The 63521-nt window shown below is 39.6% G+C and overlaps 3 protein-coding genes across 5 annotated transcripts in view; 2 read left to right on the forward strand and 1 right to left on the reverse strand.

Moving 5' to 3' along the window:
* Window positions 1–7263, reverse strand: part of calcoco1b (calcium binding and coiled-coil domain 1b) — an 8731-nt gene extending 1468 nt beyond the window's left edge. The window contains exons 1-12 of one of the 3 annotated variants that reach the window (XM_013138168.3): window positions 7127–7263; window positions 5238–5400; window positions 4855–4957; window positions 4359–4576; window positions 3969–4181; window positions 3034–3170; window positions 2876–2945; window positions 1682–1936; window positions 1048–1173; window positions 544–639; window positions 319–409; window positions 3–172 (exon numbers count right to left, since the gene is read on the reverse strand). In XM_013138168.3, coding sequence (XP_012993622.2) covers window positions 3–172; window positions 319–409; window positions 544–639; window positions 1048–1173; window positions 1682–1936; window positions 2876–2945; window positions 3034–3170; window positions 3969–4181; window positions 4359–4576; window positions 4855–4957; window positions 5238–5369 — 1611 coding nt within the window. In that variant the 5' untranslated portion in view covers window positions 5370–5400; window positions 7127–7263. The remainder of the gene's footprint in view (window positions 1–2; window positions 173–318; window positions 410–543; window positions 640–1047; window positions 1174–1681; window positions 1937–2875; window positions 2946–3033; window positions 3171–3968; window positions 4182–4358; window positions 4577–4854; window positions 4958–5237; window positions 5401–7126) is intronic. The other 2 variants (XM_013138167.3, XM_010881257.4) reach the window with 2 other exon arrangements.
* Window positions 7264–37115: 29852 nt separating this feature from the next.
* LOC105016993 (homeobox protein Hox-C13a) lies at window positions 37116–39932 on the forward strand. Its single transcript, XM_010881256.3, has 2 exons — window positions 37116–37776; window positions 39247–39932. Exons 1-2 carry the CDS (start codon window positions 37116–37118, stop codon window positions 39504–39506), a joined length of 921 nt encoding a protein of 306 aa, XP_010879558.1. The 3' UTR covers window positions 39507–39932.
* A 14992-nt stretch (window positions 39933–54924) lies between these two features.
* Window positions 54925–58648, forward strand: LOC105016992 (homeobox protein Hox-C12a). Its single transcript, XM_010881252.3, has 2 exons — window positions 54925–55519; window positions 56415–58648. The coding sequence occupies exons 1-2, from the start codon at window positions 54925–54927 to the stop codon at window positions 56651–56653; spliced, it is 834 nt and encodes a 277-aa protein (XP_010879554.2). The 3' UTR covers window positions 56654–58648.
* The last annotated feature ends 4873 nt before the right edge of the window (window positions 58649–63521 follow it).

The raw sequence follows: 63521 nt of genomic DNA on the forward strand, positions 1-63521 counted from the left end.
ACCGTCTCAGTGTGGGGACAGCTCACACTCCGGTGGGAGGAGCTGTTCTGGGTGTCACACCAGGGAGGTGGTCCTGAGGTCTGGTGGGGCACTGGAGATGCAAGTCTCTCGTCTTCGGAGGAGGGTTTCTCATCTCCCGAGGAGCTGTCAGGATGACTGGTGTCGCCACCACCTGTTAGAGAAAGGTGTCTCTAAAATATCGTCTTGGGTGTCCATAAATTGGACATGTGTCCTGTAATGTTTTAAAATATTTGTGAGAATGTCCGTTGTGAGGGTCTGGCTGTACATAGAACTGGCCTTGGTGTGGGTTTCACTCACTGGTTGAGTAGTACAGGGCCACTTCTTTCCACTTGTTGTCTGCAGCCACCTCCAGTCTCTGCTCCAGCAGATGCGAGTAGTCCAGCAGATCCTGTACGTGTGTGGAGTGACAGAGTTGAGGTCCAAACATACACACTCAAACCAAATCCTTAGTTCAGGTCAGTGATGCTGGACATCACAACAGTTAAACAAGCCGACATAAAACACACGTGGCCTGATCCTTGCCTGTCTCTCCAGCTTCAGCTGCTCTCGCTCCTTCTCGTTCTTTCGCAGGATGGCCATCGCCTCCTGCAGCTCCCTGCGGGCATCGCTCAGCTGCACCTGCAGGGGGCGCCGGTGTGTTAAGAGGTGGTCGGTGGGCTGCCTGCAGCCTGGTGTGACTCACTGCGACAAGCAGTGCGTGATGGACGGGTGTTGATGCAAGACGACCTCTGTATCTATTTGTGTCTGTTTGTTTGTGTGTGTGCTGTGGATGTAGCAAGAGATGTGTTGTTGTTGTTTTTTTTTATTGAGGTTCAGCGCAGTTTCTTTCCTGGAAACAGTTTTGGAAATCTGATCTGAATGTCCTATGGGGACACAGATAAGTGGGTGGGGGCCAGTTATATTTAGTGTATGTTTTGCTGTACCCATAGTGGTGTATAGACTGTCGTGTGTGTGTGTTGATTTGTTTATGTATGTTGTTTATTGAAATATACCCTGCAAATATCTCCTGCAATACCCTATATTTACCCTGCTGCAATCCTTCTCTTTTCCAAGCTCCACTTCTAGTTTCTCCCTCTCCATCCTCTCCTCTTGGAGCCACTCCTCCTTCCGCTGCAACTCACGGCTCAACTTCTGCACCTTCTCTTTATCAAGCTATACCAAAAACAATTGGATAGGTAGTAAAACAAGAAGGACACATAACATGGGGCTGAACAGTACAGAAATGACTGGCTGTATGCTGACTAAAACAGATGGTCCACATACAGGACACTAAGTACTATTGCTTCATATTTGTGCTGCGTGATTCGAGATTGTCCCATAACTCAAGACCTGTGATACAGAGATGAGTTAAAGCCTTATTACGCCATCATCGTCAATGGAGTAGGAAACCTCAGAAGTAGGATGGACCAAGGGCGCCGGGCTCGGATAGGGAACAAGGTTTATGTTTTAGATTGATCTAAATGACCTCGCCTTGAGTCAAAAAACAGATGCCTGGGACGGCAGAACTCAGCAAACCACTCAACTCCTGCCCATATATTATCTCTGTGCTCTGCTGCACTCATTCTGTGGTACCCGAGGACACCACCAGCTCTGCCTTGGGCTCTGCATGTTTCTGTCAGAGGTAATGTTGTGTGCTGTAGCATTGCGTCACTGCATTAACCTCTGCAGCCTGTTTAAAGGCTTCCCTTTCCTGGGCCCAGCGAGCCCGTCCCTCCCTCAAGGCCAGGTCGGCATCGGACTGCTGCAGTGTGAGCTGGGCCGCCTGGAGCCGGGCCTGGTGCAGTTCAGCATGGCTGTGGCCCTGCTGGGCGACCATCTCACTCAGCTCCTGTCTCAGACCCTCGGCCTTGCGCTCGCTGGCCTCCAGGCGCTTCTGCGTCACCCTCAGTTCGGCTAGCACGGCCCCGTTCTCCATCTGTGGGGTTGAGGGGTAAAAGGACGTTTTTCAGGCTGTGCGCCATGCTACATAGACCCTATTCTGTCCAGATAGAACAGAGTTCCTCTGTCAGAGAACTCTATAGGAGAATGTCTGTCGAGCTGAAGAACAGAGTTCCTCTGTCAGGGAACTCTATAGGAGAATGTCTGTCGAGCTGAAGAACAGAGTTCCTCTGTCAGAGAACTCCATAGGAGAATGACTGTCGAGCTGGAGAACAGAGTTCCTCTGTCAGAGAACTATATAGGAGAATGACTGTCGAGCTGAAGAACAGAGTTCCTCTGTCAGGGAACTCTATAGGAGAATGTCTGTCGAGCTGAAGAACAGAGTTCCTCTGTCAGAGAACTCCATAGGAGAATGACTGTCGAGCTGGAGAACAGAGTTCCTCTGTCAGAGAACTATATAGGAGAATGACTGTCGAGCTGAAGAACAGAGTTCCTCTGTCAGAGAACTATATAGGAGAATGACTGTCAAGCTGGAGAACAGAGTTCCTCTGTCAGAGAACTATATAGGAGAATGACTGTCGAGCTGAAGAACAGAGTTCCTCTGTCAGAGAACTCCATAGGAGAATTTATGTTGAGCTGAAGTGCATCTTGGTCATACAGCATAATATTGATCCAAACCACATAAGTCGTTCCACATCAGAATGGCTGAAAATTGGTGCAGTGATTCTATTGTAAATCACGTGGTCAAAGGCAATTTAGTTTTTGTACAACATTGGATGTTGCATACATTTCTTCATTCGATAAATGAAATTATTATAATAATGATGCCTTATTTATTTACATAGGTTCCCTTTAACTAAGATTAGTCTTCTGCTGAAGTTCTGATTATATTCAATAACATTTTGCAAAAATTTTTTAAATCATATTTTTCATAGAACTTTAATCCTGCATGGAAGGGACACAAACTATTGTTTACCTGCAGATTATTTCTTTCATTTTCTTCATCCCTCAGTTGAGTGGACATCTTTTTCACTCTCTCCTTCATCCTGTTGGTCAAACAGAATGAGTTGGATTACCCCAAAGGTAAAAAATTGTTACAGTTATAGGCATTTACAATTACAAACGCGTATCTACCTTTCAAGTTCAGCTTCTGTCTCCTTCCATCTGTTAGTTAGAGCTATGATGTCATCTTCAAGCTCTCTGATTCGCTGTTGGCTCTCAGCCTTCTCATCCAATAGATTGGACACGGTTTCTTGAGAGAACTGCATATCCTTCCAGTGTTGGGGGAGAGAGGGAGAACCATGAGAGTGTTTATGACTGTATAAGCAAGCTACATATAGGTTTTAAAGTAGGGGTGGACAATCTAGGTCCATTCATTTGCATCATGTACAACCTGGTTTTCTCAAAAATTGGGATGCTGAGAATTTATTTATTTTTAAGTAAATGCCCATTTTGAATTTAATGCCAGCAACACATTTCAAAAAAAGTTGGGACAGGGGCATGTTTACCATGTTTGCATCACTTCTTTTAACAATACTCTGTAAGCGTTTGGGAACTGAGGAGACCAATTGCTGTAATTTTGAAAGTGAAATGTTTTCCCATTCTTGTTTGATATAGGATTTCAGCTGGTCAACAGTTCAGGGTCTCCTTTGTTGTATTTTCGTTTTATAATGCAGCAAATGTTTTCAATGGGTGACAGCTCTGGACTGCAGGCAGGCCAGTTTAGCACCTTAACTCTTTTACTACAGAGCCATGCTGTTGTAATACATACAGAATATGGTTTGGCATTGTCCTGCTGAAATAAGCACGGCCTTCCCTGAAGAAAACGCTTTCTGGATGGCAACATGTTGCCATTTTTCTCCCAAACCTGTATATATTGTTCAGCATTAATGGTGCCTTTACAGATGTGCAAGTCACCCATGCCATGTGCACTAATGCACCCCAATACCATCACAGATACTGATCTTTGAACTGTGCGGTGACCAGAAGCTGGATGGTCCATCTCATTTTTTAGTCTGCTATACCTTATTTACCAGTAGACCACCTGCTATACTTCATATTGTATGTACCTTTTGTTTCCCATCCATATCCTCCATCCGCTCGCTGCATCGTCTCAGATGGTCCCTCAACTCAGTGATCTCCTCCTTCATCTCTTCTCTCTCTCGCTCCCACTCTTCTTTTGCCCTCTTGCTCTTTTCTTCCTCTCTCTCCTTCTCCCTCTCTGCCTCCTCCCGGGCCTTTTTTAACACCGCCTGGTCCCTCAGGCATTCCTCCAGCCGGGTCTGCTCACAGCGGAGGAGAAAACAGTGACGTTAGTGGATGATCAAAGCAGGGAACGTTAATCCGCTTAACTTCTTTGGAGGAACCTCAAGCAGCAGGAGTGGATTGCCATCACTTGTGCATTTATTTTACCCACTAACTGAATTAGTGAAACTGGGTGCTTGTCCCTCCGTCCCCACCTGCAGGAGCTGAGCTCTCGGCACCACCAGCATCAGATCGTCCCCGTCCCCCTCCTCGTCCCCCTCCTCCTGCTCCTTCTCTTCGGTCAGCGTCTCCAGCTCGTCCAGAGGTTTGGAAATGCAGAAGGTAAAATTACGACTGCGGGCGCACACCTGGCCTTGATGGTCCACATATACAAACTGGTACTCCACATCGCTGGGTCGGGGCAGGTAGGAGGCTGTGGAGAGAGAGGACACATGGAGTTGTGGAAATTCCATACAGTATCCAGTTCATTCATATACAGTTGGGTTTACATAGGGAGTGCCAAGGCAGGCCAATACATTTTGCTCTTTTGACGAATAACATCAGTTCTTTTCACCAATTAACCAATTAAGTGTTTCAAACTGGGGGTCTGAGGATAGAAAAAAGCATCAGAAGACTCTGATTCCCTTCATTTCCTGCTCTGACAAACCCTGCTTTAAAATATGCTTCTCAACATGATAGATACATTCTCACCTTGGAAATGTACACAGCAGTTAGCATTAGTTCCTCCACTGAACCCCTCAGGAGTGACTGCCCAGGCAAAGGTTGAGTACTCTTTCACTGATGACCAGTCAGCCTGAATGAATGAGACATAAGCACTTCAAATCTTTATATTGTTCACATCAACTGTAGGAAATAGTTGTTTTTCTGGAAGTTTTCTATTGTTTTCTATTGTTGTTTCTATTGTTTTACATCAAAACCAGTACAAAACGCTTAATAATAAAATTAGGTGTAGAAGGGAGTAATTCCATTAGGTTAATAATGCTGTTTACGTTGCTTAGACATTTTAAACTGGAGATGTGTGTGATAACTGTATGTGGAGTGTACTGTAGAACAGTAGGTTATGAATGATACACCTTGAATAGGCCTATCCAGTCCTTGTTGGTCCAGTGATGATCAGCTCTAAGGCTGAAGTGGCAGTCCACTCTACTTTGCGGGAAATACATCTGTCCAACATTCCGAAATTCCACCTTGGATTGCGATTCCATGGCAAAAAAAAAATCCCCTGTAGGCAGGCTACTAAACATGAAGTGGAAATGTCAAATGTGTTTCAGTTCAGTGAAAACAGATGATGAAAAACAACAGCAGGGCAAGTTTAGGTAGGTAAAAGGTTAACTGTAATGGACAGGCATTTGGTTTATAGTGTTCCATAGCATGCTTGTGTCAAACCTACATAACAATATCACTCACCGTCTGTAAGAATGATACATTATTGTGAACTAAAAAAAACGAATGAACTAGTTCACAAGTATACAGTTGGAGTAATACATTGCAATTATTGTTGTTGTTGTTGTTATTATTAGCTAACTCACTAGGAGTCCCTAAGAGGCTGGCAACAGTGTGTGCTGGTGTGTTTTGTCTCCAACTGAAACCCAACAGGCCTTATATTCTGCGGTGTCATGGATTGATATCCAGGGTCCAAGGCTATTTTAGGTTACATTCGGCTGAACGGGAAAACGTCACCAAGTGTAGTAGGGTCGAGGGAAACAATATTAGATTTCCAAGTGTTGTGAAAGTGTTCACTATCCATGCCAGAATCCTTTCTGAGAAGGTTTAAACAGGCAGTACTGTGTTCACCATCCATGCCAGAATCCTTTCTGAGAAGGTTTAAACAGGCAGTACTGTGTTCACTATCCATGCCAGAATCCTTTCTGAGAAGGTTTAAACAGGCAGTACTGTGTTCACCATCCATGCCAGAATCCTTTCTGAGAAGGTTTAAACAGGCAGTACTGTGTTCACCATCCATGCCAGAATCCTTTCTGAAAAGGTTTAAACAGGTAGTACTGTGTTCACTATCCATGCCAAAATCCTTTCTGAGAAGGTTTAAACAGGCAGTACTGTGTTCACCATCCATGCCAGAATCCTTTCTGAGAAGGTTTAAACAGGCAGTACTGTGTTCACCATCCATGCCAGAATCCTTTCTGAAAAGGTTTAAACAGGTAGTACTGTGTTCACTATCCATGCCAAAATCCTTTCTGAGAAGGTTTAAACAGGCAGTACTGTGTTCACCATCCATGCCAGAATCCTTTCTGAGAAGGTTTAAACAGGCAGTACTGTGTTCACTATCCATGCCAGAATCCTTTCTGAGAAGGTTTAAACAGGCAGTACTGCATGCGCAGAAAGTGTGAGGAACAAACATATAGACACAACATAATGTTAGTCCTGTGTTTCATGGTCTGAAATGACATTTTCCTGATGTTTCCCATGCACTCAAAATGCTTATTGATCTCAGATTGTGCGCACATTAGTTGCTGCATTTTTTTTCAGAGTATAAATATAAATATCTTTTTGACTTTTTTTTTTTGTCTGATCACTGAAAGTAAACACTAAAAGTATGTTTGTTTGCATTTTTACCCTAGCTTATTGTTTTATATATTGTATTATGTAAGTAATTCACATGCTTGTTTAAGTAAAATGCCAATTAAACCAAGGGATCAAAAACACATTTTCTAAGATAAGGTATATGACATGCAGTAATATTCTATAATAATTTACATTCATTATATGCTCCAACTTGAGCTGAACTGTTCAAAGTCACAAGATTATCCACTAGACTGGAGCAATGTTGCAAAGCAGTAGTATCTATAAATTTAAGAGTATGAGTTGGTAAGCACATTTTACTTGGAGCCTAGTTGATTTTAAAATGTGTGTAAGTCATTCGACATTTTCTTCATTTTGGAATAAATAAAAACAATGCATATTTAATCCATATACAGTTTTTATGTAATTGTTTTGAAATGCTTACCCAAAGTTAGTGTGCAAATTCCTTCCAACGTCTTCAATGCGGCTTACTTATCAGAGCTAGGTTACTATCAGGTGGGTGATATTGAAATGAAGGGAAGGGTGCTCTGTTGTCAGCTAGTCATTTGCTACTACCACAAACAACCTGGGTGGACAATATGTAAACAGTTGTCTCTCATATGGTAAATGCAGTTCTTGAGGGAACAGCACACCCAGAAATAAATCAATAACTGTTGCTCTTGAACTACAATTCCCATGTTTGAAACCGTGTAGTAGAGAAGTACAGCCCTCTTGCTTGATGCAGCTGTTGCATAAAGAAGGTTTGAGGGCCCACATTAACCATGGGCAGTTTTAGCATGGACATTGCTATTTAAATATATTCAAGCAGCTTTTTCCTCACCAAAAAGGCATTTAGAGTCATGTTAAATTAAGTTATCAGGAAGAAACTTGATTGGCATACCAATTGACTACATTGATTCCTCCAGTAGTCATAGTCTTGCCCTCTCAGATTCCATAATAAAAGAATGCATTTTCGAACCATCTCTATGGACTGTTGAGAGGAGTTGCTGAATCACATCACAATTTGAGGTTGGGACATTTGTTTTCTAAGCCTACATGTTTGGAGGGGTCAACTAGCAAATGCTATTCCCTAAGATATGTGTATTTCATTGAGTGTGATTTTCTATGGTAAGAGATTTGTATGAGTTTGGCTTGAACAATGTGAGGTTATTGAAGTTTTAAATGTATGAATGTCACTGCTGAGTCCTCTGAAAGTCCAGCTCAAAACACTAGATGGCAGTGTATCTCAATCCAATCTATTATTAAAGGGGAATAACCACAAATATGTTAGATTTGGACAAGTTCATAAATCACTAGTAGTAACTGTTGGACTGTCTCTCTATGCACTCACCTCTCTCTCTCAGGGAGACATTCAACAATTACTTCACAAAGTTAGACAAAACTTTAGGTATTCATCCTTATTCTCTTTTTAATCAATATAGAACTATCTTTGTGGGAGCAGTGAGTCAACCTGCAGAACATTCTTCTTGTCATAGCACAGTTTAGGACCCAAATCCTAGAAAAACTGTTAATGTTGAAGTACAGTTATTATCCCTCACAGGTTATTACATTGCTAGTTTTAGACAGATTGAACTAAAATGGATGAACCCTTTCAAATACAGTACAGTACATGACTTCACAGTAGCAATGTCAGGATCCACCTGGTGTAAAAATAAAAGAAGGAGAGGAACGGGGGAGAGAGGGAGAGGAAGGGGGGGGTGAGGGAGAGGAACGGGGGAGAGAGGGAGAGGAACGGGGGAGGGGGTGGGTGAGTGAAGGTGAGATGGGAGGGTTGGTTAACTGAAGAATGTGCAGCAGACATTCTGTTGAGGATTTATCACTTGTATTTCTTTGAGTTGTATATTGTAATATTACGTTAAGTTTGGTTAGCTGTGTTAAGTTTGGTTAGCTGTGTTAAGTTTGGTTAGCTGTGTTAAGTTTGGTTAGCTGTGTTAAATTAGGTTAGCTGTGTTAAGTTAGGTTAGCTGTGTTAAGTTTGGTTAGCTGTATTACCTCAGCAATGCTTACAACATATTGGTTTTGTTATATTGGCTTTTGTTGTTCTATCCTGGTGATGCCCTATATGTCCTCTAATCTCAGTAGAGTATGGAGTTGTCAATGGGCCAACAACAGAATAGTTATTATATGCAGGCAATGAATAAAACTTTTCTAATAAATGGTCCGCAAGGCGGCCATAACCAAGTGGGAGAGGGAGAAGCATCGTGGGGAGGTGGGGGGGGGGTAGTAATTGATAGGAGAAGGGAGCGGTAGAGAAGAGGGGAGGGTTAATACGAGGGAGAGGGGGAGGGATAGGAGGGATTAGAGGAGAGAGCAGGCCAGGGAGGGAGGCGGGGGAACAGGGTGGTGGGGAGGCGGGGTGTGCCGGGAGGCTTGGGGAACTGAAGAAGAGGGCGGCAGACATTCTCTTAAGGTTTCTGGTTGTGTTTCTTTGAGTTGTGTGCTGGATGTTAAGACTAATGTGTCAACTCTACTGTATTACTTCTATCTCAGTGTTTCTAAAAGATATGTTGATGGTGACATTTGGGTAGCAACCACTTTCGTCCTGTGGGACATTATCAGCTTGAGCCTTACATGGTCACACATTTAAACTCTGGACATAAGTAATGAACACGGTGGGTTCTTGTGCAAGCCGCGTTTAGCTCACATAATGAAGAAACACACAAAGTTGGTGCAGAAACTATTAGTTTCCTCCCTGTGTCACAGAAAACATACTTATAATTATTAAGGACCAAAGGAAAAATTATGATTTGCCATTTACAAACCATATGATAAACATGAATGATATACATATATGCTGACAGGTGGTCAAAATTACCTAAACAGATTATCTAAAAGACATGCCCCTAATTAGCCACACCTCCAATATGATAGGTTGCCACTTCTACAATATGTTATTGAAATGTTTAATCCTTTGTAAGGTTTTACCAAGTAAATATGACTGAGAATACATTCCCATTTGCAATGACCTGGGAGCAAGTAAGCTTAACAACCTTGCTCTGGGATAATACAATACATTTCTTGTCTTTACCGGTAAGATGGTTACCTTTTGGATGATACTAAGTCTCTATGGGAAGAGAGAGGGACCAGGGGATGGTACTAAGTCTGTATGGGAAGAGAGAGGGACCAGGGGGTGGAACTACATCTGTAGGGGAAGAGAGAGAGGGACCAGGGGATGGTACTAAGTCTGTATGGGAAGAGAGAGGGACCAGGGGATGGAACTACATCTGTAGGGGAAGAGAGAGAGGGACCAGGGGATGGTACTAAGTCCTTATGGGAAGAGAGAGGGGGACCAGGGGATGGTACTAAGTCTGTATGGGAAGACAGAGGGGGACCAGGGGATGGTACTAAGTCTGTATGGGAAGACAGAGGGGGACCAGGGGATGGTACTAAGTCTGTATGGGAAGACAGAGGGGGACCAGGGGATGGTACGGAGGTAAGTTGGAGGTGGCAATATACGAGAGAGGGGGAATTTGATGGGGTTGTAAATATAAGAATGAATAAATCAACCCTGGATGTCAAGGAGAGCTGAAGAAGACCGAAGAGCAGAAGAAAATGGATTTGAGGCAGAATGGTGATTGACAGCAAATGGCCATATTGTGGGAGACGGGGACAGGATGAGTAGAACCCAATGGAGTGCATTCATGCAAAACAGAAAATAAGTGTTTGTGTGAGGGAATAGAGGGGACAGAGACCAAGGACATGGGGTATATGACAGCACAATAAGGGGAAAGGAGGTGATGGGAACAAAAAGCTTGTAAGAGATTCAAATTAGACAAAAGGGTGGAGGGAGAGGTATATAGGCAGCATACTGAGATGGATGGAGAGGGTGGAGGGAGAGGTATATAGGGCAGCATACTGAGATGGATGGAGAGGGTGGAGGGAGAGGTATATAGGCAGCATACTGAGATGGATGGAGAGGGTGGAGGTAGAGGTATATAGGGCAGCATACTGAGATGGATGGAGAGGGTGGAGGGAGAGGTATATAGGCAGCATACTGAGATGGATGGAGAGGGTGGAGGTAGAGGTATATAGGCAGCATACTGAGATGGATGGAGAGGGTGGAGGGAGAGGTATATAGGCAGCATACTGAGATGGATGGAGAGGGTGGAGGGAGAGGTATATAGGCAGCATACTGAGATGGATGGAGAGGGTTGAGGGAGAGGTATATAGGCAGCATACTGAGATGGATGGAGAGAGGGTGAAGGGAGAGGTATATAGGCAGCATACTGGGATGGATGGAGAGGGTGGAGGGAGAGGTATATAGGCAGCATACTGAGATGGAGGGAGAGGGTGGAGGGAGAGGTATATAGGCAGCATACTGAGATGGATGGAGAGGGTGGAGGGAGAGGTATATAGGCAGCATCCTGAGATGGATGGAGAGGGTGGAGGGAGAGGTATATAGGCAGCATACTGAGATGGATGGAGAGGGTGGAGGGAGAGGTATATAGGCAGCATACTGAGATGGATGGAGAGGGTGGAGGGAGAGGTATATAGGCAGCATACTGAGATGGATGGAGAGGGTGGAGGGAGAGGTATATAGGCAGCATACTGAGATGGATGGAGAGGGTGGAGGGAGAGGTATATAGGCAGCATCCTGAGATGGATGGAGAGAGAGGGTGGAGGGAGAGGTATATAGGCAGCATACTGAGATGGATGGAGAGGGTGGAGGGAGAGGTATATAGGGCAGCATCCTGAGATGGATGGAGAGGGTGGAGGGAGAGGTATATAGGCAGCATACTGAGATGGATGGAGAGGGTGGAGGGAGAGGTATATAGGCAGCATACTGAGATGGATGGAGAGGGTGGAGGGAGAGGTATATAGGCAGCATCCTGAGATGGATGGAGAGAGAGGGTGGAGGGAGAGGTATATAGGCAGCATACTGAGATGGATGGAGAGGGTGGAGGGAGAGGTATATAGGCAGCATACTGAGATGGATGGAGAGGGTGGAGGGAGGAAGTGGATAGAAGAGCGAGAGATGAGGGTAGTTAGTATTCAGGGCAGAGCCGCCCCATCTGCTTAGCCCAGCAGTCCTTGTCGTATAACTGTCAGTGGGCCACGGGCTGCATAAAGAATGTCCTGGATTTGATGTAATTCCACAAAATTAATGACAGCTTTACCCTGGATGGGCAGAGAGGGAATGATTAGTGTTTGATCATCCATCTGATCTGATCCTGGGATGCAGTGGTGGAGGCTGGCCCGGAGCGGGATGGAGCGGTGCCCTCTTTAGGTCTGGGCAGTCACAACAAAGGCACCCCACACCCCTCTCTCACACAACTGTGATCCAATCCATATTTCTAGCAAAACAGCCAGGGAGGACTGAGACTGATCTTCCTGCTCAACAGGCTCTGTGGCTCTATCTGCAGTGTTGTTTTCAGGCTTTATACTGTTATTTATAGAACAGAATGCCAGAATACCACCAGAAAACCACCAGGTTCTATAAACAGTTGAATTAAGGTTGTCATCGGTTTTGAAAGAGCATGTTTGTGTTTGTGCACATAGCTAGCACATAGCTAGCATTTCTTTCCAAAATCTTCAGCATCTGAATAGTGTTTTTAAGTATGTCTGTCTGTGTTCTAAGTAGGTTCAACACCAGTAGATCGTAACCGTGACTGTAGAAGGTGTTATTACCCTGAAGGATTCACATTCTTCACTGGCACTTAATGGGAGTAGCAGAAGAAAGCCCCCCCCCCCCCCCCCCGCTCCAACCAGACAGACATGAGGGGAATTCCTCTGTGCTGCTCAACTCCAGGCTTTCAACTTGGCTGGCTCCATTAAAATGTAACCCCTGTCTGATCCATGTGACGACAGCAGATGTAAGTGGTACCTGGACCAGGAGCTGCCCTCTGGTCCTAATGGGCTTTATGCTACTCTATTAGACAGTAACACCCTGCAAAGTTGCCAAAAGATCACCAAGTAATTGAGACACTGCAGTAATTGATGGGCTCAGCGAGAGACTAATGTCAGGGCTCTTCCAGCGAAAGAAATCGATTATTGTTCATCTTCACTTTGCAGGATTAACAGAGCAGCTAAGAGGAAAGTGTAAGGATGTCTTATACATAGTTACCAGTGTTTGTATTGTTGTACCTCCAGTTGTAGCATTACCATGTTTTTATATTATCTTTTTAGCTGTGCTGAAGCAAGGTTGCCCAGGGGATGTGCTGAGATTTATGGTCTGCAGAGAGGTGGGGAGGGGTGTCATTTTCCCATCTGTCTGGAGTTGTGAACTAGTACCAGCCAGCCAAACTGTATGAGTTGCTGCATTTCTACTGCATTGTGTGAGTGTGTGTGTGTGTGTGTGTCTTTGCACACCAGTTTGCATGGAGGTGAGCTATCTGTATGATGTGTGTTATATTCTCTATCTCTATATGTTGTTTTGCAGATGTTTGTCTTGTTTAAGTTACTAACCTTCCATCAATACAACTTTTAAGTAGGAAAGCACTGTGACTTTTTCAATAGTAACGTTACGTTTTTTTTTTAAAGAATATGTGTATAATACAGAAATTCTCCCAAAAACTGTTTATACATTTATGCAGCCAACATGGGCTGACTGTTCTGTTAGATGTCATGAAACATAAGGTTGACAAGGTGCCGAAGAGAAACGATAGACTTTTGACTTATTACGGATACGGCAAATGATTTATGAATGGGGAGTGAACAACATCGAATTGCTTTTTGATTGCTCAATTTCCCCAGATAGAGATTCTTTCTCTGATTGAAAATGGAGTTCCTCTCTCTATTCCTCTAACTCCTTACTCCCACCATGTATCCTCTGCCAGAGATCACAGATACAATCTCAGTTTGTATCATTGTATATCTCTCTATAACAGGACTAGCTAGGGCTCCGCTTAATAAATAGCCACACTTAATATTTGTCCATAAAATGGATGAAATGTGCACACACACAAAAAAAACATGCGCACACACACACCTACAAACACTAATGAATACCCCCGCCCCCGCGTCCAGTGTTTAATGTCACTTGGCATTGTGTCTGCTTGTTACAAGTTGGTGTGAATTCCACAGTTGTGAGGTTCATCAGAGACCAGAGAGCAGAGGTTATAAGACCACAGGCTTTATCTGTCTGTCAATAATAAAGTCATCCTCTTCTCTATTCTGGAAGACATTTACACCCAGGTTTACTACAGGGGAAGACGGTTGGGTTTAAAACCAGCACGGACCACACATTCTAGGTTTCTCATTTTCCTGACTCTCCCTCGTAAAACGTGACTTCACACCGAGCGTTGGTGGTGGAAAGAAAGAAAAAAAAAAAAGTTTTTGTGCGGACATCGAAAAATAGAGAGAATGAAGGGAAGTGTGCATGTTGTATGTACCTCAGATTGTTTTGTGTTGTTTTGGAAAATGTGGCTACATTTGAATCCGCGCAAAGCACAAAGCTCACACACAGCTATAACCCGATCCCCCATCCTCCCTTTAGCCCTTATCTGAGAAATAAGCATTTTTACAGAGTATGAGCCATAAAGAGCAGAGCAGAGCGGCAGATAGGCCATAAATATGGTCATAAAAATGCTGGGCTGTCAGAGGGGCCGTCAGCCATCAATCGCAGGCTCTCCGCAGCCTGATCAAGGGGAAATTGGTGATAAAACAGCATTTTAGGGAAATTATGTTCAGCCTTCCATTTGCAAAGTGCTGCAGTCACATGGCACCAGAATCTTAATGACAGATTGGTGCAGGGAGGGAGGGAGGGAGGGAGGGAGGGAGAGAGGGAGGGAGGGAGGGAGGGAGGGAGGGAGGGAGGGAGGGAGGGAGGGAGGGAGGGAGGGAGGGAGGGAGGGAGCAGGACCTGTTAGGGAAATGGAGATCATGAAGACGGGAAAGAAAAGAAAATGTAATTTAATAAGATCATTTTTAGCTGAAAGAATCTTGGATTGTGTTGAGCTTTTATAAATCAGACTGTATAGATTCATATTTTACACATTAGCCTCTCTCTGTACTTTCTTCCCCATTTACTCGAATTTGTTGCCCTCAAAATATTAGTTGGTAAAAATGAACAATAGAGGCTATGGAACAAATGTCATGGTTTTTTATCAGCTGGAGCTTACACTCAAAACCTCATATGAATCTAACCTTTAATTGAGTGAAAAAACATTGTCAAGAAATTAAACATGTCAATCTACATGGGAAAGGCCAGAGAACAAAAAAAATTTATTGGACAAAAGGTTCACAATTATATATATATTATACACTCACCTAAAGAATTATTAGGAAAACCATACTAATACTGTGTTTGACCCCCTTTTCGCCTTCAGAACTGCCTTAATTCTACGTGGCATTGATTCAACAAGGTGCTGAAAGCATTCTTTGGAAATGTTGGCCCATATTGATAGGATAGCATCTTGCAGTTGATGGACATTTGTGGGATGCACATCCAGGGCACGAAGCTCCCGTTCCACCACATCCCAAAGATGCTCTATTGGGTTGAGATCTGGTGACTGTGGGGGCCATTTCAGTACAGTGAACTCATTGTCATGTTCAAGAAACCAATTAGAAATTATTCGAGCTTTGTGACATTGTGCATTATCCTGCTGGAAGTAGCCATCAGAGGATGGGTACATTGTGGTCATAAAGGAATGGACATGGTCAGAAACAATGCTCAGGTAGGCCGTGGCATTTAAACCATGCCCAATTGGCACTAAGGGGCCTAAAGTGTGCCAAGAAAACATCCCCCACACCATTACACCACCACCACCAGCCTGCACAGTGGTAACAAGGCATGATGGATCCATGTTCTCATTCTGTTTACGCCAAATTCTCTACAATCTGAATGTCTCAACAGAAATCGAGACTCATCAGACCAGGCAACATTCTTCCAGTCTTCAACTGTCCAATTTTGGTGAGCTCGTGCAAATTGTAGCCTCTTCTTCCTATTTGTAGTGGAGATGAGTGGTACCTGGTGGGGACTTCTGCTGTTCAAGGTTGTGCGTGTTGTGGCTTCACAAATGCTTTGCTGCATACCTCGGTTGTAACGAGTGGTTATTTCAGTCAAAGTTGCTCTTCTATCAGCTTGAATCAGTCGGCCCATTCTCCTCTGACCTCTAGCATCAACAAGGCTTTTTCGCCCACAGGACTGCCGCATACTGGATGTTTTTCCCTTTTCACACCATTCTTTGTAAACCCTAGAAATGGTTGTTAGTGAAAATCCCAGTAACTGAGCAGATTGTGAAATACTCAGACCGGCCCGTCTGGCACCAACAACCATGCCACGCTCAAAATTGCTTAAATCACCTTTCTTTCCCATTCTGACATTCAGTTTGGAGTTCAGGAGATTGTCTTGACCAGGACCACACCCCTAAATGCATTGAAGCAACTGCCATGTGATTGGTTGATTAGTTAATTGAATAGGTGTTCCTAATAATCCTTTAGGTGAGTGTATATATTATATATATATATTATAGAAATATATTCACATGCCTGAAAATTCTTATCTCTAAAATTATTATAGGGCTATAATTAAGAAATAAAACACTCACTGTAAGAAGGATGGCTCTAAGGGCAAGAAAAATTTTCAAAGGATCACAGTTGGAGAATTGTGGAAGTTGGTTAGATCTTGGTGTCACCCAGAATCCAAAATAACAATTATACACCACCTCCATGTCAACAAGATATATTTGGAAGGGTTGCCAGAAGAAACTTCTGCTGTCATCAAATCACAAATGTAAGCATCTGGAGTTACATTTCATTGGAACTTGATCTGATAACACTTGTTGAGCTTTCTGGCATCAAAACAACTGAGATGGGTTTGGCGTAAAGAGCCATGCAGAAAAGAATGTGAAGTATTGGGGTGGATCTGTGATGTTTTGTTACTGTTTTACTTTCAGGTTCTCTGGGAGTCTTGTTCAGACACATGGCAACATGGACATTTTATGGAGGAATGGTCTCAAATCCTCTCCTAAGTGTTCTCCAATCTTTGAGAGCAGTGATGGTCACAAAGTACTCAGTTCAGAGGGGGCCAGTTATTGTGACACACCTTTTTGGATGGAATACGTTTTCTGCGTTGTCAAGACATAACAACACAATTGTCACTCAGTTAAAGGTTTGATGGTCAATCAAGATGATATACAACAAAGACTGATTTTTTTATTTTATTAATATTTACCTACAACTATGGAGGGTGTCTACAACTATGGAGGGTGTCTACAACTATGGAGGGTGTCTACAACTATGGAGGGTGTCTACAACTATGGAGGGTGTCTACAACTATGGAGGACACTCCATCCATGTGGTAGGAAATGGCATGACTAAGGGATACAGCTTATGATTGATAACTGGCTGAACACAACAGCTGGGAACTAACAGTTCTAAAATAAAATAAGGTTTATGTCAATGGGCAAGGGGGAAATAGCATGTAATACTGAACAATCTGGATGTCACACTGAGAACCATTGTAGCTTATCCTGTGTCATAGGGTGTAACTAACATTGACAACTCTCCTTCAAAGACAAATAGTAGGAAATTGTCTACACAAGAAACAACTTGTAATATTGGCACAATTACTGTTTAATGCCACTGTTGTAGTCAACAATGTTACTTAATCAAGAGGGGAGCATGCCAGTAGCTCAACAGCATGGCACCGTGTCTCTTGCTCCCATTTGACAAGCACTGTCCTGTCCCGCTGAATAGGGGAAGTACTGCAGTGAATGTTAGCTAACACTAGCTTTTATGGTAATCAAATAAATACCCAGGGGATACTAATGTTAGCTATATGTGAGATGTGGATTGGTTTATGCAAATCACTGGCAAACAGTAGAAGAGCAGGGTCAAAGTGCAAAGGTTTTATGGTGATGTAAATATGATGTGACTATTTAACTTTTTCACAGACTAAATGTTTTTTTAAAGATTCAAATTCACATTGATGTCAACCACACACAAGGTCCAATTTATTTTTTCTTTCATTTTAAGCTTTCGCCTCAAATTGCACCCTGAAAGTAATTAGTGTTAACTGTTCTGTGACAGAACAACACATTTGTTTACATTCCCGGGCACTGACATTTGACCTAGCAACTAATTTTACCAACCCTATACTAAATTATGACATTTCAAGAGTATGCAATAGACATCAGTGTGCATGGTTGATTGACTTGTAAAACAAGGGACATTCCCATATAACATTTTTGAATTTTTGTTAATTTATTTGGATTTTTTCATTTCTGAATGGAGTACAGCACAAAGTACTTTTTTGAATGGATCACTAAGAAACAGAGCAAGATGGAAGAGAGAGAGAGGGAGCGTAAAATGTGTAGCCTGTCCATAAAATAACAGCAGTATGGGGCCCCATCTCTCGGACCGAACATTGAGTTGATGAACGCAGCCATTGTCTGACCTGTGACTCCCCTTTTAATTAGTAGTTGTTCCTTTATTAATTTTAATCGCTTCTCTGCTGCTGGCATGGTTCCAGAGATGGTCTTCTGAGTGATGTAATGCTTCGATCAGGGCTGTTAAATACCTGGAATGTGACTGAGACAAATGTAGAGCTGCTAATGGGAGGGTGGGTGATGCTGCCACATCGGGGAGAATGGCCTGTTCTCTTTCAAAGAACAATATGTCACTATATTTTCTGATGGTGTGATGTGACTTAATGACACTGTGCCATGAATGTAAACATATGCATACACAGTAGACTGAAATCAAATAGAGTTTACCCAAAGGTGTTAATTATTCTGATAAGTATTAATTCTAATTTAACACGTTTTTAGTTACTCTCCTAGTGAACCTGAGGTAAATGTGTGTGTGAGCTCATGGTCCGATACGAGTTGTGTGTCTTTGCAGCTGTGTCCACTGTCGAGGCAATTTTTGTTCTAGACAGCAGTTCGGAATAACATGAGTCTCCCAACTATCACATTGAGCTGTTTGCATACCACAGCACTTGGCATTATGCTGCCACCTACAGCCTGACCAGGGAGCTGCAGCCAGCCCCAGAGCCCTGCTACCCCTGCCTGTCTATTTCCCAAATGGCACCTCCTTCTCACAGTATGGAGAACATGGCCCCGTTTGGGATGTGACGTTAGCGATGTGGGTGTCCAGCAGGCAGCACTATCTGCCGGGTTTAGTTTGTGACGGGACCAGCTGGTGCGTTAGTCTGAGCAAATGACGACATACAGAGTCTCAAACAATAAAGCTGTCCAAAGCACCCAACCATTTTTAGGAACTATTCAGGCTAAACCTCGCACCAATCCACAGTTGCAAAGATGTTATCATAAATTTAACACAGTCAGTAGGCGGCGTACAACAATTGACATATTCACCCGTTTACAGTTAAAGAATTAAATCTAAAGTCTCATCTAAATAAAACTATCATAATGTAAAAACGCCTGCGGTGTCAGACACTTTTTTATGACAGTTTGTGGTTGGTACATGTGAGAATTGTCAGAATTGCTTTGGAAGCTGCTCATGCGATCAATTCATTGGAGACCCATGAGTAGCTGATGGCTTGCTAAGTGCACAGACAAATTGCACACAATTCAAAATATTTCCCCCAAGTCAGCTGTTTGGCGACAGTAGCTAGTAATGATATTAGCATTCAGCTAGATGAAAAGGTAAAACCAAACTGAAATGTGTATGTAACAAATATGTCCAAGGTTGATTGCAATGGTGAAAAAACATCTAAACATTTTGACCAGTACGGCTCACACGATGAGACGTTTTTTTTTGGTGGAAAAGGATATAAAAAGAGATCCAAAGTCTTGCAAATTCCAGTCAGTACTGTTCAACCACTAATTAAGAAGTTGAAAAATTCGGGGATCTCTTGATACCAAGCAAAGGTCAGGTGGACCAAGAAATATTTCAGGCAGAACTGCCCGAGGAATTGTTCGGGATAAAAGGAAAAATCCACAGGTAACCTCAGGAGAAATGCAGGCTGCTCTGGAAAAAGACGGTGTGGTTGTTTCAAGGAGCACAATACGACGAGACTTGGAAAAAAATGTGTTGCATGGTCGAGTTGCCAGAAAGAAGCCTTTACCGCGCCAATGCCACAAAAAAGCCTGGTTACAATATGCACAACAAGAACTTGACACACCTCACAGCCTCTGGCACACTGTTGGAGTGACGAGACCAAAGTAGAGCTTTATGGTCACAACCATAAGTACTATGTTTGGAAAGGGGTGGGGGGGGGTGTGCTCTAAAGGCAAATTGATGGCAAGATGAATGCAGCATGTTATCAGAAAATACTGGCAGACAGTTTTGTACAGTACATTATTCTGCCCGAAAGCATGCGCATGGGACGCTCAGTTGAATGTGAAGCCCATAAGAATTTGTTTTGCCAGCTCAGTCATGTTTTCTAAATACAAATGGTACATACACTCACCTAAAGGATTATTAGGGACACCTGTTCAATTTCTCATTAATGCAATTATCTAATCAACCAATCACATGGCAGTTGCTTCAATGCATTTAGGGGTGTGGTCCTGGTCAAGACAATCTCCTGAACTCCAAACTGAATGTCAGAATGGGAAAGAAAGGTGATTTAAGCACTTCTGAGCGTGGCATGGTTGTTGGTGCCAGACGGGCCGGTCTGAGTATTTCACAGTCTGCTCAGTTACTGGGATTTTCACGCACAACCATTTCTAGGGTTTACAAAGAATGGTGTGAAAAGGGAAAAACATTCAGTATGCGGCAGTCCTGTGGGTGAAAATGCCTTGTTGATGCTAGAGGTCAGAGGAGAATGGGACGACTGATTCAAGCTGATAGAAGAGCAACTTTTCAACTTCTACCACAACACACACAACCTTGAGGCGGATGGGCTACAACAGCAGAAGACCCCACCGGGTACCACTCATCTCCACTACAAATAGGAAAAAGAGGCTACAATTTGCACGAGCTCACCAAAATTGGACAGTTGAAGACTGGAAGAATGTTGCCTGGTCTGATGAGTCTCGATTTCGGTTGAGACATTCAGATGGTAGAGTCAGAATTTGGCGTAAACAGAATGAGAACATGGATCCATCATGCCTTGTTACCACTGTGCAGGCTGCTGGTGGTGGTGTAATGGTGTGGGGGATGTTTTCTTGGCACACTTTAGGCCCCTTAGTGCCAATTGGGCATGGTTTAAGTGCCACGGCCTACCTGAGCATTGTTTCTGACCATGTCCATCCCTTTATGACCACAATGTACCCATCCTCTGATGGCTACTTCCAGCAGGATAATGCACCATGTCACAAAGCTTGAATCATTTCAAATTGGTTTCTTGAACATGACAATGAGTTCACTGTACTGAAATGGCCCCCACAGTCACCAGATCTCAACCCAATAGAGCATCTTTGGGATGTGGTGGAACGGGAGCTTCGTGTCCTGGATGTGCATCCCACAAATCTCCATCAACTGCAAGATGCTATCCTATCAGTATGGGCCAACATTTCTAAAGAATGCTTTCAGCACCTTGTTGAATCAGTGCCACGTAGAATTAAGGCAGTTCTGAAGGCGAAAGGGGGTCGAACACAGTATTAGTATGGTGTTCCTAAGAATCCTTTAGGTGAGTGTATACTGCCAATTCTCCAAGGTTATGCAAACTTTTAAGCACAACTGTAGGAGGAAAATATATGGATGCACAAATTACACTGGCAGCAATGTCACTGGAGTAGCTTAATCTGTTTAGGAAGTGAAGCCATCAAATCCCACAGGGACACAGATGGATAGCTACATCATTAAATGGGTGCTTTGTGATACTTGCAGTTACTCAGGAATTTTGGATCACACCAGAGGAGCAAAGTGGGTTCTACGTTTCTATTGCTGAAATTAGGTTTGTGTGTGTGTGCGTGTGTGTGTCTAGATGTGTGTGTTGAGTGTCCCTGTCCAAAAAAGTCTGGAAACAGCAGTCAACTGTGATGTTTTAGATGCAGTAGTTGTAGAAAAACTGCAGTGTACTGCAGTTGACCTAGATACACTGCAAAACAACGGCAGTATATGCAGTATTATTACAACACACTGCACTCAAACTGCAGTCATTTTTCAGAGGGTCTCTCATCAAGCACATGCAGTTTGCAAAAATCACAAGGCAACAAGCTGCTCAAAGTGGTTCTTTTAATGAGGCTGCCACTGAATTCATGAGCTGTCTTGTTTGTGTTTACAAGAATTACCCTCCATCCTTCTCCTCACTTTCCCTTTCTCATAAAACAGGACTGCTCTTTCGTGACTTGCATCCAATAATTTCACGCAACTCAGTCTTTCATTTTTACCAAAGTAATCACAAGCAAGACCACTGTGAGGTCTGTTTTTCAACACAGACTCTCTCCCAGGCAAAGTTTGTTTTTGCTGTTACTGCCGACATGGTACACTGAGGGACCGTTTTGTGAATTAGCAGCAAATTGAAGAGGGGGAGGGGAAGCTGAGAAAGGACAAAGTTGTAGTATTTGTATTTACTGCATGGGGGCAGTAGTGCAGCTCCCCACATCCAAGGCAGGATACACTAGATAGGCAGTGGTAGGCTGCTGAAACATTGACACCTACTCAGATCAGACCCCAGCGCCATTATTCACTCTCTCATCAACGCTCAGAAAGTCATCTTTTTTCTTTCTCTTTGAGAATTTCCCTTAATCGTTGAAAGAATGTCAAACGGTATTTTGATGCTCATTGTTCTCAGATGCTCCATTAGCCTGAACTGACATGCTTCATGTCATATCACAGGGACGTGTGCGGAATAAGAAAGTAATGTCCTTCTGTCCACTAAATGCTTTAATTCCCCAGGAAGTCTTTAACAGTATTTGAAATGGTACCCTATTCCTTAAACAAGGCTTTACTTTTCACTAGAACATTTTGGGCCCTGGTCAGAAGAAGTCCACTTTATAGTAAATAGGCTGCCCTGTCAGAAGTAGAGGTGGGCTTAGAAGACATCTTATTTCCTCTTCTAAGGAAATAGGACAATTCCTTGGAGAGGAATTGGACTTAACTGGGAGGAAACCTATTCTGTCATTAAAAAAATATGCAATTGATGGTATCCGCCATTTTAATGTGGTCAACTCGGTGAGCGTTCCATCTTGTTTGGCTACTACTTTCTGATCACCTGTTGGAGTCATGTGTTCACAACCCCCAAAGGGGTCAACTGGCGTCTACAGGGGGAACGTCTGGCATCTACAGGGGGAACGTCTGGCGTCTACAGGGGGAACGTCTGGCGTCTACAGGGGGAACGTCTGGCGTCTACAGGGGGAACGTCTGGCGTCTACAGGGGGAACGTCTGGCGTCTACAGGGGGAACGTCTGGCGTCTACAGGGGGAACAGCAGAGAAACAACGTATTTACATCCCAACAGACATACTGCAGTAATCTAAGCAATAGGTGCATCCACAGGGTATTTTTTGGGCGTACACCCTTATGCAACAAAGGAATTCATCATATATAACATGCATGTAACATGTTAGACAAATGCATGTAACCTTGACCAAAACAGCTGTGTGGATGATTCTTCAAGACATAAAGTAACTTTAAACGCTTCTCTACTAGGAGTCTCTGCAAATTTGGCAAAAATAATGCACAAGGCAAAACACACAACATCATTCTTATTTGCTGGTTCCTGCTCAACAATGCAAAAAGAAAAAGACAAAAGTGATAAGAAATTGACAGTGTATAGATGATTATTTACAATATGTTGATCAAAGTGTGGACAGACAGGTCAAGTGCTCAGCAGAAATTGTCGCTGGACCTCTTGATGAGACCCTAGGCTTCGGTACAGTCCCTGTCTGACTGACATTAGGGCAAATGAACGGCCCATCGCAAAGCGAAAAGTCTTTCTGTCCATGGGCAAGACGGCTAACACTAATTTCTTCTGTAAATTGCACTGGATTACAGTTTCTGCATCATGACAAAATATATATATTTTTAAATGTAACCCAGAGAGGTATGCCAAAAACATATTGTCGTCTTAGGCAGTTATAGTTACCCTCTCCTGACAACACTGACAGAGAATACTGTAAGTGGTTCTGTTGTTGACTGTCTGTTAAATGACTGAAATGGAAACCCTGGTGGCATTGATGTCCTCTGTTATGTGTATGCAGAGAAACTTGCGGACTGCTGATTCTCTCTTCTGCAGCCCTGTTTTTGGGGACTGGGGCGTGTTTCCTTGGCTTCCTAAAGTCAGCAATCATTTCCTTTGTTTTGCTGACACTGACGAGGAGAAGGTGTTGTCCTGGCACCTCAATGCCAGTTAGCTTATCACTTCCCTGTCGACTCGTTGTTGTCAGGCCAACATGAGTATGGAGTTGGTGTCATGCATAGCCATGCAATCCTGGGTGAACACAGGAATCAAAGTGCTGAAGACAAACCTCTGTGAGGCTCCAGTGTTTTTCCAATCCTCCTAGCCTGATGTCTACCAATCACAAAATCCACTGTTTAGTTACACAGAGTAATGTTCAGACCCCGTTTTCTGAGCTTGTTGACTACAGGTAAATTGAATTCTGAATTTCAGAAGTTTAGTGCTGAATTTATGTCGATTTTTTCAGAATGATAGATCACGTTGTGGACAACAAGGATTAACCGCCATGTACCTTTTAATACCCTTGTGCAATGTGTTCTGCTCAAATGTTCCGGCAGCTTTATGATGTGAACATGATATAAACAGAGCACCCACACGAAGATGAACATTAAAGGGGCATTTCACCCACGGGGACACTTAGTTGGTTTGTATCATGACTGAGAGATTTTCTAGGGCATTGTTTCACATATAACTGGCCAGAAGCAGCGCTGGAATGGTCTTTGTGGGCTAAACCATACATACATAAATTTTTTCCATTTTAAAAGCATAATTGGATGTCATTCAGTGATGTTAGTGGATATATTAATGAATAGACAATCTCACATTCACCTCTTCCTCAGAGCTAGAGATTGAGCATGATGCATTGCTTCTCTTGGCCTATGGGCAGAGCTACAGCCTTTTTAAATTACTACAAATTATGAACCAATATTTCTACCTACCCTATGATGAATGTAGCATCAACATTTTTCCTCTTTTTTATTCTGGTGTGGCAGTACTTCCTGCTCTGGCATAGTCCTTCCTCCAACCCAGGTATTGACTGGCTACTGCTAGCTAGCTTAATAACGTTACATTATGCAACACAATAGCTTGTTTACATGATTTGAAGGATTATTTATTCGCTTGTCAATAGTAAATTACCATTCAAAACAGTTATTTCTACATGCAAATGTGTGATTATGTTATTGTTTGTTGCACATGGGCATGACCAATGTTTCAAAATAACTATTGCTTTAAAATGTTCATATTTCAGTCTTCTAGGGAGGTGGTATCTACGTACCACATTGGATGCTTGCAATTGTGCTATTTTATGAAAAAAACTAATAAAGGGGATATGTTCAAATACTATGAAATCCAAATTTGCTCCTTCTACAATGTGTTAAGGAGACGTTTTATTTCTTCGACACGTGAATTGCCAACATTAGTAATTACTACATCAAATAGAGGTGAGCTATGCTGAAATTCACCTTTTAACATGCATGTATGATTAGTTGCACATTATTAAAGTGAATCAAATAAAACACAACGACAACTGGAGAGAAAAGCCAAGGCAACACATTTACAATGAAAGATCCAACTGGGTCTACATCAACAGGTGTACAGATGCAGCCAATGGAAAACAGTCACAGCCAAGTGTATAAACTCTGTTTAATCGTTCTACACACGTCATTACATTTCTAATCATTAGCACAGAAACAAAACGATCTACTTGTACAGACCAGAGCCCCCCGACACAAGGGTGGCGCCCTGTTCTGTACACATATCTCTGATTGTCTCTAATTATACAGTAGCATTTACATGTGTATTGTGCATTAAGTTAATGGGTTACATCAAAGGAAGTTCCTAACATGAGAAGTTCAAAATAGGTTTTATCACATAGAATGTATCTCAACATCCAAGCCCCTGATTAACATTTGGCATCTTAAAGTCAAGGTGTCTTTGTTGTGGTGGTTGTAGAAGGAGCTTTGATGGCTGAAGGGAGTGTAGTGAAGTGTCTGCTTTTGGTCTGTCTGTAGCCCCAGGACTTTGGGGATAATTCTGTGTGAGTTGGCCCAGTCACTGTTGATTTTCACACACTGGGTCATCTGCAAAGAGCCCTCCCTTCTTCCCTCCCTTTTTCTTCTAATCCCACCCCCTCTTTCCACTCTCTTTTTCTTTAGCACTTTTTTCCTGCAACTGCCCCTCCTTGTTTCAGAGATTAAAACAGTAATTTTGAAGATGGCATATTTTGATGTGACACGGGAAGGGCTGACAAAAGAAATCCTTTAAACACACTCATCATCCATTTTAACTACCCAGGGCCATTTCCTTATTGGTCCCAACCAACTCGGTCCGCAGTCTGGCTTGTCTCCTTCCTTCCTAACATCCTTTTCCTCTCTGTTGCTTTTTTGCTGTCCTTCTGGACTCATCAATCTATGTGACAGGTGGACGTCATCCATCTATTGAATGGGAGATACTATTTAGCTATGTTTTATTCAAAGACTCAATTGTGTATAATAATAATACACATGTGTTTCACCTAATCTCAAGTTAACTGATATTGGTTACCTACATATACAGAATACTTTTTTTTTTGTGTGGACATTTTCTGGTACATTGAACATAACAATAACAATTTACTTTTAGTGCAAATACCACCCCTGGCATAATGGCTTGAGTGAGGATACTGTTCGTTTGAAGGTTAAAGGAGAATATAGCTGGCCTCCAATGTCACCTTGGCTCCAGGTGGTGTCACTCAAAACTCCACATCCTGTCTCTCAACATGGTCCTAGCATGGTCCTCTAATTACCGGTGAATTGATAATTAACACAGGCAGAAGGGTACATTACCAAAGGATGTATGTAGCGGTGAGTAATATACTGTATATTTATGGTTTGAGGGGAAAAAACAGCTTCCTCAACTTCCTGTTCTTTGCTTCCCAGAAAATGTAAAGTATGCTGGGGACCAGTTGTTTGTACTGTCATTTCACTTCCCTCACACATTGTACTATATAAGGTAATCCCAAGCATAGGTTTTTCTTTTGTTGTAGAAATCTGCATTAAACATCTGGCTAACCAGTGGGCCGAATAAATCATTTGCTGTGCTCAGGTTGTGCAAATTCACGTTCAAAGTCAAATATGTCAGAGTGGGACCTGCACTGAGAGTCGGTTAGGCTAAAAAGAAAATCCCAAGTCAAAAACCGTTATCAATCTTTTCACAAAATTGGTGAGTGCAAATTATGTCCTGAAACTTAATGGAAAAAACATGGCTGTTTTCTTAGCTGCACTAACTGGGAGAAAAATGACTTTTAACAACTTTGTTGATAACAAAGAACAAATTCCAACTTCCAGATGTTAAGAAGAATCCAAGGCCCTACGTGTTTCAGTGTAATTAACTTTTCTGTGTGATTCTACTGACCATGACCATAACATGTTAGAAATGTTTGCATGTTGCATTGATATTTTTGGTTAGGGTAGATACAGTATGTCATTCAGGGTGGTCGTTAACGTAGTTGCTGGCAGTAACACGTTGAACGTTTCGGGTTATATTAACCAGCTAGAATTATGAAGAAGAAGCTAATGTAAATTGAGCTTTGCTATCAAGTTCTCATTATATATTTTGCTTGAAGTGAGACAGACAGTGGAGTGGTGCTCAGTTCCCCTGAGAAAACCTTTTACAAATTGTATCAATGAAGTAAATACCAAGAAAAGAATTGCTTTAATATGAACATCGTCCCTATAGACCACATAGGTAAGGCTAACAACACAGTGTTAAAAGTGCCATATATTTTTGTCAGTTTTGTGTCTCCATGCTATCTCACATCTCACGATTAAAGCTGGGGTTTGGTAGCTGGCAGGGTGAATGATGTTTTGGCTTTTGTGGATTCTTCTCATTCTGGTGCTGTCCACAGACACTTCCTGACCTTTTCGGATGTGACAGCACTGTGCCCTGGGAGAAGAGAACAGAGTGGTGACACACAGTTGGTCAGGGACACGTGGAAATGCATGAGCAGGGGAGGGAAGTCATGCTCTCCTCCTACAAGTACAGTGGATATAAAAAGTCTACACACCCCTGTGTAAATGCCAGGTTCTTGTGATGTAAAAGAATGAGACAAAGATAAATCATGTCAGAACTTTTTCTACCTTCAGTGTGTCCTATAACATGAACAATTCAATTGAAAAATAAAATAAAATCTTTGAGGAAAAAATTTAAATAAAAACCTTACAATAACATTATAGATCACATTAAAAGTGGAAAAAGTTCTGACAGGATTTATCTTTGTCTCATTCTTTTACATCAAAAAAACCTGGCATTTTAACAGGGCTGTGTAGACTGTTTATATCCACTGTACATCCCAGATCCAAAGACTATCATGACATGCACAGAACCATCATCCATTCACAAGCTCCATTAAACGACTCATTCAAGAAGCTCATTCAAGAACTTCCGGCACGTTGAAGGTAACATCAGGCTGAAGCCAGGCTAACCAGCAAGCTTCATTTTTCCCCCAGGCATTCAAGGCTCATATAGCACCTCTGAGGTTCAGGCAGCTTGGGAACACCACACTGACATTAGATAAAGATGCTCAGACCAGAGCTACTCAACAGATCCACAGCACAGCTCCTGGAACATCTGAGTGGGGACACTGTCAGACCTTACTATTTGTGAGTACACAACAATATATTTTCATCTGAAAGGCTGTGCTATGAATTAGTTTAAAGATGACATTGCGGATGTTAAAGAGATGGCATGGATCCCAAGGTCTTGATGCTGCTGAAGCAATGTTAAAAACGGGAGCACTGTAGAGAGAGGGATTGAAATCGGCTTCAGTTTGTGTTACCAGTAAGCTTCATTGGACAAGACTATGAGGGGAAAACGGATCAGTAATGCCCCAGAGAATATGTGCACGTCGTTACTTACAATTTAACAAAAATGTCTCACAAAAAAATGGAAGAGAATGTCTTCTGCATATCTAGCTTTGAGAAGAGAATCCAGCATGCAGGATCACACAAGACAATACAACAAGTTGGTGCAGGCTCACCATAAAGGTGGCAAAACTGTTTCTGACAAACTAAGACAAAGGGATAAGAAGAAACTGACTGACAACTTGGAATTAAAACAGTGGGCAAGAAGAATCCCAGAACGCATATCTGAAAGAATCTCAAAGTCATGCAAAGGAATCAACTACGTGAGACTTCCGGTGACAGAATGTACTATGCAGGTCACAGTTGAGCATGCCTCCTGCATTCCTTACCAACATGACCTACAGACAATATTTGGTTGGCTCATATTGCAGTGAATATTTGTAATGAGTTTATAACATATTTTGGGTTGGAGACGTCCAGTGATAAGCCCATTACTAGGGTAAACATGTTTCAGATTTCTGTGGATTTGGAACATGATACCCCATTATTTGGAGGCTCTGCATGCAGCGTTTATCACAGTAGCGTATCTGTCCTCTGCACTTGAAAGTTTGATGGGAATGGTCACTATGATCGAAGTAGGTTAAATCCACTCAATTATGATTATGCAAGTTAATATGTATGACCCAAACATTGTTAGTCTCATCCCTTTCTGGGAGGGCCAGTCGCTGGTCCCATATATCCCTCAGACTCATTTGGTATCAGAGAAGACCTGAACTGTGTGTGCTGGACCCTGGCTATTCTCATACTCTCATGTTATATTTCACTCTTTTACTCTCATCTACATAATGGTTACACCTGAATTTATTACTTTCTTTATAACTTCTGCTTATGATGTCAAATTACTCCTCCACTCCTATAATGCTAAGTATCATGATTTTAATCTCAGGTCATAGCAGGCATAAAATCTAATTAAGTTGTATTCACTTAAATACATGGGTCAACTAACGGTGAAATATTTACGGGTACTTTTCCAAAAGATAAGTATTGAAGTAACATTTTATAAAATAGGAAATTAAGGATAGATGGTATTGAGAAACCAGGAGCATATAGACATTTTGTTGTTTTTATGAAATGCAGTAACTTCTATTTGGAGGATATCAGTACCAGGTAGGTGTGCGAGAGAGTCTATGGGTTGAGGGGCTTGGGGCTTTGACATTTTAGGACCTTTTTATTTGTTTGTGCTGTATTTTGTGATACTTAGTGATAGTCCATTTATGATATCACAACTCCAAAGCACATCTGATGCCGTTCTGGCTCTGTTCACACTGCTTGCTGAACAATGAGGTTTATACTACAATCCCTATGTAACAGAGGGAAGTTCTCCAGCCTTGAACCTTGATTGGTCTTATTGGCTCCCAAGCCACCACAAGGGGTTTTAGAGAACAACGAGGAAAGGCGAGTTGCTGGTCTATTACCCACCATGGGACCGCCGGCAGGGGCAAGGGCCCTATTTTCTACTAGCGGGGTTTGAGCTCAGAGCAAAGTGGGATCTGCCCTTCTGGATGGCCTAGAGCCCAGAAATAAATTGATAAATTAGCTGGCAAAGTGCCTCCCCATCCCAGGGTTTTATGGATGAAATACCCCAAACAGTATGTTCTATTGTGGTTTGATAGTCATTATCAGAGCATGTGGAAATTCCCACATCTCAAAATTCCTTTACGAGCATGCAAACATTCTATTGAAAAGACTCATATGGAAAAAGATAGAATGGTATGAAAAACATCCTGTTGAATGCTTTCTAGACATGTTATCATATCATTGATCAAGGACTTGTGAGGAACAATTTAAACACAGTCAGGCCTATATGCCACTCCAAAGTTGACCATGTTTTTTTGTCAAACCCATGTGCTCAATGAGCTCTGGTAAAAATATACCTGGGCACTATGAAGGGAATATGGAATCATTTTGAACCCTCCATCCCATATGGGCCAATGCATCCTCTCTTTGCCCCTTTCCCCTAAGATGGCCTCCCTCCGTGTTTTTCTTAAGATGGATCCTAAGCTATTCCTCCAAAGGTGAAACTCGTCCAGTTAGTCTGGCCACATAATATGCTCTACACCTGATGGCTCACACTCCCTTCTCTTTTTCTGTATGTGTTGGTTTTGATATTGTTTGAAGATCTTCCATAGCTTTTAACCTAGCAGTTGTAGAACATGGTTGCTAAAAATATTTAAATTGATTTCTTGGTTTACATGGTGGTTGTATTGTACATTTCTAGACTCACTGTTGTAGTTGGCTGTTAGTGGCACATTTTTATATTGCTGTTATTGTTATTACTATTTATCATTGTTAAAGACATACTTGGAGGAACTATGCTTCTCTATGTTCTTAGAACTATATTCTTGAAATGAATTTCTAATCTGCATCCCTTCGGAGCTCCTTAAAAATTACCCTAAGTGTTCTTTTACTTTTTTAACAAGCTTCTACTGAAGGCTGAATATATCTCTGAGCTAAGGCTGAGCCACTAAATATATATACAAATATTTGCATTTCGTTAAACCACCCTTTATTTTTACATGATTTAGTCTCTGGCTTTCTTTCCATGCTGTGTTTACATTGGGTATATACATCCATTTTGATTGAAACATTTAGAAATTACTGTACTTTTTGCATAGTGTCCTCATCTTAGGGACTTATAAGTATGTGACCAATATTAATTATCAGACCTACAAATCTAAGAGCATGTTGGATGAATATGTTTTTTGTTTTGGTTGTGTTCTGATAATTTTTTGTGCAATAGAAATTAATGTTTCTAAATAGACATTACTTCATAAAAAGAACTCGATTGTGGAAAGGCAATGCCAAATCTCAGATTGTAATTTTAATCTATGTGTGTAGACATATGTCTATCAAGGTAAATATATTTAGTGATGAGGTTTGAATGTATCCCAGTTGACAGAGATTAGGGTTAGACATCTAAATACAAATAGTCCCATCAAAGTCAAATGAAGCTAGACCTAAAACACACTAAATGTAAAGCTGTGATTACCTTCGTCAACAAACAGATGTCACGCTGTCTGTCCAGCAAATAGAAACATACCCAGATGAGACTTAAACAACATAAAAATGAACAACTATGTGTTGTGAGACCTTAGATTTGTCAACCCAGACAGTGTTCGTTAAGGCATGTTTTCAGCACGATCCATGTCAGATTGAGGATAGGCCTAGTACACATGGTGGCCTAATTAGAAAGGCTTGCCTTTTTTATGGAGCCATCTGGAGAGGGAGTCGGTGGACATTTCTTTTAACTTAAACTTGGACTTCTCAGGACTGTTAAAAAAAGTGCAGCTTATAACATTGTGGAGATATAATGAATAAATGTTGAGTCCCCGTTCAAGTCAATGATTTGTTAATTATTTATGTTTCAACGTATAAAATCATTTCCAGAAAACAAATTATGGGAGAATACGTTTTCAATAACTGGACTATTAGGATATACGTGACAGCTGTATTGCCTTCAGGCTGTTTCCATAAAACCAATCCCAATACATCAGTGGGGAGACTGGAAAGAGTTGATCTAGATTAGATCCTGTTGTTCAGATCATTATTTCTGAGTGTTTAATAACAATCTTAGACACATTTTCATATTGCATTGCAGTAAAATGATATTCCAATCTATTCAGTTTACCTCCCACTTCCTTTACTCCATGTTGTGTCTCAAATATTCTGTTCATTATGAACGGTATCAATGAGTTTGAGGAGAGCTTAACTCCAGTTACAAAGATTATGCAAATATTAAAACAATATAACTTCAAATTTTAGCTTGTCCAAATGAAACCGGTTTGTCAAAGGCACATCACATAAGCATCAAAATACAACAGTATGCCAGTTCTATTTCAAGTCTATTCGTGTTATTTCCGCCAACCAATTAACAAATTCGCCGTAAAGCTGCCTGCGTATTGAACGTTGCATAAAAGACAGACTTGGGTTGCAAAAAAGACCGACTCTTTGGTGGCTACTGGCATGGATTGGAATGTTAGCTTAAGAGACTGGTAGTCAGTAATGTAATTTGGAAATCATGATTCTGCAAATCTGTTGTCAGTAACGAAAGAACATATCATAACATAGTTGGAGGATCAACTACAAGCAACTGGTGAAAATAAGGCTACAAGAAAAATGGATGAACTTCCCGCTTAAGCGATGGACACTTGTGTCTTCGATGCAAGTATACTGTCTTTGTCGTCTCGCTAGGTTGAATAATGGGCCTTTAGCAGCAGCTACCCATGATTATATCCGACTGCTACTGCTAATAATGTTGCACATAATGTATGTTTAGGACTTTAAATTGGAGCCCATTCGGTACATGACAGGGAAGGATAATGCAAATATCGAAGTATGAATGCCGTTTAACGTTATGAAGCTCATCGATCATGTGTCTCATTTCAGGTTTGCTTTAATTCGATTGGGATATCTTTGTGCTTACGAATAAAGTGCTGCATACTTACAACTAGCACTTCGTTGATTTACGTTCACCTTAATGGAACGGTCGGTATGACAGTGGACACGTTTTACTTGTAGGCTACATTTAAGTAATTTACATTATTACGCTCTTACATTATTGAGTGCATCTGTAAACTTTTACCACATGGGAATCAAACTCACAGTCCTATGCTCATCCAATTGAGCTACACGTATTCAAAAATGTTAGGACCTAAACATTGCAATTATTGTTACTATATAAGGGTTAATATATTTTTAGAAAATTGACCTAGGCTTCTCGCACATTCCACGTTTCATTATAGGCCTTAATTATTAAGTGAGTGAAAAGCATATAGCCTAAATCTAAATCTTATTTTCTTATATTTTAAAACACATTTTACACTATACCTTGTTCATTCAGAAAGCCAGTGTAGTTTTTTGTATGAATCCAGCAGATGCTCGTGTTACTGTAGTCCAGTTCTATTTCAATATATATATATAATTTCACATCAATAATTTCGTGCCATAAATATAATTTCATAATGACCATTTTATGAGGAGCTGGGACGGATATATGGAAAACTATAGTCTTTCAAGCTTGACGTCCTTTGCCTTGTATGTAGGGAAAAAGGTGCATAGCCACCTCTGTGACCACTAGATGATAATTATCCGCACATTCCCCTGGTTTAAACATGTTGTCAGAAGCATACAAACAAATTCGTCGTCTTAATGAGATCTCTCTTCAGTTGGCCGAACTTAATATTAGCCTAGGTGGCAACCACTTTGTATTGTTGAGGGATCGATTCCAGGTTATCATGCTCAAGCTTTTGTCTGTACACTATAGGTTAATGTCGCGTAAAGTGTGATCCACCACAAAGGATGTGTGAAACATCTTTCTTATCCTACACCTGGTGCCACAAATATAATACAACTAATATTGAAGCCAATCTGGCCGATATCTATTTTATGTTTAGATTATGGTTTGTCTTTGCAGAAAGAAAAATATTCAATTGAGACTGTGCTGAACAAATAACCGCTCGTTTGAATCATATATTCCCCAACGATTTAAGTTTTGTTGGTAAGCATCATACAGTGTAGTTTTCTTTATTTCAGAAGGTATATTTATGATATGGTTTATACCAACGATGTACGTTGAAACCTTCCATTTAGATGGTTTCTCTAACCTTTGTGTCTTATATGTGGGTAGTCTGTTAAATATATGTATATTTTTAAATGTAGCAATAAAAATAATCGTTGGAAGACCGAATTAATATTATTTCTTATGGACTTAGCCTTATGGAAACAAACTCAGCCTTTTGAATAACAAAATGTTCAGGTTGAGATGTTTCTTCCCATATATAATGTAGGCCTATATGCTATATTTAGGATGGCAGACTTTTTCCTTACAATCGTGACATAATACGGACGCATTTCCGTTATATCGACAGTTTGCAATAAAAGAAAAAGGCTATACATGTGTTAATAACATGCACATAATTGTCCAAGAGCGGTACATTGCATTCGGCCCTCAAGTGTTTATGAAATATGCTACTATTCTTCACGTTTTATTCGGGGAAATGTTAGTCAGTTTAAATTAGTACATCACTCTTCTAAAAAACGTATTACATAGTTAGAAAGTCGAATTGTCATTCACATTCCAGTAGGCATATAATATACAGGTATGTTTTGCTCATCCATTTTATTATAAGAAAAACGAAATGTTTAATTGTCAAGCCGATGGGCTTTAAACTGGTAACTCCGAAGTGTTATTGGTGGCTCTTCTAACTGCAGCTACTTTGCACGTAAAGCTTCACAATGCGGTTGTGAAGTTCATTCATGTCTGTCTAGACGTACTACGACCGTGTTCGTCTGCATTCTCTACCTTGACCTTGGACTTCATTGAGTCTGTCGTTTTAATGAATGGTCATTATTCGTGAGTTGATCCTTTGGCAGACAATAATTATGTTACCTGGGATAAACTGAGAGACATTCAAAGATATTGTGTCCTTTATCTTTTCAATTTCAACAGCCTAAGTTGTTCTATGTTTTTAAGCGACTTTTGACACCGCGCCCACAGAGACAACATGACTGTCTCTCTCCCAAAAATTAAATGCTTTCTCTTTCCCAATAATTAAATGCTTTCCCTACACTGGATGATAACATTGCATGGACTACTGCTATTAAAAAACAAATTCTGCAATAAAATAATCTGCTAGAATAGATAATTTTGCTTTTTAGAGTGGGTTTGGCCATATATTATATTTTCAGATTTTTCTGAAACTGCACGGCAATTACAGTAAATTTCACACAAATTACATCAAGCATGTTTATGCAATCAACATTATTTCGCACTATTCAACTTCATGCGCACCCTGAAACGATCAAGGTGGTTCTCCGGGCCAAATGGGGTTTTAGATTATATTATACAAAGGTCATTGTCTTGAAAATGTATTGCCAGGGGCGTGTTTGTTAATTCTGTGGCCCCAATCAAACCTCCTTTTAGGGGCCCCCACCATTTTAGCATGACCACAGAATCTGCCAAAAACCTACATAACTGTAACAGTGGGATGCATTATCGTCAGTTCATTTGAACTAAAGTGTTTGCTGCTAAGTTACAATATGAGAGTGAAATACTTATTTTTTCTTTCTAGTAACTTTCTAGTACTTCTTGCTAACTATAAGACTTATGGTTTTGTGAACAGTCAAATCCTTCATTTGGATGGTGGTTAGCTCGTCTAGTCAAAGTTCTGGGCCGTCAAGAGGTTCACTCACCATTGGGTCATCCTCAGACCAGAGGATGACCCATTAGCTGGTAGGTGCACTGTTGCAACAAGCTGAAGTGGTGGTGATATCACAATGATAAATATTTGCTTCATTGTATTCCTTTGCAGTGTTACTCTTAAAGAAACTTTTGAGCTTCTGCAAAATTCCCTGTTATTCTTGTAACGAGCTCCACTAGGGTACAAACACTTAATTTTGCTTGTTTCCTCTGACTGAAGCTGGCTTTTTGCTGTGGGCAAATGTGTCATGAGGAATGTTGAGTACATTTCTTTAAATAGATAGACGTGCAGAAAGAGTATGTGTGTGTGTGGTATAATAACTATTTGGAATCATGTGTGAAACCTTGTGTCTATGATAACTGTATATCATGTATATTAGTTGCTACACTAAATATATTTTGTTTAAACTTGCCACTCTGCTTGTAATACTTGCTATAAGGCAGCAAGGAAGCCCCCACCCCACAGGGCCTAAAGCGTGCTTGGGGCCCTATTTAACAGAAATGGCTGGTGTTCCTACCAACAGTCCTATATATTACACATATATTTATTGTTATGCCTCATTGCCTCTTCGGATGCCTTTGTGATAATGCTTATTATGTTTATCATTTTTGTCTCATTATTGTCTTTTTCCCTGCATTGACTGTAATGATAACTAGTTAATTGAGTATAGTGTACTATATACTACTGAGTTATGAGCTCCACATAAAATGATGCATACTTTGCTCTGGATAAGAGCATATGCTAAATTACTAAACTGCCCCACAGCCATTAAATTTAGGATTCTTTTACCGGCCAACTCTTGTGTTAAGATCTAAATAATAAGTTATGGCTAGTTTTTCCTATTTTATTACATTTTAAATAATTCCCAGAACATTGCAGACTAATCTTTACATCATCAGTAATCGAAAATCTTCACAATCATTTAAAAATACCTGAATAATAGTTCGCCAACGTTCAGAGGTTCAGTCAAAATAACTTTCAGATGTGTGTTCTACTCCACCTTCAAACGAGTGGGGATGTTTTACTTCCCCTTTAAGGTTAGGCCTGCTTTCCACTAATACCCAAGCCAGTGAGTGTATTCACTGGAATACAAATGGACAATCAATAAAGATAGAGGCGGTTTAAAGGGATGAGGACTCGCCCGCACCCGCTACACACTCTCCGGCTATTGTAGCCTATAATTTGGTCGGCAGATCGCTGGGTCTTATAAATTGGTCACATGGGCGACACTTGGGTATTGCGCGGTGCAAATGCGCAATCGTGAGAAAAAAAAATTGCTTAGAGATTAGGTGTTGGTCTTGGAGAAGTCGGCTTTTAAAAAGCATCAGGAACCCGTAATATGACGACTTCGCTGGTTTTGCATCCACGCTGGGCGGACACCTTGATGTACGTATATGAAAAAAGCCCGAATGAAAACAATCAGAATAAAAACCAATCCATGGAGGGACTAAGCGGGAATTGTCCTGCTACCCATTGCAGGGAGCTGATCTCTCACTCTGCTTTGGGACGACACTCTGGAAGTTTAAGCCACCAGGGTTCTGTGTACTCGGACCTACCTTCCCAGGACGGCGTGCGACAGTGTCCGGCTCCCCAGACTTCATCTAGTGCTACCTTGAATTATGGCTACCCGTTTGGAAGCTCTTATTACGGGTGTAGGTTGTCACACTCGCACAACGTTAACTTGCAGCAGAAGTCATGCTCGTACCACCCTGCAGATAAGTATACAGAAAACTGCGCGGCACTTCCCACGGAAGAGTTACCAAGTCGGACCAAGGAATTCGCCTTCTACCCAAGTTTTGCCAGCTCATACCAGACTGTCCCAGGATACTTGGACATGTCTGTAGTTCCTGGTATAAGTGCGCACCCAGAACCAAGACATGATACTTTGATTCCAATGGATGGCTACCAGCACTGGGCTCTATCTAATGGCTGGGACGGACAGGTGTACTGTTCTAAAGAACAAACACAGTCAACACATCTTTGGAAGTCGCCCTTCCCAGGTAGGAAAGCTGTTTTCTTCAAATGTTTACTCAAATGGACAGTTCATGTAATTTATAATGACTTTTTCAACATGTTTGTTTTAACCGTATTCAACTAAGACACATAAAAGCAATGACGAATGTCTGTGATCGCGCACGCGTTTTTTAGGTGTGTGTGTTTGTGTGTGTCTGTGTGTTTGACATAAAGATGCATTGTGTTTCCAAGTAATACGAAAGGGTCAATATATTTACTTTTCTCATGATTATCTTACATAGGCGTAACTATCTTTTAATTGTGATATTTGTTTAAAAAACGTTTCCTTTCAATTTGTTAAAACACGTGAATATGTCTAATTTAAAGTTCACTATAGCATAGGGTCATTACCGTGTTTGTTTGTGTTTATTTTGGCGTCTAATTTCGGGGAAGACTAGACATGAGTCTTGATAGATGTATTTAAAACCAAAGGTTTTTCTTTAAACTGCCAACCACAATTTGTGTTCACGACTGCTTTACATTAGATAAAAACTGGGAACATCTATACATTTTGATTTTCTATTTTAAAAAAGCTGTTTGTATTAGAACAGGGCACCATTTCATTTGCCAATATTTGCTATAATTAAATCTGGTAACCACTGGGACTGGTCCCATGAAGCTCTCAGTTGTCACTCATTGCGTTTTTTATCTCTCAATAGTCAACTGAAAGAAAATCTGTTATAATTTCCCCCTTAATTTATAAATGAATCCATGGTGATTCCAAAGGATCGTTGACATGGTGTGTGTGTGTGTGTGTGTGTGTGTGTGTGTGTGTGTGTGTGTGTGTGTGTGTGTGTGTGTGTGTGTGTGTGCGCGCGTTTGCGTGTGTGTGTAGGAGAGCGAGAAAGAGAGAGGGATTTATCCAAATATACCCTCCATATGCATGCGTTGATATAATTTATTAACAGAAATATGCGTTTTCAGGTCTGTTCCATTTGCTAATAAGGCTGTTCTTTAATTTATAAATTGTTTAGTTATACGGAGTTTGCCTTTTATATTGACCATGTGTATAAACATATAATAGTAATGATTCAAAAATACTTCAACACTGAAACCTTGAAACCTAGTAGCCCTAAGACATTTGCCCATATTAAATCGCACATTATGTATCTGATTTCCAGTAGGCCTATCAAGTTCCAACTTGTTAAAAATAGCAGATTAATTCCTAGATCGACTGGCTCATCGTTCACAATGTAAGTAACACGTGTCTCATAGGCCCATACATATACATATACACATACTTATGGAGCGCAAAACATCGATTCGTCATACAATTTTTTATGAACCGTCAAAACATTTTGAAGGACAAGTATGTTTACTATCCTTGGTTTTGTCCTTGTAACCAGTCCTCATGTTGCCTGTGCGCTCTTTGAGCCTAGAAATGCTCAGTTTAAACATGTGGGCATTAAGAAAACGTTATGATCTTCTTTCAGTGTGTTCTGAACTTATTTTTTCAGATGTTGTTCCTTTGCAACCAGAAGTGAGCTGCTACCGACGAGGCCGCAAAAAGCGAGTTCCTTACACCAAGGTCCAACTGAAGGAGCTAGAGAAAGAGTATGCAGCCAGCAAGTTCATCACCAAAGACAAGCGACGGCGAATATCTGCCGCCACTAATCTTTCCGAACGCCAGGTCACCATCTGGTTCCAGAACCGACGGGTGAAGGACAAGAAATGTGTTTGTAAATCTAAATCAAGCTCTCATATGCATGACACTTGACTCAGTCCAATCTCAATGACATGGCAATTCAAATACGTAACACAGAAAAGCTCAATATTTCTCTGTTAACAAAATGTATTATCTCAATTCCATATTTGGAAATAAACTGGGGGGAAATACAGAAGATTGACTGAAAACTCGCGTTTGGAACGAATGCTCTTTTAGGAGAATCAAAGCAATGTTAGTATAGACTCGGACCTACCCCATGACGAACATTTGGGATTAATCAAGTTAACCGAGGTCTTAGGATTTCATATAGCGGCTAATGTACGTACCTTGACAAACAAATTCACTTTCCATTGGTTTTAGTTTTATCCAAGGGAATGAGCAAGGCTGCTATTATCTATGTTTGTGCATTCATTATTTAATGAAAGGTTATCTTGTGTGATATGGAATGTAAATTGCTGTATTCTATGGCTCTACTTTTTGGATCAGTTTTTGTAAGTAAAGGATTATGGCTCTGTTGGAACTTGACTGATTTTATTCAATATAAGAATAATAAAAGGTATTGCATATTAAACAATATAATTTGGTTTGTATAGCAAGTTCGGTAAAATTGCGTTCAGTCGGTAAAGTTTAATTAAAATACCTTATATTCGCTGGTAAAAGAAAAATTGCGCAGCCATAAGTCATGATACGAATAGTTTTTACATTCGATTTTTTTGTCTTAATTTAGGGTTAGGGTTTGGAATAAGGTTAGGATTGTGGTAAATCTTAGGTTTTCGGTTAGGTTGAAAATATTTCTTTAAGAAAAGAAAAATGGAAAAAGACTGACGTAGGTGGCTGTGCCAAAGACAATCGATTCATTCCTTTGAGTGCAGTAGTTCAGAATATTTCAACTCGCGGTGTTTGGACAAAATGTAGTGAATAAAAACATTTTATATGAATAAAAAAGTACATGTAATCGATTTTCTAGGCTATACAATTTTATTTTCAATTTGTATTTATACACTTAATCCAGTAGTCTAGTCCAGTGTTACACAAACTCATGTCCGGTTTGTGTAGGAATGTCTTGTTGTTTGGTGGCATGTCCCTCATGAAAACGTACCGTTGGAGCTTCCTTCAATGAACTGGAGTTACTATTTTGGCGTATAGGCTACAGAGAGGAATTTGAATATAGCTTTGAAAGTTTCGAGTTATAAGCTATTATCACCTCTTTCATTAAAGGTAGGACTCAGGAACACGCATGTGTCGTCTGTTTCCCCCCTATGGAGCTCACAAACTGTGTAGGACGCTATTAAAAGGACTGTGGAAAAATCACAATTCAAGGCAATGCATGTCTTCCCTTCTACGGACAATTATTGCTTGGTAATCATTCCTGGACGTCTCAATACTATTCTGATGCATGTCCATCACTACAAACCATAGACGTAAATCCTTCAGATTTGTGTTTGCCTACTTCTACTTGTCCTCCCAGCTGTAACATTCCTATAAGAATTTAGCAGAACTTCTCAGTTTACTCTTTGTAACAACAACCAAAAATTGTCTTTATGATTGGTTAATATGTTGGAATACAATTTAACTATGTAATATGTGTAATATCAATGTAATTAAGACTGTTATTACGTACTGTACAATTAAAATATAATCATGTACAACCCGGTTTCAAAAAAGGACGCTGCGTAAGGAAAAACAAAATGCAGTGATGTGCAAATCATTTAAACCATATTCAATAGAAAATAGTACAAAGACAACATATCAAATGTTATACCTGAGACATTTTATTGTTTCTTGAAAATATTCAAAAAGCTTTGAGTTTAATGCCAGCAACATGTTTCAAAAAAGTTGGGACAGAAACAACAAAAGACTGGAAAAGTGGTGTAATGCAAAAAAACGGAACCTGGTGGAATATCATACAACTAATTAGGGTTTTTGGCAACAAGTCAGTAACATGATTGGGTATTAAAAGATCATTCCAGAGAGGATGAGTCTGTCAGAAGTGAGGATGGGGAGGGGTTCACCACTTTGTGGAAGACGGTGCTGGCACATAATTTAAGAATAACGTTTCTCAACGTAATGTTGCAAAGAGTTTGGGGATCTCATCTTATACAGTACATCATTTCATTACAAGGATTCAGAAAATCAGTAGAAATCTCTGCATGCAAGGGACAAGGCTGAAAACCAATATTGGATGGTCATCATCTTCGGGCCCTCAGGTGGCACCGCATTGAAATCCTTGTAGTGGAAGTCACTCCATGGGCTCCATTGTCTGTGAACACAGTTTGTTGCTGCATCCACAAATGTGAGTTAAAACTCTACCATGCAAAGAAGAAACCATATATAAAAAAGATCCAGAACCAGTTTAAGAACCAGAACCATTTAAGATGGGCTGAGGCAAAGTGGAAAACTGTCCTGTGGTCTGACGAATCATTTGAAATTATTTTTGGGAATCATGGACTCCACGTCACCCGGAATAAAGGGGAGATGGACCATCCGGCATCTTATCAGCGCACTGTTCAAAATCCAGCATCTGTGATGGTATGGGAGTTCATTAGAGCACATGGCATGGTTGACTTGCACATCTCTGAAGGCATCAGTAATGCTGAACAATATATAGAGGTTTTAGAGCAACACATGCTGCCATCCAGACAATATATTTTTCAGGCCAGTCCTTGCTTATTTCAGCAGGACAATGCCAAACCAGATTTTACATGTATTACAACAGCATGGATTCGTTGGAAAAGAGTCCTGGTGCGAAACTGGCCTGCCTGCAGTCCAGACCTGTCACCCATTGGAAACATTTGGCGCATTATGAAAGGAAAAATATGACAAAGAAGACCCTGAACTGTTGAGCAGCTGAAATCTAAAGTCAAGCAAGAATGGAAAAACATTTCACTTTCAAAACTACAGCAATTGGTCTCAGTTCCCAAATGCTTACAGAGTATTGTTGAAAGAAGAGGTGACACAGTGGAAAACATTCCCCGGTCCAACACAGTGGTTAACACGCTGCTGTCCAACAAAGTGGTAAACACGCTGCTGTCCAAACTTCTTTTAACCTGTTGCCGCTGGACATCACATTAAAAAGGGGCATGTATTTTTCCAAAAACAATAATATTTCTCAGTTTCAACATCTTATATGTTGTCTTGGTACTGTTTTCAATTAAATACAGGGATATGTTATTTGCACATCATTGCATTCTGTTTTTAATTGCATTTTACACAGCACCCAGACTTTTTTGGAGACGGGGTTGTATGTATAATGAGAATCTTTGTAATGATGTGTTCTGTGTCACAAGTTACTGATTATGTGTTATAGACTGTGGTCTAGAGAGTGTAAATTGGTTGCATGGAAATAGCCAAGACAATAACCTATATAATCTAATGAACTTCATGACATAGTGTGTCACCTGATGGAGTAGCAAGACTTTTTCTGAATACCCTTATTATGCTATTGATTGGTAATGACGTGATGATATGACTTGGTCATATATTTTTATTTTAGGACTGTGGAATAATCATTGTGCTATCATGATGAGCTTTCTGGAATGATTCTTATATTACATAATGCTTGAACTTTAATTGAAATTGATGTGTATATTTCTGATAACAAAACGGTAGAACTTAAAGGGATAGTTCGACCTAAAATCATGTTTGGGTGATATTCCCCTTACCTGGGGTTGTGTCTTAAGGCTGTCAATGGTGTCATATTTCAAGATAAGCCATTCATTACTCTCCCGGCTAAGAGTTAGCATCATTAGCTTCATCTAAATTAATGTTTTCATGAAACTGTGCAACCCAATCTAAGAAAATTTGCAGAAACTTAACAAGAAAGCATTTCAAATTAACACTTGTGGCATGATTTACCTCAGAAAACCTGTTGATAGAATGCATTAATTTTCATCAAACACACTTTTAATTTTCAACTGCATTGACACTTATGTTTAGTAGTAGGTCTAGTTCACATATGGAATCAATCCACATCTGAAGAGGAATACATCATTAACTTTCTTGTGTTCCCAGATGTGGGAAATCATACTGCAATTCCAAAAATGCAAAAGCATCACATTACACACAAATTACATTTAGGTGACTAGTTAGTTCATTTGCAATTTAATGACATGATTACAAATATGTAGTTCGTTAATTATTGCATACAGCTAATACTTAAAACTCTCGTCTTCCCAGGTTGACCTGGGTAGATTATCAATCATCCTCCAGTGTGAAATGTTAATAACATACTCCTTTATCATGTTTATGTTCCTTATTTGATACCTCTACAACATGGTACTTCATGGCAATAATCATAACTGTTCACTACTAGAAATTGCAAAATGGCAATGTGCTGCAAAATGCTAAAGTCTTATCTCTTGTATTTTTCTTGGCAAACAATACATACCCTACAGTGGAATTCTCCAATGTTTCACAGATGCAGTAAAGATGCAATGCAATGCAGACCAGGTGGATAAAAGGATCTTGTCAACGACACAGCAAAACTCTGATCCAACAAAATTATTTAATTATCATCATGACTGAATTATTATAACAGGCCCAAAATGTATCTGAAATTCGAAATTGATACATTTGGCTTTTCTTTGAACGACAACAGAAATAATAAATTTCAGGTTGATAAATCAAGTTGTTAATGGACAACTACAGCATACTTGATTCTAGTATAGTTAGCATACAGAAGGTTATGGTTGTAGTTAAATAGATTTTAGCTGTAAAGCAGTGGATTGGTGACTATAACATATAAGACATAAGTCTTCAACCCTCTCCTGGGGGGGACCCCCCCAGCCATTCCATCTCTTAGATGTATCCCAGAGCTAGCAAACCCAAATCAAATAATGAACAAGCCCTTACCTGTTGAATCAGGTGAGCTATTTCAGGGCAAAAACTAAACTGTGAGATGGCTGGGGGGTCCCCAGGAGAAGGTTGAAGACCTATGGTATAAGATATAATGGGATTGACATATGTATAAGCATTGGATGTTTACCGGCCCAACATAGTGTGACATGTATAGTTACAAATAGTAAATTAATTTTCCTGGTGGCACTGAGGAGTTTAATGATCTTTATCCTAAGTCGTCTTTCCCCCATGCTTCTGCAAAAAGTCCACTGTGTGTGTGTGGAATGGATTCCAATAGTTTGTGCTAGATCTTACCAAAATAAGTTCTGCCACCTCTCAGATTTGGCTCAGAGCATATTTTTCCCAGCTTCACTATCTCTTACATGTTATTTGTCTTTTTCCATCAATTAATACACTTTGCGCTGTAAACATTCTAATAAAAGCTACTTACTTTGTAGCTCACCAATAAAAGTTGTCATGTACTGTAAATGCGCTGCCCTTCTGTGATTATCCAATATCTTGCAACACTTGTTCCAGACCTGCTGTCTTTACTGTACCATAATTGCAGATGCTGGCATATGTAGTAGGTTAACTGATCTTTAAATAGTGGTGATTCACTTATGAGAAGTCAAACCAGAAAATGGCTGCATTGTGGCAGGTATTGGAATACTAAGGTAGAATTTTCTTTTTCTTTAAAAATGTAATTATCCCATACAGTGCAATGGCAATGATCCTTTGTGTTTTTCATCTTTTTTCTCTCTCTCTGAAGCTGCCAGTTTAGTCTCCCTCTTGCACCCCATATGTGTTCAGTGACGACCCATCATTCAATTGCCAAAAACCTTAATTGGGTCTGTAGAATTCTAATCTCCACCAAAGAAAATAGCTCTACTTAGCTACTGACAATGGCATCTGGCTTGTTTTATTCATTTCAGGACATCATCCCTGAGTAATGGATGCTGTGGCTAGGGGAAAAAGACCCAGTTTACATTTAACAAATTCATGTGGCTATTTCATAAGTATTCCAAAACACTGCAAGAATGACAGATTACCAAACATAGCTCAAAGTATTTTCTTGTCAGTTTCTGCTGGAAATACAACTTTTGTTAGGTTTCAATTCATGAATTTGCTTCAGGTTTCAATTCATGAATTTGGGACTTGGCTAATGATGCTTACTCAAGGCTTGGAGAGAAGTGAAGAATTGCATGTTGTGAAATATGACACAGTTGGGCTTCCAATGGTGTAAATTTCTCAAAAACCATCCCTTTTAACGCTTCAATTTGAGGAGGCAGAGCACGCATCTCAGGAAGGAGTTTGCAGACATCACAAGACATCACAAGTTACCACTGTAGTTAAAGTTCAAGGCAGAAGTCTAGGTGGGACTGGAAGACTTCGCACAAATCCCTGAGCCTTGCTAAGTGCACTGGTTTTGAGGCTTAAACATGCATTTTTACGTTTTTGGCCTCTGAAAATGGCACTGTGAAAATGGCACTGTTGGGCCAGAAAGTGTCCCTGGAAAATGTGTGCAATGTTGTGCCAATTTCTGACCCATATCATCAAATCACTTTCATTATTTAGTAAATTGCAAGAGTTACAGACTGCATCTTTAAGGTGAATGTATGCTTCCAGGCATAAGTTGTTGAATGGTGATTTGTGTTGCATATATTACATCAAATTGTTTAGTTGAGGGGGTTTGTGTGTCAACATGGGGGATTTTGTCATTCCACACACAGATCTTTCATTTCACTTTTGCATACTGTGATAGTTCTAATGGATGGGTGACACGATCAATGTTTTTATTTTTTTGGCATAAACGGCATGTGAGCAGGGAAGCCAACATGTCTTCTACACTAGAGGTTGAGGTAAGTGAATGTATTTTGTAATGAAGTTGACAAAGAGAGTAGGTAACAGCTACTATATAGCTAGATACTTGGCTAGTCAGTTAGCCTAGCAACATAGTAAATTTTTCCAGAGTGGGAACATGCAAAATTAGCATAATACAGAACTCAAATTAAGATACTGTAGCTGTTAGTATGTGAGCTAACGTCTCTACTCTGCTCAACTGTTTACAATGTACTCAAATTAATAACATTCTATTCAGTTAATGATATTAAATATCCACCCATTTCTCCCATTAGCAAGAAAGAAGCTCTACATTGTAGTATAAGTAGTTAGAAAGTATGGATATCAGCTCATCCTTGCAGCCATGATGCTGAAGAAATGGACACCTGTGAATGGTAAATAGAAAAACATAAAATGTAGTATATTGTATATTGTCAACATAAACAACATGTTTACACTGCTAAGCATTTCAAATGCTTAGCAATACAACATGTGTGTTGCCCCGGAGCTCTTTTTCATTAGTCAAGCACAGTAGTAACAGAAAAAGTATTCTGAAGTAGTTGAAATGTTTTATGCTCCTAACAGTTAGCACATTGTTCTTCTTCTTCCAAAGTTGATTTGTATGGTGGTGGATTTATATCACCCTCTGGTGTCCCGGGGTAATATTACCGCTCCCCACCAGTGTAAGTCAATGATTAGAGGGATGCAAGCACAGAACATTTGATTAGGCGAGACAAATGGTTCCGTGTAACATGTAAACAAGGTCTTTTGAAAGTTTTACCACAACACAGATAAAACCCTTGAAGGGCAGTAGGTCTGATTCAAAACCATGCTGACTCTAACGTGCTCCATGCTCAGTGTCTAAAGGCCTTGGTCGCATGGCGCACTGAACCATTTGTCTCGTAATTTTAAACTTGGTTTGCTCGCATACCTCTAATCTTTCTGTTAAAAAGAAGAAGGTGGAAGATGGGGAGAGGGGGGAGAGCGGTAATGTAGGAAACCCTTCAGACCAATAACAGGAAACCCTTCTGTTCATTCACAGTATGTGAACTTGAAGCAAAAAGAAAGGAAGCAAGGAAATAAATCATGAGCGCGACCTGCTGGAATACCCCGGTCGAAGCACAGACCAACCCAAATGTACACAATCCATGCAAAAACAGTAACCCTGTATATTTTCAAGTGGAAGTATGAATTAAGCTTTAGAATGATATACCAGATGAAGGTTTGTGCTTTGTGATCCACAAATATGTGTTTTTTAGTTATGACCCAACATAAGAAATGAGAAAAAAACACTGAACAAGGGGTACCTACAAAACGTAGAGTTTGGGATGGCGTCTTGTGAGCAATTTGAAAATGTTGTTTTGAAAATGTTATTCTGTCGATGCTCTAGGGAAAAACTCTTTGCAACTTTACTTAAAAGCAGCCGAAAAACAATACTGTTTTGAAACTAGTTTCCTGCAATTCTGCACATTTTGCCACAAACCTGAGAGATGAGTTTGCATTCAAGAGTGACATGATCTCCCGTTCATTTAACATTTTCTGACAAATCCCCTTAAAAGGTCATTTTACTTGATCTCAGACATAGCAACATCAGTCACAACCAAAATTAGGTTCAGGTGTTCAGCAGGTTTTTTTGGTAAGGGGATGCACTGTCTGTTTCAATGTACAGCATTGCCATCATCAGACATGTTCTCTCCATGTTTTCCATGTTTTCTCACTGGGCCTTGATGATGACCCATTTGGCTCACAGAGACCACAGAGTTAGTAGGGTACATTATAAAAATAAAAAAAATCCTATGTGAATTAACAGGTAACAGTTATTATTTTAAATGATGAATCATTTTACTTTGAACATGAAACACAAACAAAAATTATGTTCAACCAATTTGTAGCTATAGTATATAATGATCTTCTCCACCAGATGTATTTCTATCTTCAATTCAGTGTATTTAAATGATACATGTTTGGGCTTGATGTCATTTCCCACCTGTCTCTTAACACTTGCAGCACGGTGAAGACCATTATTTAGAAGTAGAAGGATTATGCTACCTGCAAGACCCTGCCTAGATCCGGTCAAAGTGTGCATGCGACAACAATATTGCAAGCACTTCATAAATCTGGTCTCTGTAGTAGGGTGGCAAGTCAGTCACCCGATCTGGATCCAATAGAGCATTCCTTTCATATGCTGAAGACAAAGGCAAAATTCCCCAAAACAAGCAAGAACTGAAGAATCTGCCAGTCCTTGTAAAGCATCGCTATGGAAGATACCTTTGGTGATGTCATTTCAAAATGGTAAAAAAAACTCAAATGACAGTTGACAGACTGCACTTCAACCCCATAGTCGTTGTTTCATTTCATACCGACAATGCTGGAATACAGAGTCATAAGAGTATAATGTGAAACAGTCCAGATACATTACCTGAAGCATGTGTTTCATAACTTAGTTGCTTATTTCTAGATCTAACTTAGGTATGAAGTTTCATCTTGGTGGTGTTCTCAAGGAATATGTCATCTCTTACCCGCTATTACCATATGTTAATATGTGTGTTTTTTTATGTGTATGTTTTGTTTCAATGTTGGGGGTTATTTAAATACCACCCACCACCTTGGCATTATTTATTATTTAGCTCCCACTTTTTGTTTGGTGACTTCTGACATAGAAAATACCTTTAACAACATTTTCAGCAGGAACATGCTACTACAACAAAAATGTATGTATACTGTAAACCTGAATATGTTTCCAGAACTCAAAATAGTTAAGGTAATCTGTTGTATTTTTATGCTCATAACAATTTGCAGCACTTATATATTTAGGGTTTGTTAAACATTTATCTTTTAATTGCATACTACTATAATTAGTGAGAAAGCAAATATTTTCGGTTGATATAACTTAAACAGATTTGTTTAAAATTATTGATATACTAAGCTACACCTACATTATAATTTCCCAATATGCATTGTCCTTTCAATTGTAACTCTAGAGATACCACCCATGACTGTATTTGTTTATGATGGAGAGACATGGTCATTGAATACATACATTTTGCATCAGTTCAATTCATTGACAACTGTTATAAAATATTCAACTGTAAATACTTCACCAATTCCATAAATCAGTTTTTTTATGTATTGTAACCCCCCTAGCTCATTGAGTATATTTATTTCAGATGTCCTCAAAGTAAACTGTGCTGTCAGAGTAAGCACCGTGGCCAGAAAGTCATGTTTAATAAAGAAATCCATTACTTACCATATTTCCAAAAACGAAATCACAGTTTCTGGTGAGATTTCTGGAAAACCTCTGAACTTTACTAGAATTTTGCGAAGCTACCCAGAAAGCATTGGCTTGCAAAGGAATACATCATTCCTATTGGAAACCAGCTTAAGAATGGGAGCTGGAATCCTTATGTAATTGTTACAATCATTTCAGTAGTGAGTGCACAATAATATAAACGTTTTAAGGAACATTTCTAACTTTGAATTACACTTAATAGAAACATTTGAGTACAAAATACATTAGGGTTTACCGTGTGTAATCTGTTATGATTTTTACAAGCATGATATCTTTATTTTAGTCTGCACTGACACAGCTTGTTGGCCATTATCCAATCAGAGCATGTGAATGAATCGAACTTCAGAGGATGGCACTAACCCAAGGAAGACTTCTGCACCAGGAGGTGTCAGAGGAAGGCCCTAAAAACAGTCACTGACCACAGCCAATTCTCAGCCAATTCCTGAATGTTTCAGTGGCCTACATAATACTTCAGAGCCATGTAAGTGAGATTTTTTTCTTTCCACACATACTCCCACACTTTTGACCATAGCAAGTCCATTTTTATTTTTGCTCTCAATACAGTGTTAAGTTTTTCTTTTTTTTATTGTTGCCAAATCCGTCGTAACAGTCCACCAAGTTCTATGTATAAATTATTTCAGGGTTACATATGTTCCTTGTTGAAATAAAGGTGTTATTTGTATATGCTACCTCTGTAGCAAATGTGGTGTTATCTAAACCTATTATTAAGATTGCTTGTGGATGATGTGTGATCTTAAGTTCTTACAAATTAAATTACGAAAATGTATTAGCTGACTTAATAATTGGTCTAAATTATATTGATTTTGTCATATTACAAAGATTGCTTGTGGATGATGTGTGATCTTAAGTTCTTACAAATTCAATTACGAATATGCATTAGCTGACTTAATATAAACCGATTCCTCTGATGTATACAGCTCCGGAAAAAATGAAGAGACCACTGCACCTTTTTCTTTCCTTTCCAAAAAAGTTGAAAAGGAAGGTTTTGAGTGAGAAACAGAAGGGTTAAAATTAAGAGACCACTGCAAATTGAATTCTTCTGTTCCTCACTCAAAACATTCCTTTTGAACATTTTTAGAAAGAAAAGAAAAAGGTGAAGTGGTTTCTTAATATATACACACAATATGTGTGTATATATAGCATAAATAGCAAAATGGCTGAAAGAAAAATGTAAACCTACCTTGTTTCTATTTTAATCTATAAAGTTGGTAGCATGAATTATAAACAGTGCTGGGGAGTAAAACAGAAAAGTGATTTAATTTAGCAGTTGCATGTGTTTTCAGTTTAATAACCTTTTTTCCAAAGTCAAATTTTAGAACTACACTAACTACAATACTTTTTCCCTACATGAGAAATATATGTACCCATGAAATTGGCAACAATCAGACGCTATCAGACCTGTCTATTTCTCACTTCAAACTGTGTTTGTGTTTAATTGCTAACTACACATTAATTACTGTATGAGTCTGAAGTGATCAGTACGTGCAATCTGAGATGAAGCCTATCTGACATATTTTCACGAAGAGGTTTGGATGTAGTGAATCAGATTTTCAGAGTAACTTTATAAGTAAACTATATTACATAGCTCTAGTATACGTGAATGTATTTCAATGTTAAGTCAATTGTTAGCTTGGGTAACTGTATCTCACCCGATTGTTATACAACCATACAATAAGTAACTTGATTGGATCATTGCCCATGCTCCAATAGTAGCCCCATCTGCGCTAGTTGTTTAGTCACGTAGCCAAAACCGCAACAAACATGTCTTACTTGAACAACATAACTTGGCTGATGGAGTTATATCTACCTCATACAATAATTTGTAATTTGGGTATGTCCTAGTGAAGTTATTTTTATAATTGCAGGGTATTTCGTGAAATTAACTTTTGGGGCTTGTATAATAGGAAGGAATGTAGCTGCAGAACCCATCTATTGTGTCTGTACGTCACTTGTTGGCTACACTTGACCATGACTAGGCAGTCCCTTTGACCTTGACGTAACAACAGCTCGTGCTTAGAACGTAGCTTGTTTGTTTACCAGGCAATATCGCTGATTATTTGTTCTGATGTAGAACGTTAATGGTAAACGTAAAACCAGAGCAGAGGATATTGTGAGGGGTAGCCCCTGTTTTGCATTTGATTGTCTTGTTCTTGGTCTGTTGCTTCTCTCCGGACAATGTTACAGAGTAATCTTGCTGAGTTCTCCAGACCTGAATTCATTCAGCGCACTTCTACTGTCATCATGGGGAGTTTGTTGTTTTGAGCGTGAATAACAAGTAGGCAGACCACCGTCGTCTTGCAAGTCGATTATATTTGATACCGACAAATTTGAGCATCGCAGTGTTCTTTGAAAATCGAGGTTAGGTGTGCTACTTACGATTAGTGGATCTTGCATAAACGATAGCAGAATGTCCCCATAAAGTCATTTTGAAAGGTATGTAGGCTGTTTTTTATACCTTGGGTTCACATCGATGTGAAAAAAGTGATTTCTTTTTTATGTATTCATTTCATTTATATACTCTAATGGCAGCCTTAAAAAGTATGTTGTAAGAGTTGCATATTTGACATTTTATTTTATGGTTCTGATATTACTTCTTGCTTTCAATTATTGATTTTAAAGACTAAATATCTGAACATCTACCATTTCCTAGAATTAAAATAAATGACACAATAATTTAAATATACTGCTTAACAAATGACTTTTAACTGAAATATAGTTTTTTTTGTGTGTGTGCAAGTTTTTAACAAGCCTGTTACAATGACTTAACTGCACATAAAGTAATCACTGGGGAAGCATTTATGAAATGAAATAAATACAACATGGATCATTTCTTTTAAATGTATATGTTTTTTCATTATCTAAGCTTTTGGTAGACCTAATCTATTTCCATTATATTCCAATCTCAATTTTAAAGAGATTTCGGTCTCTTTCAGTATTTTAAAATACATTTTACCTATGTCTTTCACAAATATCGTTTTTATTATTTAGTGGTGTATCACGCAGTCGATCTTTCCTTTTTTAAACTACATGGCCTGTAATACTGCAGTATTAATCTCACTTTTTTGGCCTTGGTCATCGAACAAAAGGAAGGGCTCCAAGAGCGAAGGTGCCTGTCATTCGACCAGAGCTTAGGCCCAAGTAAGGGAGTGAAATGTCGTGAAAGGGCATACTGATGATGAGTGAGAAGGAGGATGACATCCTCTGGTGGTGGATGGATGAAAATTACAGTAAATCGGAGACGGTAAGAGATCGATACTCTTGCATAGCATGTATGTGGGCCGAATTCAAAAAACAACATTGTCACGTTATTAATTTATATATTTTCTAAAGATCTGCGACTCCATCTCAACGGCTTCAATCCAAAAACAACAAAATTATCCAACGGCCGTGAAATGTTTACCTTTTATTAAGCATTTTTCAGTTGAAATAGTATTATGGAAGATGTATTTATTTATTATTTAAGCATGAAAGAATGAATGCCTACGAAATATGATTACAACGTTTTTATTTTTTTAACACATTCTGGATAAGTAATCAGGTAGGTAGTCGGCCACATACACAAACGAACACAAACCCAAACATTAATGAGATTGTATGTATATATAGTATGTATAGTATATATAGTATTTTATTGCGTGTGTATATATTATGCTGTTATGCGGTTCTCTTACCTATTTGAAGGTAAGAGGTATTGTTTTTATTATTACCGTTTTGTATAAATACATTGGAGACAGCGTGCATATTTAGTAAAGCTCTGCATTTTTTCTTGACTAAAATTAAAATAAGTCCTATACATGCAAAAACGTAGGTCTATAATAGAAAGAGACAGGGCGTTCTGCTTTCATTCAGTTGTAGACTGAACGTGGATTATATTCAAAATAGGTTATGATCTGTCTTAAATTTAGATCAAAATGTTATAACTGATGACAAGCTGACTTAAAAAGAAGTCTTCACAAGTTTTACAATGGGGCTGTAACTCAGACAACATGTAACAAACTGAAAGGAAGGAAACTGTTTACTGCTCCTGTCTGGAGAGTGCCTGGGATTCCAAGACAGTTGTTTAAATGAGCTAGCAGACATCAATGCACTAGACAGTGACCTTGAACTGCCAAACGCGCCAATTGGTATACCGTTATTCACACACAAACATTGGAAAGAAAAACTTGACAAACTAATTTTGTTCACCAACCTTTCGAGGCATTACATTTTGGTGTGATTCTCATTTTTTCTATTTTTTTTCTGTTTCACTTACGTAAATTCTGTGATTGCCAAACGGACTGTTCTTGTTTTGTGAATCCTTATTGCCTAATGCACTACCATAAATACAATTCTAGGAGTAGGCTTCCCTAATTGACTGGAGGTCAATGAATGTTTTTTTTAGTTAATCATTTTGTGAATTTGGGAACTTATATATACATGTACACATATACATAGCTACATGGAGAATCAACGCAAAATCAACGCAAAAATGACCCATATAAAAATCGGTTTAGATCACAAAAATATTAGTTTTACTAGGCAGAACAAAACAGGTTGTAAATACATGACCACAATCAAGGCTTACAAATTCAAGTCAAGTTTCTTTCATTTGAATTACTTATTTTCTTACGGAAAATAATGGGGTGAAAATGGCACCAGTTGACTCATACTTTTTCATGAAATGTTATCACATCCTTGTCTCACAGGATCATACTAATGTTCAATATGCCTACCTAAAGTATTTCTGCTAAATCTTCTCTCACTTTTCTCAGCTTGCTTGTGACAGGGGAGATTTTTAGCCTTTGTTAAAATCACATAAAAATAATTTCGAGATCAATCTACACAGTGTATTGCTGAACTTTTAATATATCTGTTGAAGTTGTTCCTTGGAGTAGCACATGTATCATTTGAAATGTACGCAATGAGGTTATTTTATTTATTACATAGCCAACTGTTTCAAACTACTGACCCCTTTATTGTAAATATGAGAGGTGCATGTCTGTGAGCATCAGTCGTTCCCTAAAAGAGACCTGTAAAGAGGAGCATCACAGCTTTATATGACATTCAATGTATCTATAATTTGCTCTAAAGTAGTGGGACAGCAAACAATAGAACACTTACAAGCGGTTTTGTAGCCGCCTTGTAACTGTTAACTAAATTACATATAATGGAAAATCAGGCTTTGGGAAAACTACTAAAATCAAGATGGTGCATCACTTGAACATGAATGAGTAGAATATTTCTAAGCAAATGCTATAAGGAGAAATCAACCCCCAGATTTCCTTTTGTATAAAATGTTTATATGTATTGTAAAAACCACATAAAACCCATAATGCAGAAATTCATGTTGTTTGGTCAGTGCTGGACTTAGTGGGTGGCGGCTTCCGTAACGCAAATTGATGAGAACATGTGACCCTTGTCTGACCAATCATACTCGCCGCTCGGTTTAACTATGTTAAATGTCAGATTGCTATAAACTAGAAGCTCTTCTTCGGGCCCGCGGAAATGGGCGAGCATAATCTTCTTAATCCCGGGTTTGTGGGACCTTTGGTAAACATCCACACGGGAGACACATTTTACCTCCCCAATTTTAGAGCGTCCGGGGGACAACTGGCGGGTCTACACACTCTCTCCTACCCAAGAAGGGACAACGTATGCTCCCACCCTTGGACCCCATCAGAGCAGTGCAATGGATATTCCCAAACTTATTTTAGCAGTTCCATGTCCATTAACCCCTCTTTCAATCGTGCATGCGATATCACTAGGCAAGATGAAGGCAAATGTTTTTATAGCAACGGTAGCTCCAACAGGGAAACCTGTGTTGAAACCGCAACCCTCAAACGTGAAGAAAGGGCGAGAGGAGAGTCATCTTCTACCATAATGACGGAACATGGATTGCACAACGGAATTGGCAACGACAGTACATTTTCCAAGTACGACTATGGCACGGAGCAGTTGACCCAAGATCCACCATCCTGTCAATCCTTAGAATCTGACTCCAGTTCATCGCTGCTAAATGAAAGTAGCAAAGCTTCTGCAGGTATGGCTCAGGCTTTGACATCCCCTGCCAATCACGCACCAAGCACAGCAGCGGGTGGAGGTGAGTGTGTTAATTTACGGTAATACATTGCCATCTATTGGATTTTAGAATGATATGCGTTTGAATTGTAATCGGAATCGTAATTCTTTATTTGTTGATAATGATGTATAAGTTATTGTGATAGCGAATTGACACACGATGCGTGTATTTTGGGGTGAGCACCGCTAGGGGAAGCATTCAATGAAGGCTTCATACTTTCGTTTACACTCAGCCTTTTACACACCAGTAAACCCTTACAGCACCATAAAACTCGATATTGTTTGTGTTAAAAGTAAATAAAGGGAGATAATGTTTTGATCGTGCCAGCAAAACATTTTCTTTTGGAAACGTGTCAACCAAAAGGATTTCAGAGTAAAAACGGCAAAAAGTAGGCCTGTAGACTAACTTTTATTCTCTTTGCTCCTAATTGGAACATTGTTTCAATAAATTCTGCATTTGTTACTCAGAAAAACTTTAGTTTGCATGTCTTTTTTATATGCCCTAAATGCTTGTGAGTAAGATTTCACTGGCGACCTTAACTGCATTTGTAAACCCTGTGACAAGGTGTTGTACATGAATGTCTCTCCACAAACAAATTATGATGAAGATGTCACACGCCCCCATTCCTCCCCACACATGATTTGGTAAAAATAAATGTCTAATTATATAATAATATAATAATCAGTAGTATAATTCAGAATTCCGTTTTTTATTGTAAATGAGTCTTCCGGACAAGAAACTTCTCTCACTGGTCATGAAAGTTTTAAGAAAAGGTTTGTGCTTTGAATAATTTATTGTCAGCCCTACCCATAATCACTGATCGGGATATTTACCTTACCATGGTATTGCATGCATATACATATACAACCTATATATTAATATCTGCTCAACAATGTTCGTTCTTCTCCATCTACAGGCGCCCCGTGGTACCCGTTACACACCCGGACCCGAAAGAAACGTAAACCTTACTCCAAACTCCAGTTGGCAGAGCTGGAAGGCGAGTTCATTCTCAAGGAGTTTATCACCAGACAGCGTCGGAGGGAGCTTTCTGACCGCCTAAACCTCAGCGACCAACAGGTTAAGATATGGTTTCAGAATAGGCGGATGAAGAAAAAAAGGTTGATGCTTAGAGAGCAGGCCTTGTCCTTCTTCTAAAAGAGCTTTTCAGACGGAATATAGAGCGTCACTATTTTAAATAGCATTTGGAAAGCATACCATGCTGAGTGTCACGTTTGAGGTCCTTAACAAGGATGTTCTTTTCTAAAACAACACGACCTCATCTGAATTGTCGGAAACAAATCAAGGGACCAAATAATGTTAGTCTAACCTTGAATCACATTTAACGTGGCGGGGCAAGTGTCAATAATGGTCAACACAGTGGCAAATGACATCATTTGAAAAACATGTAATTATGGACATTATTTGTAATCATTTATTTGTATATATTTTCTCATAATATTAACAATGAAAAAATAACGTAGGCTACTCAGTTCGCTACGGGAATGTCGTTCTCAGTGGTCAATGATTGAAACGCATTGAAATCAAAGTAGCACATATGCTGATGCGCAGTTTAAAATTGGATTTCAGATCACTGTTTAACAATTCCTTTAACAATAATAGCTGTGTTTTGCAAAAAATAATAATAATAACAAAAAGCTACTGATTATAATTAACTAAGACTATCTGCGACAGTTATTAACATGGATGTACGTAATAGTTCACATGTACATTTCACCTTGGCTATTACATTGAAAATGCTATGGTCCCAAAATCGAACTGAAGTACTTGAACCCGTGCTGTAGGCGAAGGGTGACAGTGGATTAATCTATAACTATATCTATTCTATCGCAGAAGTTAATAAGACAGCTTTGGGTATATGCAGTTAAAAACCTTAGTAATTTCTGTGCAATCAATCAGTCAATCACGTGCTCTAGGAGAGGTGCCTGGCCACGGTCAAGGACAACAACTGGCGCCCAGACAACTACGGCGGCCAGACCCATTAGACCTGCATTCTAGATCTGTTTTGATTTCGCCTCGATATTGTGTTTTGATATTGCTGCTAAATTAACACTTTGATTTGTCAAAATCGTTTGTGTGGTACTACATTTATAATTCCACCCAAACACACACACACCCTTTCTAAGTTTCCAGTACGATAAACTATTTGAGGATGTTTTGGGGAGGGGTAGGCAAAGGACCATGCTTTTATTTCTCTGCGGAATGTAACTAATAGCCCCAACCACATTATGACAATTGAAATGGAATGTTTTTACAGCAACAATCATTTGCCTAGTCTAATATATTTCTTCGCGAATGCTCGAACACATCATTCCCTCTTTAGACTTGAATTTCCTTTCGCTGTGAGCAGTTGTCAGGGAATTGGGATACATGTCCAAGCTACCAGGGCACGAATGAGAGCAGGTCTACTTTTGAGAAAGGCAAAAAAAGTGCGCCAAGATGTAATTCCAAATACATTTTAAGTGGAATTCACACCAAATACTAAATATAACGTTCTATGCATTGACTATTGCTTGTTGTATGTTATATAATTTATATTAACATTTTAACCATTGACATAATTAAGGCTTTAAGTAGAATCTAATGTTATAAAAAGTAACCTAGAACTTATAGCGGAATTGTTGTCCGCATGATTTTGTTTGTAAAAATGTTGGGTAGCCTACATTCCTCTCGGAATTATTTTCATTAAGATATGTATGTGATAGATTCAGTTTCCCAAAAGCATAATTAAGGCTAATTTTATTGATAACTATAGACCTATAACGCTTCTGTGAAACCCGTCTCTGAATGGTTTGTTTTGCTCGTTTTCCTTCTCTCTCTCTCTCTCTCTCTCTCTCTCTCTCTCTCTCTCTCTCTCTCTCTCTCTCTGTCTGTCTGTCTATCTGACAGTCTATCGCTCTCTCTATCTCTTCTCTCTCTACAGTGTTGTTCGTTATGTTACGTTGCGTAAAGGCACATGTTATATTGTTAAAAATGAATGTTTTTCGATAGCTGCATTTTAGAGTGACCAGTGAGATTAATTTGTGTTGTGTCGTTGTTATGCATTCTTATGTAATGTGTGTGTTCGGTGTATAACACATTGGCAACGTTCAGCCATGTCCGAAACCAATATGAATAACATGAATGTGTATGTGTATGTGAACGTTTTATTATGTCTATTAAAATGTAGATTTTTATATCATTATCCTGTTTTTGGTGTTATTTTCTGGAGTGAAAAGTAACATGAATCGGCCATTTTTTTTTACATTTTTGTTCTTGTTTTTCTGTTAATGTCTAACTATAAGGATAAATATAAATAATTTGAAGAGCACAGGCCATTCTGTATCCGAACAACCAACACAATAATGCAAAAGCGTTACGTATATATACCGAGGCTTCTCATGGCTTTTTTGGTTTGTGTCTTTTACAGGCTAAAAACATTTTATACAGTTGTGGCATGAGGAATTTGAAGTTATCCGTAACAAGTTATATTTTCACAAGGCTGCAAAGAGGAAGCCATAAAATATTTCCACTGAAACACTTTCTGCCGCATGCACCACCACAAAATAAGCAATAGGCTGTCCATCATAAATGTTTGTTTTGGAGGACTGCCTATCTGTTTGTATTGCTTTGGTCGCGCATGTCTACATTTTGCTCAATACAGGCTATATTTTAAGTTGTAATAACATTGGTTTCTCAGCAAAGTGTTTAAGCTTTAAAACCATTGAACTGTGCTTCATTTCCAGAGGCAAAATAAATCAGTTAGCAACCACTTGTTTGCGTACAAAATTATGTGTTTCTTAAGCAAAACTAATGCTGTATTTCTGGTACTGAACTTTAAGCTTTAAGATATAAAGTGCAATCCGATTTCCACATGCACACACATATGTATCCTACCTCTGATCACAAATAGGCTCCTTCTATTCGACTTGACACTGGGTTCAGTTAAAATATCACTTTGGAATTCAGTAAATACAATTGTTCTTTTGTCGTTGATTAATCTAAAGACTGTCAACTATGTTAAGTGTCTAGGATGCATTAAAATCAATTAATAATACAATAGACTACTATAAGCACTCTCCAAAGTTTTATTTAAAAGCCTTTTTGAGATTCCCTTAATTATTTTGACGTCTTTATCGAACCTATATACTTTGATGTAAAAAATGAATCAGTAAATACATGAGTACATGTGATATAAGTGGCAACAGAGTAATATATTAGTCTTTTGCAGTTTCAGTGTACTTCAAGCATTACAATGATCGTACCACATGTTTGTTTCCCATTTGAATTTGTTTCGTTCTACAAATTGTCAATAGCTACTGATAGAACACAGAATACAGTTTTCTCTAATCAAATCTTAAATATTAATTATTCCTCAACATTGGGGGGATCAGCACCTGGATATATTAGATATTTCCACCTATGAATGCAAATATATTTTTGAGCCTACGCACTGTATGCTTATAGGTAGGCTACCCAATACCCAGAAACTTGAATACGTCAGTGCGCCAACGTTATCACACACAATGAAACGCTGTTTTATCCTCACCTGTTTGTTGCAATTGAAAACTTTGGCAAAGTCATACCCCTTTATCGAACTTCGTTCTGAAATATCAGTTGTCAAAAATTGAAGGCTTTAACATGTTTATTCCATTTATTTAATGGACATTTTATGGAAGTACAAAAAACGCATCTAACGACGCTCTAACGACTGGTTTGAATAACTAGTTGATGAGCAATGGTTTTTAAAAGACACATTTCGTAAAGCTCTGGGACCAACTAAAATATTGTAGGCCATAAACTGAACGCCACAAAGACACTGAGCGACAGTAACCCTATCAAACATTTCGATTTAGCTATACCTAGCTCTAAACCAAGACATGCCTATTTGCCACATCAAGGTCAAATGGAGTTTAGGCAGCGGGCTACATTCGGTAGTAACAGCAAGATTGGCTCTTTTTATGCAGAGCCCTGTTGGGTTCCACTCCTGTTTTTCCTATCAAACAACTGGTGTGGAATTTAGGTGTAGTCTTCGGGTGTAAGTGGCACGTCTGAATGTCTTGATCTTTTTCTAATTGCCGAATATGCTCGAATAATATATTGTTATATCTTCCTCATACAATAATCTATATGCTTTGTTTTCACATTTGCCTTCAAATAAGTTTATATAGCCAAGGCTAGTACGAATTTGTAATGTTTAATGTTCAAATGGTGCTACTAAATGTATCTGTATTTTGTTAATACAGATCCCGGTATATGATAGTACAACGCATTCATAACGGAGGTGAGGTGCAATTCTGCGTTGCACCATGTCTAAAATCGTTCGTTAGCTCAGTAACAGTCGTCGTGGTATATTGGCCATATACCACAAACCTCCGATGTGCGTTTTTCGGTTATAATTCAGTTACCAACAGGAAAAAAATACTCATAATAAATGTTGTCATATGTAGAAAATGTCTGAAGTTTTTAGCATGTAGGGCTCGAACCACCTGATGTATAATGTTGGATAACAACAATTTTGACTTTGAGACGTCTCCAGACTCTTTTAAGTAGGGTTGTCTTTGAGGCTCAAAGGTCAGAGCTGTGTACTGCTTTGAAACAGACCTTGAATGTGAAACCAAGGCCTCCCCCTGCAGAGCGAGAGGGCTATGGAGAAAGGGAATAATATTTGTGTGTCTGCGCTCTATTTTGAGACACATCCAAAAAGATCTGTCCGACAAATTAGTCTGAAGAACATTTGTACTATTTTGACAGGCCAATTTTGCTTTTAGCCTCTGTATACGTTACAGACCAAAATTGCTCTTTTGAAACTTCGGTAAAATACACATTATTTTAGGCGCAATCATTTGCAGTTATACTGCAGTTTGTATCTGTGTACTGAGAACACGCATATATATTTATGTAGCCTACCATGTAGTGACTAGGTGAAACGTAGACCTTATTCAAATAGCTATTACATTGAAGTCGGCACACGGATTCATAAAGATAAAATGTATAGTTAAAGTGAAAATCATTGTATATCAAACATCTCTGTACGATTATGACAGTTTTTACGGGTGAGGTTTGCGAATAATACGGTTTTTTTCAAACAGTGCTGTAAGTGACAACATTCATGGGTTTGCAGAAATTGGTATTTTGCTCAGTCAGAATACTTTCCACACCATTAACGACTTTGTAAATAGGCTACGTTCCTTAGTTTCACTTCAATTTCATATTAAGTTAAATTAGGCTATATCATAGCCTAGACAGTAAGCAGGGAAATTAATATTGGTCAGAAGATTTTATCTAGTCTTAAGGATTGATTAAAAAACATTGAAACAATAAACAAAGGATAGTAAGTATCCAAAAATACAATTTGAATGTCTATATTTGGTGGGCTATAACAAAATACAGCTATTTGTTTCGTTAGCAGCTATTGTCTCAAAACATTGGCCTAGAAAAATGTTTCACTAGGTGTTGTCTGAAACAAGAGGTTGCTTTGTATGTGGGTGCATGAGTGTGTGTGCGCGCGCGCTTGTGCTTTCGTTTGTGTAGGGCGAAACAAAGAGAGCGAAGAAGAGAGACCTACTGTCAGTTTAGAGGATTCTCTGTTGTTTTGGCTGTAGATAAGGACAAGCTTCAGTGTCAACCGATGTCGTCTGTAAAAATGTGTTAACATCATATTTGGAGCATGTACTACTTGTTTTTCTACTTGCTTTTTCACAAGAATAAATTAAAACAGTCATACCTGAATAATGAATCTGAGACGTTATAACGGATAACTTAACATATCCAAGAATAAGACACAAGCGTAACACACTTTCTGTGGGGACTAATTTACACCGTTCGACAAACATTCAACAATGTAACGCTTATTTAAGCGGCATGGTGACGCTCCTAAATATATATATAGATAGGCTATTGGATATGTTTAGTTTGGGAAACGAGAACGTTTCTAACGTACTATTTGTCTATATTAAATTGTTTATGTCTGCACGCTGTTTTTGTTTGATATCTTTAGATATAAAGTACATTTTATGCACGTTCATGGCTATACTTGTTACTTTTACACACGCTTTGCATGTTGCTTCAAAATAGGCATGTTAGTAAATTGTCTAGTTCATCTTCATTATCACGCGATGTAGAATCTTGACTGCGTTACATATTCGTATCTTACTTGCCAAATAAAGGTGGGCTACAGTGAGTTGTTCTGTTTTCAGATGTGGATATCAAAGAAACTAACGGTTTCTAAACGGTCTAAATAAGTGCACCATACAAATGGCCGTTCAGTATTTTGATGTTCAAGGTTTCAGCACATTTGCCCCAGCGGACCGTGCTGCACATATTCCCTGGGTTTCCTGCCGTCTATGTGGGCGGGGACCCCCATACAAATTGAAGGTCAAGTTAGTAGGCTCCTTATATGGGTCTCCACTATCCATCGCAAATGTTTTGAGAAAAGAGCAAGAAAGATCGGTTAAAAAGAGGGGTATGTAAGCCTGTTCCAATGGGTCCTGTGGTTGTATATTATTTTAACGTTCTCGTTGAGTATTAAGAAAGACTTACAACGTAGGCTGATCGAAAGAGACAGGAGGGGAAAGGGTCCAAAGAGCGTTTTAAAAAAAATAATTGTTTCTCGATGAGAATAGAAGATGTAATATATCCAAAGTGATCAGGATGCCAACATCAAAAGCGGCAGTCTGGGTTAGATCTGAAGGAAGCCGTTGAGTTTAAAAGGAAATTAAACATCATAAAGACAGAGGCTCATCAGGGGCCCAATGCTTAAGCGCTACCGAATCCTGTAGGAAACAAAGACGGATATTCGGTAAGAAAATAAAGATTCTATTTCCTCCCTCCTAAATCAACTTCATTTTTCAGATTCTTAAGGAAAAAGGTTTAACGCGTTTTTTGTGGTCTTAGGTCGTCGAATGCCAAATGCCTCAAGTCAATGAAAGTTCACTGGGTATTTTGGACATGTTAATGTGTTTACTACATATTGTATCCAATTTAACAGGATGGTATAGCCTAACATTGGACATTCATTAGCCTA

The sequence above is a fragment of the Esox lucius genome, chromosome 17 (genome assembly GCF_011004845.1).
Source record: "Esox lucius isolate fEsoLuc1 chromosome 17, fEsoLuc1.pri, whole genome shotgun sequence".
NCBI classification, from domain to species: Eukaryota; Metazoa; Chordata; class Actinopteri; order Esociformes; family Esocidae; genus Esox; species Esox lucius.

Excerpts from the sequence above, each read along its gene's own strand:
- LOC105016993 (XM_010881256.3), top strand. The coding sequence starts at position 37,116 with ATGACGACTTCGCTGGTTTTGCATCCACGCTGGGCGGACACCTTGATG. Across the intron at positions 37,777-39,246 it reads TTGGAAGTCGCCCTTCCCAG|ATGTTGTTCCTTTGCAACCA; the intron begins GTAGGAAAGCTG and ends TTATTTTTTCAG.
- LOC105016992 (XM_010881252.3), top strand. The coding sequence starts at position 54,925 with ATGGGCGAGCATAATCTTCTTAATCCCGGGTTTGTGGGACCTTTGGTA. Across the intron at positions 55,520-56,414 it reads AAGCACAGCAGCGGGTGGAG|GCGCCCCGTGGTACCCGTTA; the intron begins GTGAGTGTGTTA and ends CTCCATCTACAG.